Source organism: Acomys russatus, chromosome X (genome assembly GCF_903995435.1).
Source record: "Acomys russatus chromosome X, mAcoRus1.1, whole genome shotgun sequence".
Lineage (NCBI taxonomy): Eukaryota > Metazoa > Chordata > Mammalia > Rodentia > Muridae > Acomys > Acomys russatus.
The window spans coordinates 64,997,115-65,069,203 of NC_067169.1; the positions used below are offsets into that span (position 1 = coordinate 64,997,115).

The 72,089-nt window shown below is 35.6% G+C and overlaps 1 pseudogene; it reads left to right on the plus strand.

Annotated features, from left to right (window-relative positions):
• The first annotated feature begins 5,020 nt into the window (after positions 1-5,020).
• Positions 5,021-44,645, plus strand: LOC127185320 (60S ribosomal protein L26-like; annotated as a pseudogene).
• The last annotated feature ends 27,444 nt before the right edge of the window (positions 44,646-72,089 follow it).

The window sequence follows — 72,089 nt, forward strand, 5'->3', positions numbered from 1 at the left end:
ATGGCTGAGAAACACTTAAAGAAATGTTCAACCTCCTTTGTCATCAGGGAAATGCAAACCAAAACAACTCTGAGCTTCCATCTTATACCCATCACAATGGCTAAGATAAAAAATTCAAGCAACACCACATGCTGGTGAGGATGTGGGGAGAGAGGAACACTCCTTCATTGCTGGTGGGAATGCAAACTAGTACAGCCACTCTGGAAATCTATCTGGTGCTATCTCAGAAAAATGGGAATGGGGATTCCTCAAGACCCAGCTATTCCACTCCTCGGAATGTACCCAGAAGATGCTCCAGCACAGAACAAGAAAATTTGCTCAACCATGTTCATAGCAGCCTTATTCATAATAGCCAGAACATGGAAACAGCCTAAGTGTCCATCAGTAGAAGAATGGATAAAGAAACTGTGGTATATATACTCTATGGAATACTACTCAGCTATTAAAAACAAGGAATTCCCGAAATTTGTGGATAAATAGATTGAGCTAGAAATAATCATAATGAGTGAGTTAACCCAGAAGCAGAAACACTCACATGGTATATATTCACTTATATCTGCATACTAGCCCACGGGGCATGTCCCGCGAAAGCCTTCACTTACCAGGAAACTGAAACAGAGGGGAGGACATCCTATTGGGACTCTAGATGAGAGAATCATGGGAGAATAGCAAAGTAGAAGGATCCAGAGGGTCCTAGAAACCTACAAGTAGAACATTATGATAGGCAGATTTGGTCCCAGGTGTCCCGCTCAAACTAAGGCACCAGCCAAGGACAATACAGGTAAATATTAAACCCCTACCCAGATCTAGCCAATGGTCAGAACATTCTCCACAGTTGAGTGGAGAGTGGGATATGACTTTCTCACCTACTCTGGTGCCTCACACTTGACCATGTCCCCTGGAGTGGGAGACCTGGTGGCACTCAGAGGAAGGACAGCAGGTTACCATGAAGAGACTTGATACCCTATGAGCATATACAAGGGAGGTAATCCCCCTCAGGAACTGTCATAGGGGAGGGGAATAAGGGGAAAATGGGAGGGAGGGAGAAATGGGGGGATACAAGGGATGGGATAACCATTGAGATGTAACAAGAATAAATTAATAAAAAAATACCAAAAGAAAAAAAAGACTTCTAGCTTCAGTGCCTAAAATCCATTTTCAACAAAATAATAAAAGAAAACTTTCCCAACTTAAAAAAAGATATGTCTATAAACATACAAGAAGCATATAGAACTCTAAATATATTAGAAGAGAAATGAAAACTCTCTAGCAAAATAATAATCAAAATAAAATGTACAGACAACGAAAGAATATTAGAAGCTACAATAGAAAAATCGAAGTCACATATAAAGGCATACCCATCAGAATTGCATCTAACATCTCAAAAGAGACTATGAAAGTGAGACGTCTGGATGGATGTCCTGAAAACACTAAAAGTCTACAGAAGCCAACCTAGACTAGTGTACCCAGCAAAGCTTTCCATAACAGTATATGGAGAAAACAAGATAGTCTACACCAATACCAGGTTTAAATAGTACCTAGTACATAGGAGGTTAACTACACCTAGAAAATTTCAGGAAATAAATAAATCCACATCTTCAAAACCAAACGAAATGACTGACACACACACACCCACACACACACACACACACACACACACACACACACTCACACAAACACACACACACACATACACACACAATTACCAACAATATAAGAAACACAGGAACTAACAACCACTAGTCATTAATACCTCTCAGCATCAATGACCTCAACTACGCAATCAAAATACACATGGAAACATAATGAATCGGAAAATAGGACCCATAATTATGCTGCATTCAAGAAACATACCCCAACCATAAATATAAATATTACCTCAGAGTAAAGGGGCAGAAAAATGTATACCAAGCAAAAGGACACAAGACACAAGCTGAAATAGCCATTTAGTATCTAATAAAATCGACTATCATCCAAATCTGATCAAAAGAGTTAGGGAAGGACATTTCATACTCATCAAAGGAAAATTAGATCAAGATGATGTCAAAATCCTGAACATCTATTCCCCAAACACAGGAGCAACCTCCCATATTCTTAAAAGAAACTTTACTAAAGCTTGAATCATATATTGAACTTCATACATTAATAGTCGGAGAATTAAACACCCAACTCTTTTTAATAGACACATCATCCAGACAGAAACTAAACAGAGAAATAATAAAACTAATAGATGTTATGAATCAAATGGGCCTAACAGATATCTACAGAACATTTCACTCAAACACAAAAGAATATACCTTCTAATCAGCACCTCTCAGAACCTTTTCCAAAACTGACCATCTACTCAGTCACAATGTAAACTCCAACAGATACATGAAAATTGAAATAACCCCTTGCACCTTATCAGACCACCATGGATTAAAGCTGGACCTCAACAAGCACAGAAACAAAAGAATGCTTACAAACGCATGTAAACTGAACCATTCCCTATTCATTGACAGCTAGATCAGGGATGAAATAACAAAAGAAATGAAAGACCTTATTGAATTCAGTGAAAATAAAGACACAACATACACAAACTTATGGGATACAATGAAAGCATTGCTAAGAGAAAAGTTCATGGTATTAAGTACCTTCATAAATAAATTGGAGAGAGGCTATGCTAGCAACTTAACAGCGCAACTGAATGCTTTAGACCAAAAAGAACTAGACAAAACCAAAAGGGGTAAACTGCTGGAAATAATCAAACTCTGGGCTAAAGTAAGTAAATCAAAAACAAAAAGAACCTTCAAGGAACCAATGAAACCAACAGCTGGGTCTTTGAGAAAATCAGCAAGATATAAAAACCCTTAACCAAACTAAATAGAAGGCAGAGGGAGAGTATGCAAATAAACGAAATAAGAAATGCAAAGAAGGAATAACCATAGATTGAGGAACTGCAAAGAATCATTAGGTTTAACATCAAAAGCCTATATTCCTCAAAAATTTTAAATCTAAATTAAATGGACAATTTACATGATAAATTCCACTTTACAGTTTTAGCCAAGAACAGATCAACAAATTAAATTGTCCTATATCCCCCAAGGAAATAGAAGCAGTCATCAAAACCTTCCAACTGAAAAAAAAAAAAAAAAAAAAAAAGCCCAGGGCTGGAATTCTACCAGACATTCAGTGAAAAGAGAATACCAATTCTCTTCAAACTATTTCACAAAATAGAAACAGAAGGAACATTACCAAACTCATTCTGTGAAGCCACAGTCCCTTGATGACTAAATCAAACATAGACCCAACAAAGAAAGCGAATTTCATACCAATTTTCCTTATGAACATTGACGCAGTATATATCCAATAAGAGACTTGCAAATTGAATCCAAGTACACATCAAGAATATTATCCACCATGACCAAGTAGGCTTCATTCCAGGCATGCAGGTGTGGTTCAATATATGGAAATCCATCAATGTAATCCATCATATAATCAAACTGAAAGAAGAAAAACACATGATCATCTCCTTAGATGCCGAAAAATCATTTGACAAAATCCAACACCCATTCATGTTAAAAGACTTAGAGAGATCGGGGATAAAAGCCATGTACCTAAATATAGTAAAGGCAATATAGAGCAAGCCTACAGGCAGCAACCAACTAAATGGAGGGAAACTTAAATAAATTCCATTGAAATCAGGGACAAAGCCAGGCTTCCCAATTTCTTCATATCTCTTCAATATTGTACTTGAAGTCCATACTAGAAGTCTGAGCAATAAGACAACTAAATAAGATCAAAGGGATACAAATTGGAAAAGAAGAAGTCAAAATATCACTGTTTGTAGCTCATAAGACTGTATGCATAAATGACCCAAAAAGTCGATCAAGGAACTGCTAAAGCTGATAAACACCTTCAGCAAATTGGCTGGATAAAAAAATTAAATAAAAAATTAGTAGCTCTCCAATATACAAAAGACAAGCAGGATGAGAAAAAGCATTAAGGAAGCAATTGTCTTTACAATAGCCACAAGTATCTTGGTGTACCTCTAACAAAGAAAGTGAAAGACTTATATGAAAAAACCTTAAGTCTGTGAAGAATGAAATTGAAGAAGATATCTGAAGATGGAAAAATCCCCCATGCTCGTGGATAACTATGATTAACAGTAAAAATTGCCATCTTACCAAAAGAAATCTACAAATTTAATGCAATTCCCATCAAAATGCCAAGATAATTATTTACAGACATTGAAAGAACAATTCTTACCTTCATATGGAAAAGCAAAAAAAACCTTGAATAGCTAAGACAGTCTTACACAATAAAAGATCATCTAGAAGTATCCCCTTCCCTGATCTCAAACTGCAACATAAAACAACAGTAATAAAAATTGCATGAAACTAGCATAAAAGCAGACAGGTCAGTCAATGGAATCCAATCAAAAACCCATAAATAAACCCACACACATATGGACACTTGATTTTTTTACAAAAAAAAATACTATACAGAGGAAAAAACATAGTATCTTCAACAAATGATGCTGGTCTAACTGGAAGTCTGCATGTAGAAAAATGCGAATAGACCCTTATTTATCACCCTGCAAAAAATTCAAGTCCATGTGGATTTTCAACATGAAACCGGACACACCAAATCGGTTAGAAGAAAAAGTTTGGGAGAGCCTTGAGTTCACTGGCACAGGAGACAACTTACTGCACAGAATACCAGCAGCACAGGCTGTAAGATCAACAATTAATAAATGGGACTTCATGAATCTTAAAATCTATAAACAAAAGGGCACTGTCAACAGAACAAATGACAGCCTACAGACTGGGACAAGATCTTCATCAATCCTATATCTGTCAGAGGGTTAATAACCAAAATATGTAAAGAATTAATGAAATTAAACACCACCAAAGAAATAATCTAATTAAAAAATGAGGTACAAAACTAAACAGAATTTTAAATGAAGGAATATCAATGGCCTGAGAAACACCTAAAGAAATGCTCAAGGGTGAGTGTCCTGAGGGTTGTTACCACCAAGATGAAGTTCAATGCCTTCATGACTTCTGACCAGTGCAATAACCGCAAATGCTATTTCAATGCACATTCTCACATTTGGAGAAAGATCATGTCATCCCCTCTTTCCAAAGAGCTGAGACAGAAGTATAATGTCCAGTCCATGCCCATTCGAAAGGATGATGAAAAGTTCAGGTTGTCCGAGGACACTACAAAGCCCAGCAGATTGGCAAAGAGGTCCAGGTATCCAGGAAAAAAAATATGTCATCTACATTGAACGAGTGCATCGAGAAAAGGGTAATAGAACAACTGTCCACGAGGGGTTCCACCCCAGCAATGTGGTCATCACCAGGCTAAAGCTGGACAAAGACCAGAAGAAGATCCTGGAATGGAAGGACAAGTCCCAACAAGTAGTAAAAGAGAAGGGCAAATACAAGGAACAATCGAGAAAGTGCAAGAGTAGAAGCCTCTCATACACAACTCTCATTAAAGACTGTTTAGTAATTAAAAGAAAAAGAAAAAAGAAAGAAATGCCCAATATCTCTAGTCATTAGGGAAATGCAAATCAAAACAACTCTGAGATTCCATCTTACATCTATCCAAATGCAAAGATCAAAAACTGAAGTGACAGCATATGCACTCAAGGATGTGGAGAAAGGGGAACACTCCTCCTTTTCTGGTGGGAATGTAAACTTTTATAACCACTTTCAAAATCAATCTCCTGCTTTCTTACAAAATTGGCAATAGTTCTATCTCAAGACCCAGATATACCACTCCTGGGAATATACATAAAAGATGCTCCACAATAAAACAAGGACACTTGCTCAACTATGTTCCTAGTGGATTTCTTCCTAAAAGCCAGATTCTGTACACAACCTAGATATCCCTTAACTGAAGATTGGATTAAAAACCTATAGAGTATTTACACAATGGAATACTACTCAGCTACTAAAAACAAGGAAATCTGGAAATTTTCAGGTAAATGAATAGAACTATAAATGATCATACTGAGACATGCATGGTATGTACTTATTTAAAAGTGGATATTAGCCACATAATACATGATAACCTCTCTAAAATACATAGACCTAAAGATGAAAAATAGCAAGGATGACCCTAGGGAGAATGTGTAATTCTCATTCAGAAGGGCAAATAGAATAGTCATTAGAGGCAGTTGAAAAGAAGTCATAGCATGGAACCTACTATAGAAATCCTCTGTAGATTCCACCTAGCTGGAGATCAAAGCAGATGATGAGACTCATAGCCAAAATTGGGAACAAAGCTCAGGGAGACTTTTTAAAAATTTAATTAATTTATTCAGATTACAACTAAATTGTTTTCCCCTCACTTGTATCCGCCTATTTCTCCCTCCCTGCTTCTTTCATCCTATTCCTCTCCCTTAGGTCTGTGACCTAAAGGGACCTCCTCCTCCTTCACCATATGGTCACAAACTATCAAGTCTCATCTCAGTAGCCTGCTTATCTTTTCTCTGAGTGATACCAGGCCTTCCCACCAAGGGGAAGTGGTCAAATATGGGACACCAGAGTTTATGTCAGAGTCAGTCCTTTCTCTCCACACAACTGTGGAGAATATCTTGTCCATTGACTAGACCTGAGTAGGGGTTCAAGGTTTATTGCATATACTGTCCTTGGTTGGTGCAGCAGTTTGAGCAGACATCCCTGGGTCCATGTCCACCCATATGGAAGAGTTGGAGAATAGAAGCTCCTGGAGGGAAAGGAACTCCACAAGGAGACCAATGGAGCCAACAATTCTGGGCATGGGATGAGTACTTCAAAGAATGACTCACCAACAAAGGAGTATGCATGGTGAGGACCTAGAACCTCTGATCAGATGTAGTAGATAGCCAACACAGTCTCCTTGATGGTGCCTTAATATGGGAAGTAGGGGCTACCTCTGACATGGACTCTGGTACCCACTCCTTGATGACTTCCCCTTGGTGGGGCTCCCTTGCCATGCCACAAAGAAAAGGATACAGGCAGTCCAGATGAGACTTGATAGGCTGAGGTCAGATGATAGAAGAGGAGGCTTCGCACTTTCTGTGGACTAGAGGAGGAGGAGAAAGCATGAGTGAAGGAGTGTGAAATCAGGAGGCAACAAGGCAGGGGGCTCCAGTTGGGATACAATGTGAACAAATTACTTTTTTTAAAGAATTAAAAATAAAGTTGTATAACAACATGCATAATGAATGAAAAGTTGTGAATGCAGCAAGCTGAAAATTTTGTTATTTTTTCAATTAGAAAACAAATCTAAAATAAAGTTAAAAAGAAAAAATCCATATCAAAAGTTAATAAAATAAGAAGCTTACTAATGAAAAACTGATAATACTTTTACTTGATAAGAGTAAAATTCATTTGAGAATCAAAGTTGTAGTTTTACCAAGACTGTAAAAAGAAGTAGCTTTGCTGGAAGTAAGTACAAACCTAATTTTGGATGTGACATAAAAACCCATACAATTGTTATGTCTGTAAAACTGAAATTTAGTTGGAAAAGACAGGGAAAGTGTTGATGACCCCTCATTTAAAGTTGTTGATCCAGTTCAGGAAAGTGTCATATTGAGCAGAAATTTAATTGGAAGGAAGAGAACAAGTTTTAAGTCCTCCACATACTCTAGCTTAATGAAAAACTATACTAATGCATAGAGAGAATATGCAGCAAACCCATGGACGGCATGAACACAAGCAGAATTGTTTTCCTTTTTCAATAAAAGAATATAAGCACACAAAGTGTAATTTTATGTGTCCATTATTCAGTTTAAAAATCGTATATTGAGATAAAGGGCTTCTTTGATGAAGGGTGAGTGACATAGTGAGCTATACCATTACCAGATAAAGATGTAGCAAAAGGGGAGGAGAAGAAAGAATGACACACAAAGATAAAGAATGTGAGAAGGAAAAGTACAGACCAATACTTTAACAAAGCAAAAACTTTCAACAAAATGCATGTAAACTTGCCCCAGCCTGTGGGACAAATTGAACCAAGATTCACCTGAAAGAGGGGGTGCAGATTGAAAGTGGGGACAGAGACATGAAAAAATTGAGTAAAGTCTGGAAATTTCTGATCAAGATTCACTTTAATGCAGGTGAGTAGACTTTATGTAGTAAGATCAACAACGATCTATTGTAATCTCACTACCCCTAGCCCCCAGGCAAGAATACAATCCCTTGAGTAGCTCCCTGTAAGAAATTCCTTAATCCTCTGGTGAGTTTCCTGTATGAACTCTGCTATTTCTTTGAGTAGTCAATCCAAAGACAGCCTAGAACCCAAGACCTCCTCCAACAAGGGCCAACAACTCAAAGGTCACATCTTGCAGCAGAAGCACATGATTTCTAACATGGCTGAATTTAGCATGGCTCCCCACATAAACTGAGCACAGACACACATCAAAAAGATCATTCATCATAATAAAATTTGCTTTAGTAATGTAGGGATTCTCTAACATATGAAAAGCAATAAATCAAATAAATGGACTAAAAGACAAACATCACACGACCATCTCTACACACGCATTAAAGAATATCTGCATTGTAGAAGAATGAAATTTAATTTTTCTCAAATCTTGCACAAAATCAATGCCTAGTGAAAATCAAACCCCAGTATAAAAAGTAAAATTTCTAGCAGACATAATAGGGAGCACACTACAACAGGCAGGCACAACTGAGGGTTTTCTAAGTTGTACTCTAGTTGCTGAGTAAATACACCCAACAATTGACAAATTGGATCTCATGAAACTAAAAGCCACAGTGGTTGTACTAACCTACTCTGTCACCAAGAGTGTAGATTTTTCTGTTTTCCTGAATAATTAACATTTCTCCTTTTTTTCTGGTTGGTAGGTAGGTTTTTGGTATTTTGAGAAATGTTTGTAGCCTTGCATAGCCCTGCCTGGAACTTGCTCTGTACACCAGGATTGCCTTGGACTCAGAGATTTGCCTGCCTCTGTCTCCTGAGTGCTAGGATTAAATGCATGTGCCACAATGCCTGGCTTATGTTTATTTTCTTGATGATGTCTGTAGTTAAATAAATGTAGTTTTGATTTTCACTTTCTTAATGCCTAGCTATACTGAATATTTTTGTTTATTGGACATTTGTACTACTTAAGAGCAGTCTGTACTATATATATAATATATATTGCATATTAGTCCTTTGAGATAAATAGCTGATCAAGATTGTTTCATATCCTGTATACTGTGAGCATAGTTTATTAAAGGAACAGTTGTTCAAATTAATGATTTTTCAGAGAATATCTTACTGGAGAATCTTATTTCATTATCTTGCTCTGATCTCCTCAAGAGCCAATTATCATTTCTTCAGGGTGAAAATATTTATAATGTATTTTTGAAGAGCAATTGAAACATATATTACAACATTATGAAACAGTCCTATGCTGTGCAAAAAAAATTTAGGAATTATTTATCCTGTCTAACTGAAAATTTATATTGTTTAACCTAAAAATCTCTTCTTCAGCTCTCTATCCATTAGTAACCAACCATTCTCTTTTTTACTTCACTAATTTGATTTTTGTAGATTGTACAAATAAGTGAGACTTATAATATTTTTTGTAGCTGGCTTATTTCACTTATTAAAAAGTTGTCTGGCTTCATTGATGATATCACAAATAAAATTTTTTCCTTAAATAGTGAATAGTATGTCCATTTCTCGTCATCTTCTTGGTTGTGAAAATGTGTTTTGAGACAAAATTTTGCTGTTTAGCCTATACTGGCCTTGAAATAGCAAAATTCTTAATATATCCTCAAAAATCATGGTTCTTTTCAAATATATTTATATTGTTTTATAATAGGTATAAACTTCTGCCACTGTTTTAAATTTTTATCCACTTTTAATTTCTGTTTTATCTTTAAGTGCTTTCTAATTTCACATGGAAAAAAATTTAATTTGTTTTTGAAATCATACTATGTGACCTAATGAATACTCTATATTCTGGGAAATAGTTTGTTTTCATGTGAGGATAAAAGTGTGTTTTGGTTTGTTTGAATATATATCATATATATTTTTCTCATAAATATACATATATATGTATATACACAAACATAGTATCATGCAATTAGCTTCTATTACTTTTCCAGTTCTATTCTGTTATTATGTTAGAACTCTCATACCATAAGGAACTTAGGAAAGGAAGAAATTGATTATTTCATTTTATGCTTTTAGGTTATAGTCACCAGTTGGGGAGAATCAAGGCACAAACCCAAGGAAAGAATGTAAAAGAGCAACCATGAAGGAAACCTGACTGCCAGCCGAGCCCGGGCTTGCTCACAGACTCATACATACCAAGCTTTCTCAAATCACCCAGGATGTCTTGATTCAACCTATAGTTGGCTGAGCATAACTAAGGTGATTAAGATAATCCATAAATAACACCAACTGGTTGTTCAATTTCAAATGATCAGCCCTAAATACATACACAAACAATAACATTACATGAATTGAAGATGCTGTATTTAGGAATATATGTATATATGTGAATGCAATATTTATTAGTGAAAAAAGAGAACATAAATATGAAGAAGAGTAGAAAGAGGTTATGGAACAGTTTGAAGGAATAAAATGCAAGGGATAAGTGTTGTAATTAAATTACAATAATAAAATTTTTAAATGATTTCATAAAATTTAAGAAAAGAAAGATAATCAAGATGATCATTCAAAGATAAGCCTAAAGACAAACTTGAAAAAAGTGAGTTAGTCAACTATGATTATCCCTCTCCCCTGATTTTTATCGACTGTGTCAAATTAGCAGATAATGCTAACTAGCACAATTTCCAAGTGATTTTGTTGTTGATTATTGATTATGCATGATTGTTCTATATGTTGTTGAAATAAGTATTATAAGCTACCAGTTTTATCATAGAACTGATAATGTTCCATTAAATTTGACATTTTTAATAGATTTTTGAGCTCTAGTCTTGTCTCTGTATTGACACTCTTGCAACCTGTGGCAAGATATGTTTTTTTTATTTAAATCAATCTATACTGACTTATATTAGAATAACTAATCTCTCATTTGCTTATTATTTACATTGAATATCTACATCTAAGTCTCATGTAAAATGAACAGTCTCATAAACAATATGTAGCTTGATTACATATTTATTATTTATTTTTACCTTTGATGTATTTTTTTTAATTTTAATCAACATATATTTAATTTTTTAATGTTAAGAAAGAATTTTTGTTTTACATTTTATATTGTTTCTTATGCATACCTTTCTATGTATTTATGTATATATGTATGTATGTATGTATGTATGTATGTATATAGTTATTTATTTATTTTGGAAATGATAGGCATTGACTCTAGAGCTTTGTCAAGATGTGCAAGAATTTTAACATTCAGATGCAACCCCAGCACTTTTTGTATATGTTATTCTTTTATATTACTTAATTATTTCTATTCCAATTATCTTTTCATTTTTTATGTGGGTTTGATATGTTTTCATTGCCTTATTACTTCTTTTTTTCTATTACCTATGTATTGTCTGCAAATGAATTATAGATATAAGCCTTAATGTTCCATTACTTCTTTTTTCTTGGAGAATTTCATTCATATAATGTGTTCTTTTTTAATTCATATATAACTGCAAGTCCCCATGCAAATTTTCTTTTATTATTCCCATGACTTTTTCCTGACTGCTATCCATATGGGCATGGGTGTAGGAATACCTACTATAACATATGTAGCCTCTCTGAAATCAAATCACTTAGCAAAACTGATTCTTGTTCAATCAGCCATTAGTTTTCATTCACTGTTAGACATGCAATGGATCTTCCTGAGGCTTTCCCCCTTCCATGTTGGGATATGTGTTGATTTGTTCTTGTTCAGGTCTTAAGGCTTAATTACTGTGGGTTCATGTGTACAACTGCCCTGTCATGCCCCCAAAGTCTGTTTTCTTTCAAATACATTCTACCATTTTCTCTTACAAACTTTCTGTGTTCTGTTTTGTAATGCTTTATAAGCCTTGCAGGGAAGACAGAGTATTACAGATGCCCTATTTATAACCAAGCATTCCACAGTCTCTTATTCTGTGAACGTTGGCTAGCTATAGCTCCTTGATTAATTACCATCTAAGCAAAATTAGGATTATCTCTTAGGGTTTATAGGTTTCATCATATATTAATATAATGGTAAGAACTCAGGATGAAGTTTGTTACAGTGGTCATTTAGTAAAGTAGTAGTATTAGGTTCTCTTCTATGACTTAGGTAGCTATAGATTTGGGACCCACTGAACAGTACCAAGCATGAGCTCCCTCAGACAGTGGCTGATTACTTTCAAACAACTGCACCAATAGACATATTGTGTCAAACCAGTTGTATTGTATCTCACAGACTGTTTAGTTTAGTAAAACTGTTGAATACTTCTCTCCTTTCATAGCATGCATAAAACCTTCCAACCCTTTGAAAATGGAACTGATATAATTATCTCCTCCCTGAGGATTACTTTTCATGATACCAGAAGACTGCATACAAACTTCCAACTAACCATCATACCCAGCTATGATGCCTATGAACCACAACAACAACAAGGATGGCACCATAACCCTAAGGGTGAAGTACTAGTACACATACCTTGGCAATGGACTAAAGACTCACTCAACAAGAGGAAACCAGGCCTGGGACTGGAAACATATCCAACTTCTGAGGGATAATGAATTCATCGTTATTATAGGGTAACCTATAATTACTATTTTACTAAACCAGCATAATCTCTAACAACAATCTAAACCATTTTCCTTATACCCAGAGATAAGGTTTTTCATTCCCCTTCATCAAGGAAACTTCTCTTATAAAGACAACTATTACAGAAAAACACAACTAATCAAAATGCAGAGATATAGAGCCTAATCTTAAAGTTCATCTCTACTACACACTCCCATATGTAAGCCCAATGAAACATTGTATAAGACTGGAAAGATTGTAAGAAGCAGAGGATCAGAGAATTTGATGTGAAACTGTGTCACCTAGTAATGTCATAAGCTGCACCACAAAGTCGCAGAAATAACTACCCAAAAATTAGCTGAACAATAATGACATCAATAAATGTGACAAAGTGGATTTGGAAATGCCTACAAGGCCACAACCCCATATAAAGAACTATAAACATCTAAGAAGTTCTGAGATTGGGAGAAATAATTTTCCCTAGGGAAAAGCACACCAATTGGTTTTCCAGTGATAAATGGCAAATTCTGTAAATATACATATGATTTACCTTCTACAGACTTAGTAGGTTATATTCAGGAATATATATATATATATATATATATATATATATATATATATATATATATATTAATATATTAATATATGTATGCACACACACATATAACAACAATTAATGAAAAAAGAGGCTATGAATTTGAGAGAGAGCAAAGAGAGGTTAGGAAGGAAAAAGGAAGAGAGAGATGTTGTAACCATATTATAACCTTAAAATTAAAACAATTCAGGCTCACAGTTCTTCCTGTATTCCTGGAGGCCTGTCACACCAGGGACAAGTACCTGAAATCCCTCCCCACAAAGTATGTGCCTGCCAAGTCTCCCTGAGGCATGCCCACCAGTGGTGAGATGTGCCCCGTTACCTGCAGTCCATTTTCTGACCCACAACTCTGCCTGCATTCAGAAAGCCTGCAGGAACAAGAGATAGATAGGCAAGACACACACACATAAGTCCATCCACTTAAAGCAAACCAAGAAGTGGTGAATTGTACCTTATCTCCTATGTTCCAATTTCTGATATTCAACTCTGCCTGCTTTCTGTAGACCAGTATGTCACTAAGAACCCCTGGCCATGCTGGTTCTAGGGACCCCAGAAGCCACAAAAAAAAAAAAAAAAAAAAAAAAAAAAAAAAGAGGGAAGACACCCTATGGAACCTGAAGGCTTTCCAGTCACCAGAATTTTAGAACACTGAGGCCAGAAGATAGATAAGGCACAGAAACCAAGAGGAGAAAAATATTTTTAAAATCCCATAGAACAAAGAAAATTTCAGAAATCAACATCTAAACTTAAAATAATGGCAAAACCAGATAGCTGAAGGCCAACACAAGAACACAGTTAAGATTCAGGGCAATATGGTACCACTAGAAATATGGTACCACTAGATCCCATCTATCTTATTAAAACAAGGAAAAATTCCCAGATGAAAGGAGCAGAAAATGTTTTCAAAAAAATCCATTAAAAAATGTTCCTAAAACAATGTCTTATATGTCTTATACATATGTCTTATACATATACAAGAACCTTACAGAATACAAAATAGATTGCACATCTCCGCAAAAATCCTCTTGCTATAAAATAATCCAAACACTAAATTTACAGAATAAAGAAAGAACATTACAATTCACAGGGGGAAAAGGCCACGTTACATGTAATGACAGACCTACCAGAATTACACCTGACTTCTCAACAGAGATTTTAAAAGCCAGAAGCTTGTCTTGCAACCTCTAAGATCCCACAGATCCCACACCAGACTACTACACCCAGCAAAACTATCAGTCTCCATGAGTGGGAAATTTTTAAAAGAATATCTATCTACAAATCCATCCAAACATAAGATACTGGAAGGAAAATTCCAACCCCGTGAGGTTAACTACACCAAAGAAAACACAGGAGAGTAAATAACTTCATACCATAAAAACCTAAAGGAAGGGGCTGGAGAGATGTCTCAGCAGTTGGGAGCACTGACTGTTCTTTCAGAGGACCCAGGATCAATACCCAGCACCCACATGGCAGCTCACAACTGTCTGTAGCTCCAAAATATGACACCCATAGACACACAATGCACATAAAATAAAAATAAATAAAATCACAAAAACTAAAGAAAAACATGTACATACACATACACACCCCACTACCATCAAAACAACAAGAATGAAAAATCATTGGTTATTAATATATTTTAACATCAATTTACTCAATTTCCCAATTTAAAAAAAAACAGACTAACACAATGGATCCATAAATAAGATCCATCAATCTACTGCATACAAGTAATACACCTCAGCCACAAAGACAGAGAGTATCTCAGAGGAAAGGAAAAGAGATACAACCCTGAGTCGAACCTTGTTTCCTCTCTAAGTAAGACTAGTAATAACTTATAGCCAGCTCCCATTTAAAACAACCCTGTGTAGGCCAAGAAAGAAAGCAAAGAGTTTTGGGTAACTATTCAAGTAGCAAACTGTCTCTCTCACGTTCTCTTTTGGGAAGCTACTAACTTGTGCTCCTGATATACACGGGTAATCAATTTTTTTCCTTCTCAAATCTCTGATAGGGTTGAGGACCCGATAATTTGTTTCACAATTAAGCTTAATTGTTTAGGGATTAAGATGTTTTTAGGTCGAGATAGATGTTTTAAGTTGATAATGATGAGATATGATAGGTAATTGATTTACATTATGAATTTTATGTGCAGCAAGATAGGAAAGATGCTTTCTTCAAGGCTGTCAAATATGAATAGCTAAAACACTAAGAATGTTACATTTATATAATTCTTGATTGTGTCATGGTTCTTCTTGATACAGGTAGTTTACTGTATATATGTTTAATAATATAAATGCATATGTAAAAATTAAAAATGTTTAATTTTTTTAAAGAAGAAAAAAACCCACAAAGGATAATATATCCTTTGCAGATCAAGGGGAAAACCCTCCACTACTGGTGAGAGCACAAACTTGTACAACTTTGGAAATCAACCTGGCATTTTTTCCAGAAAATTTGGAATAGTTCTACCTCAAGACCCAGCTCTATCACTCCTGGGAATATTTGTAAATGATGCTCTTCCATTCCACAAGGACATTTGCTCATTTATTTTCATAGCTTTATTTTTAATAGGCAGAAACTGGAAACAACCTAGATATATGAAGAATGGATAAAGAAACTGTGGTACATGTACACAATGGAGCATTATGCAACAGTTAAAAACAATGACATCATGAAATTTGCAGACAAATGGATGAAAATAGAAAAGATCATCCTGGGTGAGGTAACCAAGATCAAGAAAGACATACATGGTGTGGATTCATTTTTAAATGGATAGTAGCTGTAAATAAAGGATAACCACTTTGCAAAACACAGCCCCACAAAAAATCTAAGTAACAAGGAGGCCCAAGGGAAGAAACTTGAATTTCATTGATAAGAGCAGGTAGATTAGACAACAGGAGTGGATGCGGGGAGTTAACTGCATGGGGGATGGGTGAGGATGGGAACAGGAGGGAGGAGGTGAGAGGAGGATGGAGGGAGAAAGTACTGAGAGAGACAAATGGATTGGAGGTGGGCATCTCTGGGACAAACTAGAAACCTAGGACAATGGAAATAACCAAGAGCCTATAAGGATTGCTAAGACTGTTAGAAATGGGGATTATGGAACCTAAACTGGCCATCTCCTGTTACCAGACAAGACTTCCAATGGAAAAAGACCAATGGCATGAGAGGGAATAAACCTCTAACATTATTATTGCTATTTTTCTATCCTTGAATACAGGAGACCTGCATAACTGCTGAAGGAGAGGCTTCATCCAGCAACTGATGGAAAATGATAGAGGCTCATATCCAACCAATAAGTGCAGATAGGGAACTGTTATGGAAGAGAGGGAAGGATTGAAGGAGACAGACAGGTCCAGGCACCAGAGAAAAACCAAAAGAATCAACTAACGTGGGACTATAGGGTCTTATAGAGAAAAAACTATCAGCCAGAGAGCATGCATGAGATAGAGCAAGGACCTCTGCACATATGTAACAGTCATGTAGCTGGCTTTTCATGTGAGACTCCCAAAGTGGAAGAAGTCCTATCTATCTCTTACTACATTGCCTGCCTTTAGATTCCTTTCCCCACACTGGGTTGCATTGACTAGCGTCAGTAGATGATGAATGAGGTCTTACTGCAACTCCATATTCTAAGGCTGCTTGATATCCATGGGAAACTTCCCTTTTTCTGAGGAAATGGGGAGGAAGGGTAAAATAGGGGGAGGCTCTGAGAAGGAAAGACTGGAAGGAGAGATGGGGAAAGCTTTGATTGGATTGGGTACAGAAAGAATCTATAAAGTAAAACCTTGTATTTCAGAACATAATAGTTATGAGATAGGGCAGAAGGATAATTTAGAGGTAAAAGTGAGGAGTGAAATTTCCATTTTATTGTTCTACTTGTAGATTTCTAGGACCATCTGTATCCTTTTATTTTGCTATTCTCCCATACGTCTCTCACTTAGAGTCGCAATAGGATGCCTTCCCCTCTGTCCCAGTTTCCTGGTAAGTGAAGGCTTTCGTGGGACATGCCCCTTGGGCTAGTATGCAGATATAAGTGAGTATATACCATTTGATTCTTTCTGCTTCTGATTTGGGCCCAGGGGTCCCGCTCAAACTAAGGCACCAGCCAAGGACAATACAGGAGGTAAACTTTAAACCCCTACCCAGATCTAGCCAATGGTCAGAACATTCTCCACAGTTGAGTGGAGAGTGTGATACAACTTTCTCATGTACTCTGGTGCCTCACATTTGACCATGTCCCCTGGAGGGGGAGACCTGGTGGCACTCAGAGGAAGGACAGCAAGTAGCCAAGAAGAGACTTGATACCCTATGAGAATATACAGGGGGACGTAATCCCCCTCAGGAACAGTCATAGGGGAGGGGAATAATGGGAAAATGGGGGGGGAGGAATGGGAGGATACAAGGGATGGGATAAACATTGAGATGTAACAAGAATAAATTAATAAAAAAAAAAGGAAAAGAAAAAAAAAAAAGGTCACAGAGACATCAGGCTCTCTCAGTAGGGGGGTGTGACCTTTTTGATGTGAGCACCCTCCTGTTAAACAGATGGGAGCTTGTACACTCGCATGCTGTGTTGGCGGGTACATGTGACACAACATCACGCCCATTACCATGAATGGCTATCACTGTTCCCTATGCATCTGGGCTTGTACATTGGGAAGAGTCATATAAAAAAAAAAAAAAAGAAAGAAAGAAATTTCCATTTTAAATCTTGGCCCTTCATTGTTAGCAAATAATCCTTCTGAGGGTTACATGAGAATTGGTGTATTTTGAAGAATATATTCTGATTTTGTAAATGCATTAAGGAATGTGAAAAATGGTCAATAGTAAAGTTTAAAAGGTTCATAATAGAAAACACGAAATATCAAATGGAATTCTTAAAGAGTGAAGAGATTTTCAGTATCTTTAATTTAAAGCAAAGAAGAACGAACTTAAACTTGTAAGAAATGTGACATTTTAGTTCATAATTTAATTTATCTAATCATCTACTGTAACAAATGATAATATTGAAACTTGGCTCAGACATATGAATTTATTTAACAAAAATGTGATAGCAAGTCAAAATGAAAAGTCAGAAATAGAACTTAATTCTGCTATCAATTTATTCCTCAATTATTTAAATTAATATAAGTCAGTAATTTTCACTCATAAAGACTCCAAGTTCATGATATTAAATATGGCTGAATCTATTTCACAAAATTCTCCTTTGTTTGACTTAATATTTCAGGTACTAACCCCGACAAAAAGCTACTATTTATTTTCGATAATCTATTATTTCAAGTAAATATCAAAACAAAGGTATTGCTGTTCAGAAAAAAAGATAAACATTTGCTTAAAGTCGGAGAGTTAATCAAAAATGGATACAAATTAGATTTTGAGACTTCTGCTCTACTCTAGGTTGGATTTGTGTGTGTTCAAATATTATTTCTAGTCTCATTCTCTTCAGCCTTACTAATGCAAATACTCATGTTACTCCTATTCAGAAATCTGAGATCTCATTTCATTGTACTCAAATTAAAAGGTGAAAGCTTTTAAAGAGGACTTCTTTGGTCCATATGGGTTAGTAATGATTCGCAGTATTAGAGTACTTCATTAGTATACAAAATCATCTACTGTGCTGGCTTGTTTTATGTCAACTTGACACAGGCTAGAAACATCAGAGAGGAGGCAGCTTCAGTTGCAAAAGTACCTCCATAAGATTGGGCTTTAGGCAAGCCTGCAGGACATTTTCTTAGTGATTGATGGAGGAGTGCTTAGGCCATTGTGAGTGGTGTTAACCATGGGTTGGTAGTCCTTGGTTCTTTAAAAAAGCAGATTGAACAAATCATGAGGCACATGCAAGCACACTTGCCAACTTCTGTATCAGTTTCTGCCTCAAGATTCCTACTCTGTTTGAATTTTTTAATTAAATATTTTTTATTTTTTACATATACATTTATATTATTCCACATATATATATATAGTAAACTACCTATAGCAAGAAGAACCATGGCACAATCAGGAATTATATAAATGTTACATTCTTACTGTTTTGGCTATTTGTATTTGACAGCCTTGAAGAAAACATCTTTCTTATCTTGGTGTGTCTAAAATTCAGAATGTAATTCAGTTTCTATCACATCTTGTTATTATCAAATTAAAATATCTATAGAGACCTAAAAACATATTAACCCCTAAACAACTAAGCTTCATTGTAAAACTAAGCTACCTGGTCTTCAACTCCATCAGAGACATGGTTATCTGAGTATGCTGGAAATTTCTATCCTTCCTTCTTTCAGTGATGAACAAAGAAATGGAAGTGTTAGCCAAACAATGCCTTTTCTCCTCCAAGCTGCTTTTTTTCATAGTGTTTTATCTCAGAATTAGTAAGCCTGATTAATACCTTTTTTCATTCTGCTGCCTCCCATTCAGGAACACACGGACCCCTAGAAACTTCAGTATAAGGCATTTAAGACATCTTTAATGTTTGCTTAGAGAGCTTTGGTCTCTGCAACTGGTCTGTGCAATGGAAACCATTATACTGATTGATTCAAAATTGAACTGTATTCCCTAACACAACTCCAAGGTCCCTCTAATAATGTCCCACCACCTATCAATCTATTTATTACTTTCTATCTTGATATGCTAAGTGAAGTCGTGTCATGTTTAATATTTTTAAACATCCATAACAAATGGAATGTAAGATTTTTGCATGGGCACACCTTAATCTGTTTTGTTTGATGTTGTGTCTCAAGTACACAGAATATTTTATCTATATTTGCATTTTAGTAAATTAATATTTATTTTAAAAAATAAAAGTAACCCAGTAGTAGGAAAGTCAAATTGCCTTTAATGAAGTTACATGTTAATTTTGGAGATTTTCATATGATTAAGTCTAAGAATTTTTCAAAAAATTGTATTTTAACAAGAATTTAATTTTCAGCTAGGAATGATTTTTCATGCCCATAATTACATCACATGAGCTATGGAAGCAAGAAGGTTGCCTTGAGTTTGAGGCCAGCTTATATACTATGTATTAAGTTCCAGGCAAAATTGCGTTACAGAATAAGATCTTGTCTGAAAAATGTTCAATTGTTAAAAGCAATTTTCAAAGGTAAACTTACTGGAATGAGTTTTTATGGGTTGGCATCAATAAAACATCGACATTAAATCAGCATATTTGCCCAAAGAGATTTCACTAAATGATGTAATCTGATCTGAAAGAATCAGATAATTTCAAATTTTATTGGAGTCAGATTGTATTTATCTATAGCATGGGTTTCTGTTTTTGGATCAGTACTAGTGGGAATTTGATATTCTGATAGGAAGAATTTCAAACTACATTTTTATCCACACAAATGTAATTTATCAAGTCTTATATATTCTCTCCTAAGAGTTTTATGGTCTTTTAAACGGTGGTAAACTTTAAACCCCTACCCAGATCTAGCCAATGGACAAAACATTCTCCACAGTTGAGTGGAGAGTGGGATATGAATTTCTCACGTACTCTGGTGCCTCACATTTGACCATGTCTCCTGGAGGGGGAGACCTGGTGGCACTCAGAGGAAGGACAGCAGGTTACCAAGAAGAGACTTGATACCCTATGAGCATATACAGGGGGAAGTAATCCCCCTCAGGAACAGTCATAGGGGAGAGGAATAATGGAAAAATGGGGGGGGGAGGAATGGGAGGATACAAGTGATGGGATAAACATTGAGATGTAGCAAGAATAAATTAATTTTTAAAAATTTAAAAAATAATAAATAAATAAAATTGGTATGAAATATTTAAAGTGTTTGATTAAATTTGCATATGATAAAAATACCATAAAATTTATACAGTGACATTACATAGTTTTGGATATATATTTCTAAAAGACTAAATACTCAACATATGTAGACATAGCTGCATACTTGTGTTTATTTTCACACTTCATAATGGCAAATCTATAGAATTAGCCCATTACAAGATAAATGGATAAATTATAATCAAGTTATAGCTTTTCAAAAGAATACATAGAACTGAATATTTTGATGTTGAGATAAGAAAAGCCATTTTTGTAAAGAGAAGTGTCAAATATTTTCTCTCATGTAGAGAAAATGAAACTAAAGTGGGCTATTATGGTTGTGGAAGTAAAGAAAGGAGAGTAGTAGAGAAGATGACATTCGTCACCAAAAGACATCAAAAACACATCTCTTCATAGATTTGTTTGAATTAAATCTATCCAGTTACTTTAGATTTGCTTGTGCCTAAAACCATTCTTTCAAAAAAGTTTGTGTGTGTGTGTGTGTGTGTGTGTGTGTGTGTGTGTGTGTGCGTGTGTGTACTTTCACACTTTTAGGGGAGGAGAGAGTTTATTTTGTCTAACATTTCCAGTTCTAAGTCCATCATTCAGCTATGTCAGGGCAGGAACTTAAGCAGATACTATGAAAGAAGCTTATTTACTGATTCATTCTCTGGATCATGTTTTCTTATATGGTACAAGATCACCTACCTAGGCATGGTGCTTCCCAAAGTGGGCTGGGGCCTTTCATATTAACTACCATTCAACACAATCTCTCACAGACATGGCCAGATGTCAATCTTACCTGGGTAACTGATGTTCACTCTTTTTATATATAGCAAGGTGACAATAAAAATAAGGATTAAACTGGTCCAAGAGAATTATATTTTATTTCTTAAATAGATTTTATATACCACTTTGACATTATGATGATTCTCCTGAATAGTAAATGTCTCAAATATAACCTGCTTTAATGCTGTGTCAATATTCCCTTACAATTTCTTTATTCAGCTTTGCTGTACTTATTATTTTTTATGTCTTCAAACCCACTAATCCTTTTTTATTTTTAATATATTATCCTACTTATGACTTCAATTTGATTTTAATTTCTCTCAGTATATTTCAGTTCAAGATTTTCTGTTTGATTTCCTGATTGCTTCCATTCCTGTTAAATTTCCCTATTGTATATTGAAATATATAATGACTTTTTGAAAATTATCTGAGAATGCTCTGATTAATCTCTGATAATCATCTTTTATTTTTGCTTGTAGGTAGTGTCATGGCCTCTTCAATATACTTGGATAAATGTTGCATGTGCATTAGCTACTATTCTCACTGCTTTGGCTAGATAATCAGTAGTAAATCAAAATGAGAAAGATTTATTTTAACTTACAATTTGAAAGAATAATCCTTTACAGACAGAAATATTTTTTGAGGTAAGTGGCTAACAGATATGACATGAGCTTAAGACTTTATGCTTAAATCATGGCTGGTTAAATTCAGACAGAAGCTGAATTCTGGTACTCAAGTAGGTATCTTCTCTTTTCCTTTGAAAAATGTCAGATTTAAAAAAGAGAAAGAATGAAAAATGTAGATTTAATTTTATATTAAGACTTCCATGCTTTAGCATACTATATTTACATCATTTATAGTCTTCCCTCTACTGCTACAACTCTTCCCCTGTCTACCCATTTAAAATTCACAACTTATTCTCCTGCAGCTATTTTATATATCTATATACAGTCCTGTCCGGGTTTTTTATTTTATTTTATTTATTAATTTATTCATATTACATCTCTATGGTTATCCCATCCCTTGTATCCTCCCATTCCTCCCTCCCTCCCATTTTTCCCTTACTCCCCTCCCCTATGACTATGACTGAGAAGGACTTCCTCCCTCGGTATATGCTCATAAGATATCAAGTCTCTTCTTGGTAGCCTGCTATCCTTCCTCTGAGTGTCACCAGGTTTCTCCATCCAGAGGACGTGATCAAATATGAGGCACCAGAGTACGTGTGAAAGTCAAATCTCACTCTTCACTTAACTGTGTAGAATGTCCTGTCCATTTGCTAGTTCTATGTAGGGGTTTAAAGTTTATAGCCTGTATTGTCCTTGGCTGGTGCCATAGTTTGAGGGGGACCCCTGGGCCCAAAACTCCCTATCATAATGTTCTTCTTGTAGGTTTCTAGGACCCTCTAGATCCTTCTACTTTGCCATTCTCCCATGCTCCTGTCCAAGTTTTTAGTATGCACATGTGTCTAGAACTCAATACTTAGAATTGGAAAACCTGTCAGAGGACTTTTTGCTGAATAAAACTAATTCTACCTCCTTCAGTACACATTGACTACCTGAAGCTCTTCATCTATGTCCTATATTCTAATGACAGATTTGTTAGAGGTTGGTCTGATGTATTTTGATGCTATTTGCTGCTTGGTATCTCTGTGCCCCACCTTGTACCTTGCCGAAGATACTAACCTTTTTGACCAATAAAAATCCATCATATTTAAGAATATAAATGTCTATGTTAAAAAAAAGAAACAGAATAAAAACTTAAAAGAAAAAGAAAATTCCTCATAATTGTACCCAGATTTTTGGGTTTCAGTTAATTCCAGATGTAGTCAAATTGACAATCGAGAATGGCAAACACAGGGTCCCAGTGCTGAGAAGGTAAAGGGGAGAAAGTTTCACTTTCCAACCCAAGAAGCTATCTGTAATTGCTATTTACCAGCAAAGGGAAAATCGGTTTTCTACAGTGGAGTTTTTCTGGGTATATTAACCTCACTTCCTGGCAGGCTCGATACCTAGTAGTTGGCTAACACAAATTAAACTCCATGACATTTTTTTTTTTTTTTGCCTTTTTGGTTACATTTTTCTTTTACTTGTTTATTTTTACTTCTTCTTCTTCTTCTTCTTCTTCTTCTTCTTTTTTTTTTTTTTTTTTTTTTTTTTTTTTTTTTTTTTTTTTTTGGTTTGTTTGCTTGTTTTTATATCAAGACAGGGTTTCTCTGTGTTAGCCTTGGCTGTCGTGGACTCGCTTTGTAAACCAAGCTGGCCTCAAATTCCAAACTATCCACCTGCCTCTGCCTCCTGAGTGCTGGACTTAAAGGCATGTGTCACCACATCCAGCATTACTTCCTTCGTATTTGTTTGTTTTGCTTCTCAGTTTTGGTTTTTGAAAGACACAGAGAGAGGACACAAAATTAAAGTTGTGTGGGTGGGAAGGCTATCTGGAAGGAGTTGGGGAAGGGTAAACATAATCAAAATATATTGCATGAAAAATGTTTTAATAAAAAGAATTTCAAAATTTAAAAAAATGTTATCACATCTGGGTTGGGCAAATGGAATAGCCATGGCTAAGGCTCTCGGGCTTTGGGAACAAGAGAGAAACTTGAGAGAAGAGATCAGAGGAAAGAAATAAGAAGGCTATGCCATGGGTTAGGTGGAGAAGCATATGGCTGGTGTGGGTGGAGACATGGCCCAGATGATGATGATTAGCAAGTATTTGTGGTTATGGATAGGAGATAGCTTGATAGAAATTATTAGAAGCAGATGGCCTGGGATTGGGGTAGGTATCCCATACCTGCCCCATTATGGGAAGTAGTTTAGGGGATTATTATCTGCCCTAACCCAGGATAACTAAGACTATTTTAAAATATAACAGGTGTCTATATCTTGATTGATTGCTAGCAGGATAGAAAATACTGCCATAATAATAATTATAGACCTAATAATAAACATTATTAGGCCATGCCAATAAGTTAACCACAGCATAGATTTTATAAATTGTACCCATCCACATTCAGATATCAACTGGTACAATATTGTTCAGGTATTATATGAGCAACCAAGTTTTTGAGATTTCTGGGAGTCAGCATCCCTACAACCTCTAGAAGATACTATTTTAAAGCAGTCAGTATAATTCTCTCACTCTTAGACCCATTTTGCTCATGTTCTGTAATTATTCCTGAGTCTTAGGCACAAATGTTGTGTTATAGATGTCAAAATTGAGAATGGCATTCCATATCACTGGAACATTACCTGGAAGGATCCACATATTTGCTGTAGGTTTTCCTTTCTCAAATAGCTCTGGAAACACCCTCACAAGCACACCTAAAGATATATCTCATGATTGTCCTAGGTACTTTTTCTTAATTTTTAATTAAAATATAATTACATTACCCCCCTCTTTCCTTACCTCCCATTTCTCATATGGTTATACTTCTCATGTTCTAACTCTAATTTCTGGCCTTTGGTTCTCCCTATAATGTCTTAGTCTATATTCTATTGTTAATACAAAACACTATTACCAAGGGAAGTAATAAAAGAAAGCACATAATTGGCTTAGAGTTTCAGAGGAGTAGAGTTATCAAGTCAAAGCAAACACATGCATCAGAAGCATCTGAGAGTTCTCATCTTAATCTAGAAACAGGAGACAGATACAGAACAAAGAAATGGGACCAGTTTTATGAAGCCTTTGTGCCTACTGCCAGTGACACACTTTCTCCAACAATGCCACAGTTCCTCATCTTTCCCAAATATTTCTCCTAAATGAGGAATGGCCTCTAGTGCAGTTGCTAATATTGTTTCCTCTAAAACCTTTTAAGCTAGACTTACATAGTCTACATTGCTCTCAGTATTGCCACCTTCCAAGCTCCCTGTCATGTCCAGAAGACAAGTTCTTACAGCAAATTCCCTGGTCCCTTGGCTTTTACATTCATTTTGCCCTGTCTTCTGTGATTTTCCCTTAACTCTTATGCGTAGGGATTGTGTTGTAAATATATTGATTCCAGTTGGACACTGTCCTAGTTAGGGTTACTATTGTTGGAATAAAATGCCGTAATCAAAGCAACTTGAGTAGGAAAAGGTTTATTTCAGCTAAAACTTTCAGGTAACAGGCCATCACTAAAGGAAGTCAGGATAGGAACTGAAGGAGCCTGGGGCCAGGAGCTGATACAGAGGCCATAGACGGGTTCTGCTTACTGGATTCTTCCTCATGATTTGTTCAGCCTTTCTTATTGATCCGAGGACCACCAGCCCAGGTATACATTACCCACAATCGGCTGGACCCTCCTAATCAAGCACTAAAAAAATGCATTTGAGCAAGATCTTATGGAGGCATTTTTTTTCCAAATGTGGTTCCCTCCTTTCAAATAACTCTAGCTTGTACCAAGTTGACATAAAACTAGATAGCACATGCACCCAATGGCCAGTTTTTTTTCACTTTATTTTGACTAATTGTAACTTTCTGTACTTGTCTTTTTTGAAAAAAGTATGTCCTTCCAGCAAAATATGCTAGGTAAATGATGGCATGGAACTTGTGAGAGTATCCAACAAATGTTTGATTTTCATTAAGGCCTTTTCTAGGAGAAGGAACCCATTCCTGACACAGCTTGGGTAGCCAAAAACCAGAGACTAAATAGCCCAGAGACATAGGGTAAAATTAAACACTACTGGTATAAAAAAGAAAATTAATGAAATGATTGCTAATGATATTCTGCTGTACTCATAGATCAATGCTGTACTCAGTTATTGCCAGAGTGGCTTCTTCTAGCTGCAATGGGAACAGATGACCCACAGCAAAACATTATGCAGGGACAGAGTCTAAATTGGAGGTCTCCATCAAATCTCTCCCTTTTTAGATTCTTCAGGGGGCCCTGAAGGAAGATTATGAGTCAGAGGTAATAGAGGACACCAGGAGAACATAGCCCTCTGAACAAACTAAACAAAATATATGTGAGAGCACAGAGGCTGTAGCAGCAAACACAGGTCCTTTGTTTCTCTACACCACGTCCTATGCATATAAACTACAGCTATTAGCTTAGTATTTTTATGGGAATCTTAGCTATAAGAATAAGTGGGTCCGAATTTCTTGCTTGTTCTGGCAACTCCTTCTCTCCTATTGGGTTGCTGTGTTCAATATGTGAGTTCTTACTTCATCATACTAGAATTTTTTAGTGTTTAGAGGCAGAAACCTCTTCTTTATGTGTCTTTTGTCAGCTGCTATCTATCTTGAGTTGATATATTTTTCTGGAGAAAACATTTTTTGTCTTGCCTTTAAGTATTTTTATTTTACATACACATTTATATTATACATATATGTAAAATAAACTAGCCATTTTATATTTTTTATCTATAATTTATTTATTCTCTCATTTTACAACCGGACCACAGTTACACACTATATATTTTGGACCACAGTTTCTGCTCCGTCCAGTCCCTCCTCCTTCTTGTGTTTGAGTGATTTATTTTCCTCTTTCAAAGCTTCTATCACTTTCATCACCTCAGACCTCGGATTTAAAGTCCTGTCTTTGTGCTTCATGGGTGTTCATATCTCTAGGGTTTGTTGTGTTAAAATCACTGCTTTCCAGTGTTGTTATATTGCTCTGAGTTTTTTTGCTAGTCTTCTTGTGCTATCCTGTAGTCATTTGGTTGTCTCTGGTTTTAGCAGCTGAGAGGTCCCTCCAATGAGGTTGCTGTCTGTGTTACACATTGGGAAGGCAGCTTGGGAGCAAATAAAGAGAGCTCCAGTCCTAAGTTTCTTTTCTAGAGCTCCCCTGAAGCCTCCTCAGGATGTTGGCAGTGGGTGTTATAGCCTACACCCAACTCACTCAGCTGGGTTCCCTGAATATATTCCAGTTGGGTCTGGCAGGAGAGCAGTGAGCTGATATATTTCCAAGACCAGAGTTGCTTAGGTGCCCTACAGTCCTTTTCGACATGGCAGGGTTATGTTTATTTGCTCTGTGACCCTGCCAGACTAAGCTGGCAAGCAGCTGGGGCGTTGAGAGGAACTAGAGTTCAAAGGTGTTTGTGTGCCCCTGAACTCTTTCTCAGGAGCTAGCTAATATGGACTGTATCTGCCGTTCCCTGTCCTGGATTCAGCAAGCAGTAGACAGATGGTGAGAGCCCTAAGCTGCATGGATAACCCACAGTCCTTCCCAAAATGGCGGCTAATGTGGGCTGTTCCTCGGGGAATTTTTTGTGGGTTAGCTGGATGGCCAGGGCTCAGACCCACGTGTGCCTCACAAAATGTTGATCCTTCTCACCTGGGAATGAGCAGCTTTGGTGTTTTGTAGCTCACAGATTTGTCTTTAGGTTGCCATGCAGTTCTGTTCTTCCTGCTAATCAAACGCAGAGTGCCATCTTGGATTCCCTCCCTATTCTTTTGTTTTTTAATGAGGATGAGTATAAACTCCATAAAACATAATACCAGAATAAGTAATTCTTATTTTATATGTTAATTATTGTAAGAAAATTTCATTGAATATAGTATAATTTAAGAAGAAATATGTAAAATTATGCAATATTTAATTAGGTTTCATACTCAAAATTCACTTTATAAAACAAACACAATTCAGTGCTTAACTCTGGTTAACTACAACATATAGCCTCCCAATTTATTGTCATTTTGAGATTATATGCTACATATCTTACATTGAATGAAAAAAATCACAAAATTTAAGTATTAATAGTAATTTATTGAACTAATTACTTAGCATATTATTGTTTCTTCAGACATATCTTAAAAATATTTGTTTTAACTTCCTATTGAGACTCTAGGTGAGAAAAATATAGGGGATAGGGAAGTAGGTGGATCCAGGGGGTCCTAGAAACCTACAAGAGGAACATTATGATGGGTGGATCTGAGCCCAGGGGTTCTGCTTGATCAAAGGCACCAACCAAGGACAAAACATGCAACCATCATCAAACCCCTACCCAGATCTAACCAAGGGACAGAACATTCTCCACAGTTAAGTGGAGACTGGGGACTGACTGTCACAGGATCTCCGGTGCCCCATATTTGGCCATGTCCCTTTGGTGGGGAGGCCCAATGGCACTCGGAGGAAGGATAGAGGACTACCAAGAAGAGATTTGATACCCTAGCACCATATTCAGGGGGAGGCGGTCCCCCTTGGTCACAGTCATAGGGAAGCGGGATTGGGGTGAAAGTGGGAGGGAGGGAGGAATGGGAGGATGTATGGGATGGGATAGAAAATGAGATGTAATATGAATTATTTTATCTTTCAATAAAAATGTGTTAAAAAAAGAAAAAAATATTTGTTTTATTTTATTCCATTTGATTTTGAAACAGGGTCTCACTATGTTGCTGTAGTTGGCATAGAATTTCATGTAGACAAGGTTGTCTCTGAAATCATAGAGGTATGCCTACCTTTTTTTATTTGTGAATGTTATGATTAATAGCAAGTACCCTACTGTCTTTCATATTTTTCTTTTTAATACTTATAAATTTATTTATTGAGAGAAAGAAATAGACACACACACACAGAGAGAGAGAGAGAGAGAGAGAGAGAGAAAGAGAGAGAAAGAGAGAGAATGTAAAGGTCAGAGGACTCAGTAATTGCCTCTACCATGTCAGTCCCAGAGGTTGAAATATAACAATCCAGCTTGAGTTGAAGCACCATTATACACTGAGCCATCTCACAGGCCTGTAAGAATTTATTTTTTTCATTGAGTTTACTTAAAACCAAGTAATATTACAAAAACTATTTTTAATTTAAAGAGGTTTTAGACACAACTAGTATGTCTTAGTTTGATTTTTGAAATGCTAAATGTTAATTGCCACAAAGTTTTATCTTACTTTGTTTTGGAAGGAGAAAGTCAGAGGGATATGACATCAGAGTTTATTTTAAAAGAATTGAATGATTTTAGTTAGGTTCCAAACTTAAGGGATTATGATCTATATTTTTATTATTTAAAGAACAGATGTATTAATGATTCTGCTTGGAATATGGATTTTAAAATTCTAGTGTGTCTGTACTTTATTGATGCACTGCTGGTATTGACTCAGAACACAATAAGAGTTCTCACCCCAGCCTCCAGCTATTCATACACAAATACTTTTAAAGATGTTCAAATCAATTACATCACAGAGTAATTTAAACCCAGCTGGAGGTTGAAGAATGATTTAAAGGGAACTAAGATCAATTGTTATTTTTTACTTTCCATTAATTTGGTATTAATGCCATCTATTGTACCATTCCTTTCTTTGAATACAGTATATTTGGTTGTTTCTTACACAAGGACAACAGTTTAGGATAAGTGTCAGCTACACTTTCTGAACATCATTAATCTGACAATTTCCTCAGACATATTTCTCAACAATGTTCATTTTGATTTGGCAGAGAAAATATTAAAAAGTTAAAGGTAGGATAAATATTTTGTGTAGGTGATATGATTGTAGGGAGTTTAAATAGTACTATGTACCACTCAAGTTTCTGTCAATAAATCCGTGCCTACATGCAATTTCATGAAACTAATTTTCTTATGCCCTTAGTAAAAGCAATTCATTAACATGTATCTCACAAGACTTCAAGGACCTATGATTTTATTTGAGAATGCTACAAGGTCTATGAAATAAATACATATATTTACAAGCATAGTTGTTACAGGTTAACTGCTACCATGTGAAGTAGAGCTAAAAAAGCGAAGTCAGGGGTGGCTAGTACACTTCAGAAAGTATGACCATGAGGGGACTATAAAAGTTGTATATATACTCTTGAGTAGGGCGCATTTTATTAGCAAGGAATTTCAGTGCAAACCAAGATTCTCAAATGTGAAATCATTTAGCTTAATTCATGAAATTCAACAGTTTTGTTTTGTTTTGTTTTGTTTTGTTTAATGTGAGACTGGATACAAGTGTGAGAATTTTAGCTCTCTAAGAAATACTTTCAGTGATTATTTCACACTTAGAAGTTAGTACGGGAGAGGGAATTCTCTTTGTTGTTTTATCTCTTTGTTATGTAGGCTAGTTTATTTTCTTTATATTCTAGTTCAATTTTTACTTTAGAGGTCTATGATTAAATCTATAATAGAGTAGATGTTAATATGATTTTTTCTTCTAGTCCTAGAAATATGCAAAAAGCTGTATATTTTTAAAAATTAAAATTAAAATATACCTCTGTTGAGAATTCTCTGTTTAGTTCCAAGCCCAATTTCTCAATTGGGTTATTTGGTTTGGTGGTGTTTAATTTCTTGAGTTCTTCATATATTTTGGATATTCGACCTTTGTCAGATATAGGGTTGGTGAAGTTCTTTTCCCAGTCTGTAGACTGTCGCTTTCTTCCCTTGACAGTGTCTCCTGCCTTACAGAAGCTTCTCAGCCTCATGAGGTCCCATTTATTAATGGTTGACATTAAGCCTGGGCCGTTGGTGTTCTTTTAGGAAGTTGTCTCTTGTGCCAATATGTTCCAGGTTCTTCCCGACTTTTTCTTCTATCTGACTTAGTGTCTCTGGTTTTATGTTGAGGTCTTTAATCCACTTGGATTTGAATTTTGTGCAAGGTGACAAATATGGGTCAAGTTGCATTTTTTTACACATAGACATGCAGTTAGACCAGCACTGTTTGTTGAAGATGCTATCCTTTTTCCCTTGAATGGATTTGGCTTCTTTGTCAAAAATCAAGTGACCATATGTGTGTGGATTCATATCTGTGTCTTAGATTCAATTCCACTGATCAACCAGCCTGTTGCTGTGCCAGTACTATGCTGTTTTAATTACTATTGCCTCATAGTACAGTATGAGATCAGGTATGGAGATTCCTCCAGAGCACCTTTTATTGTACAAGATTGTTTTAGCTATTCTGGGTTTTTTGTTTTTCCATATGAAGTTCAGAATTGAACTTTCAATGTCTTTAAAAATCATATAGGTATTTTGATAGGGATTGCATTGAATCTGTAGATTGCTTTTGGTAGGATGGCCATTTTTACTATGTTAATTCTCCCGATCCATGAGCAAGGAATATCATTCCATCTTCTCATGTCATCTTTAATCTCTTTTTTCAGAGTTTTGAAATTTTTTTCAAACAAGTCTTTCACTTGCTTAGTTAGAGTAACTCCTAAATATTTTATATTGCTTGTGGCTAATGTGAAGGGTGAGCTTTTCCTAATTTCTTCCTCTGCAAGTTTGTAATTTGTGTATAGGAAGGCTACAGACTTTTTTGAGTTAATTTTGTATCCACCCAATTTGTTGAAGGTGTTTATCAGCTTTAGGACTTCTCTGGTGGAATTTTGAGGGTCACTTATGTACACTATCATATCATCTGCAAATAGGGATAATTTGACTTCCTCTTTTCCCATTTGGATACCCTTGAGAATTCTCAACAAAGGAATATCAAATGGCTGAGAAACACTTAAAGAAATGCTCAACCTTCTCAGTCATCAGGGAAATGCAAATCAAAACAACTCTGAGATTCAATCTTACACCCATCAGAATGGCTAAGGTCAAAAATTCAAGTGACAGCACATGCTGGCGAGGATGTGGGGAGAGAGGAACACTCCTTCATTACTGGTGGGAATGCAAACTAGTACAGCCACTCTGGAAATCTATCTGGTGTTATCTCAGAAAAATGGGAATGGGAATTCCTCAAGACCCAGCTATTCCACTCCTTGGAACATACCCAGAAGATGCTCCACCACACAAGAAAATTTGCTTAATCATGTTCATAACATCCTTATTCATAATAGGCAGAACATGGAAACAACCTAAGTGTCCATCAGTAGAAGAATGGATAAAGAAACAGTGGTACATATACACTATGGAATACTACTCAGCTATTAATACAAGGAATTCCCGAAATTTGTGGATAAATGGAATGAGCTAGAAATGATCATAATGAATGTATTAACCCAGAAGCAGAAAGACTCAAATGGTATATACTCACTTATATCTGCATACTAGCCCAAGGGGCATGTCCCATGAAAGCCTTCACTTACCAGGAAACTGGGACAGAGGGGAGGACATTCTATTGGGACTCTAGATGAGAGAATCATGGGAGAACAGCAAAGTAGAAAGATCCAGAGGGTCCTGGAAACCTACAAGTAGAACATTATGATAGGTAGATTTGGGCCCAGGGTTCCCTCTCAAACTAACGCACCAGCCAAGGACAATACAGGCGGTAAACTTTAAACCCCTACCCAGATCTAGCCAATGGTCAGAACATTCTCCACAGTTGAGTGGAGAGTGGGATATGACTGTCTCACCTACTCTGGTGCCTCACATTTGACCATATCCCCTGGAGGGGGAGACCTGGTGGCACTCAGAGGAAGGACAGCAGGTTACCAAGAAGAGACTTGATACCCTATGAGCATATACAGGAGGAGGTAATCCCTCTCAGGAACAGTCATAGGGGTGGAGAATAAAGGGAAAATGGGAGGGTGGGAGGAATGGGAGGATATAAGGGATGGGATAACCACTGAGATGTAACAAGAATAAATTAATAAAAAATAAATAAAAAAATAAAAGATAAATAAAATATAACTCCATCATTTTTCCATTTCACTATCCTCCCTCCAAATATGCCCATGTATTCTTTCCTTCTTCTTTCTCAGTCTTACAGCTTGTGGTCTCTTCTTCATTCCTTATTGTTGCATATACGAATCCCTTATTTTGATAGTCTTATTCATTATTAGCACAGTATCTGTAAAGGTCACATGGTGATGGAGATCAACAACTAACAAATAAAATGCCTCATATTTATAGATACTGTCCATGACCACTAAGGTTGAGTTCAAATAGGCTATGGTAGAACTCGAAGAATTCTTCCTTTTCATAGCTATTTGCATCGTTGTATCTATAGATAAATCTAAAGTGAGTTGCAAGTAAATATTAATGAAAAATTGTATATTAAAATTCCTCAACCAAAGAATTGAAGCAAAGAGTTATATAGGCTAGTAAAACAAAAGAAGTAAGAATTCCAGAGTAAAATAATTTACCCAATTCACATTTTACAACAGAATAGGATTAATAATAATAATACTGTAAATAATACAAAAAGATGACAAATCATTAGATAGTAAACCAAGACAGCCTTTTATTTCTCACCAAGGCTGGAATAAAGTTAAATTCCTAGTCCCTTTACACTTGTTTTTGTAGTTTTCTGTCTCTAAATAAAACCATAACAAAGACTTCTCTTTGTCAAACTGAATGTGGCCAAGCAGTAGTCTGTAGTTAAAGTTGGGAAATAATTCTGTATAAAATACTACTTTAATATTTTCTTTCCATTAACACCTTATTGTCTAATTGTTATTTTGTAACCTTAGGAAATTTGAACCCAAGACTTTTTAAGTGTTTTGTAAATACGATACTAAAAACTACATCTCTAAAGTTTAAAAGGTTTATATGTATGTACACCTCAATGATTTATATATTAGTTATTGCCAATACTTTTTAAATATTTATTTTATTATTTTTAATTATGTTTTTAAGTGTGTCAAAATGGTAGTGTGTGTTTGTGAGTGAAAATTTTAGCATAAGCCGGAGGCATTAGACACCCTGGAGCAAAAATGGCTGAAGGTTGAAAACCACTTGACATGGATTCTGGGAATCTCAATCTAGGCCTCTTGAAGATCAACAAATGTCATTAACTGCTGAGTCATCTCTCCAGTACAATTCTAATTCATTTCACTATCAAATATAGAATAAGAGAGTCAATTCCAGTTGTGTGGTAGACCACAGTTATATGATCAGACTGAAACATTTTATAATCCCAAGTTATAATTCACTTTAAATTATAGCTAAGTGGTTGGTATCAAGCTATAATATACTGTTCCTCCTTATGCGCTTGGCATGTTATTGTCCATTTGTAAATAGCTACACTTCTAATAATTTGATTTTCTAGAGTCCATCTGTATTTGCATTTTAAACAGAGTTTGGGATGTCACTAAAATAGTACTGCAAAGATAACATTAAGTGTCTCGGAATTTCTCTATGTGTATCAAAAAAATAAGCCTTCTAGTGTCATGAGTATTACTCTGCAGTCTCCATAACTTTATCATATTGCAGATAATTAAATGAATTTCTATCCTTCATTAGTTATGGTACAAATATAAGTGAGATGAGATAGTGGACACAAAAAATTTTGTAAATAAATAATTAACATTTGAAAGCCTGGAATTCTGTTAAAGAGTTAAAATTACATTTAATTCTCAATGGTTTTTAAAAATATAAACAGAACCTTGTACAATATACCCAATCTCTGAAAGTTAATAATAAGCTTGCCATTTTTAAGGTGATTTTCATGAATAAGTTGATAGGCAAGTCTGTATTATATGCATATGAAAATATTAGTTCAAGTTAATAAAGCAATAATGAATTCAAGGGAAAGAGACATGTTTTTCCTAATTTTTATTCATCTAGTAAATCTTAGTGCTTAAGCATCAGGGATCAGAAAGCAGTTAACATAGGCACCTAAATGGAAGAAAATGCAAATGTGATCTATTCAGGTGATTTTGAGACTTTATTTTTTATGAAATATCCTCTGGATTAAGCAAGGAGAGGAAGTTGCTTCAAAATAAATTCCAAAGTCTAAAAGAAACTTTCAGATCTAAGTTACATTCTCATTATTTATAGTACACTATGTGGCAATGAGTAAACTCAACTTAAGTTTAATAATCTGACATTGTTAATTTATTGGTGATGATGAGAACATAAATAAAAATGTAATTAGCAAAAAATCACTCTTGAAGCAGAAAAATAATCTAAAATGGTGTTCTTTCTATAGTGGTAGAATCCTGTCACATATTTAAAAAGTCTTTAAAATATTATCTGTAGAAATTAAAGGTTGATGAGAAAGGAAGACTCAGTCTTCCCTGGGAGCAGGATCCCTCATAAGTTATTTCATCTCAAGCAATCATCCCTAAACACATTCACTCATGAGCAACAGGAAATTAAATTGGCAGGTTATATTTATAAATTTGTATGCATACATATTTAATAATAATATTTAAAGAATAAGAGTCTGTGTGTTTGAGAAGTGGAGGTGATATGGGAAGAATTAGAGGGAATAGAAGTGGGAGAAATGATATCAATACAGTATGCATATATGAAGGTCATAAAAACTTAAAACTTAAATTAAAAATTAATTGAGGTTCTAGATAGATGGTCCAGCATGTACTACTGTTCTAGAGGACCTATATTCTGTTCCCAGCACCCATGCTGTGAGACTTAAAACTACCTGTAACCCCAATTCCAGGAGATCTGATTCCCTCTTCTGGTTACTCTAGGCACCTGCACTTCAAGCATATACAGAACAGATACTGATATACACACAAATAAAGCAAAGATAAATCTTGTTTTTTAAGTGTTGAGGTCTGAAAGTAAAGTTAGGACATAGTAAAAAATTTTTTAATCAGAACATAACATTACAATATTGTAATACATGCCTTTCCTGGCACAATTTGAATTTCCCAACTGGCTTGTTACACTTTGTTTTATTATTGTAAAATATTCCTTTAAGAAATGGAAAAAGAAACTCTAGTTTTCCCTATTTGAAGAAAGAATGTGCTTTTTAAAAATATGATATAGGCCTTGTCATACAAGACAAGTAAAAATATATGTTTTGCATGACTGATTTAATTCTCACTCAGGCAATAAAAACCTGTTAAATCAAATGATATAATAGTTCAAAAGAAAAGCACCACTTACTGAAACTGAAATACTTAATTTTAATATATTGTCATATATCACAGCAGAATATTGCCTTAAACACATGGAATGAATCCTTGGGGACATGGCAGTAAATCTTAGAAATTTGTTCATCTGTGAGTTTTTTTTTTCATAAAAATATTAGTCATACAAAGGAGCCAGCATCCTGACAACACTGAGATACAATTAGAATGTGTAATGAAGGAAAAGTTGATAATTTGGAGGATTTGATAATTAACTATGTGGTTATTAAGGTGGAGGTAAATTGTATTTAGTGAATTAAATAAGTATGAGAGTTAATTTTGGGGGTGGAAATGTTCCTGTGTTATTTCAAGGCTTAATAATAAATTATGGAGGAAAGGGATATATACCAAATAGTTTAAAAGGAATGGCATTCATACTATTATTAGTTGTTATAGTAATAATTTGTAGTAATAAGGGTTCACTTTCCAAAATATTTGTATCTTTGTTTCAGTTTATTTTATATTTTTCACTGTAAAATACATTTATATTCCTTTTGAGCATCATTATATTATACCTTTATTAATTGATTAATAATTGTACTATCATGAGTATTCTATATAGTTTTATGATTTTTGCAAGTTTTAGTATATGTCACCATTCTTTTATGTTGCCCAACTTCATCTTATCAAATATTTAATTATTTGTCTTATTAAAACTTTTTCCATTGCATTTATTTGATTCATGTAATAAAGATAGGCTAGCTTCATTACAAAAGCCATGATGTGTGCTCTACTCACCCTAAATTGTCAGTAGATTATTTTCCTTTATTATTTAAAATTGTGGTTTAAAAGTTCTATGACTAATATTTTATTATATGAAATGTTGAACAAGATGTGTTTGTTGTTCATATTCAAATAAATCTACCTTTGTGTATATGTGTTCTTCTTGCATGCCTGTGCACCACATGTATCCAGTGTCCATAGAGGGAAAAGAGGCTGTTAAATATTCTAGAATTGAAGTTAGAGATGTTTGTGAGCAGCCATGTACATTCTAGGAATCAAACCTGGGTTCTCCAGAAGAGCAAAAAGAGTAGCAAATGCTCTTAAACACTAAGCCATCTATCTCTACAGTCTTACTTTTTATCTTGTTGAAAAAGAGATTTTCTTGAGATTATATTCCATATACTTTCAGATTCGCTAGCAATCTATTCAATATGTATCCTTTTCAATTTCTGCTGCATCTCTTCTAATTCTTCATTCTCATTATAAATTATTTGTTTGTTCTTTATTTCTTTTCCGCATCCATCTTGGTAAAATTTTCTGATACTTGATATTGAAAACATATGCATTGTTTTCCTCTCGATTTTATTCAGCTATGCCATTAATTTTTACTTTAATTTTTCTTATTGCTTTTTAAATAGATGTAACTGTTTCCTTTTTAGGCCCATTGATATTCAATTAAACTTGTAATATAAGAACTTAAGTAGTATGAAGTACAATATAAATTGAATCAAGCCCATTCCCAGGTCATATTTCTATTTTCTTTGAGTTGTAAATATTTTGTGATTTATCATATAAATTTTTTCTTCTCTAATAAACTCTCAAGAAGTATGTTTCTTATTTTATAAATATGGATTTTTCTTATTTCTAACTTAATTGCATTATGCTAAGAGAAAGTGCAAATGTATGAAGGTAAGATTTAAATTCTTATTAATAATTTGTGAATCAGCCCTTTGTAAAAACATCATATATTTTCGAATCATTTCTTGCAATATTTTAAATATATAAGTTGGATCAATTGCTATTATTGAAATGTTTTATAAACTTGCTAAGTTTTCATTCATTTAAACCAATAATTGCATGGAACAGTCTTAGATCTCTTAACAAGTTCATCCATTTTTTTTGTTTTGTTTTGGTTTGGTTTGGTTTGGTTTTTCAAGAGAGGGTTTCTTTGTGTAGCCTTGGATGTAGTTTTATACATTTCTGCTTTATCTACTTTAGATGCATAACAGCAGTTGATATGCAGGTAAGTAACTGAATATCAGCATTCTGCATAGAAAGAAAAGATTCCCTGATGCACACTGATTGTCAATTTTTATACCCCAAATCACTGCACCAAGCTATCAGAGATCATTAAAAACTAGGCATTGAAAAGACAAAAGGCATCTCATATTCTTCTCCCAGTACATTTATTTTTTTCAGGATTGTAGCCACCAAGTGGTAGTCACTCTCTAACACACATACTACTTCATTGATAGTTTGCCTCATTAGGGGCCCAGGAAAAAGAAGCCAAGTGACTGTGCTGACAATTCTCTAAAACCATGAATTAAATAAAATCAGTTTCTTTACGAGTTTTGTCATGTTGTTATATATTATAGTAACAGTGACAATAAAGTAAAGCATTGAATACATTCCAGAGAAATGAGAAATGAGCTATTAATAATCCTGAACATATGTTTTTTGAAACATTTAGAATCACCCCACATTAAAACAATGACAAAGTAGAGCAGTGCATTAGAGTAGGCATAAGAGAATATAAGCTGAAGTTAATTGTTGATATTGTTGGCTCACAGAAGACTGAGCTGCTCATAGAAATGTAGACAGTGGTTCTATGACTTCCTGCAGAAATTAGGATTCTAACAGGGAATTGAGCTAGAGGTAATTCTTGTAATATTCTGGCAAAGAATTTCTTTCCGTTTTTGTCCATTGTGGGTTACCTTGAACCTCAAAGAAGATTTGAAACTTGGACTTATTGTACACTGATGGGATTCCTTGGCTTTAGGGACTCTTGGATACCGACTTAAAACATCTTAGTGTTGAGTTGCAATGAGCCTTTGAGGTTGAGGATCATACTGTTATGGTTTGGGGTTTTAGTATTTCCCCAAAAGAAAGATTCATGTGTTAATGATTTTGGTCCTAATATGATAGCACTTCTTAGAGATATGCTGAAAACTTTAGGAGGTAGAAACTAGTTTTATAAATTAGGTCATTGAAGGTGGTTTCTTTATACACACATTTTCCTTTCATCTTACTTCTCCTTCCATTTTCCTTCTCTCTATCGTAAACATACTGTCATGTTCTGATCAAGCATATGAGGCCAAGAAAAAATGGATTGACACCTGTGGAAAAACCACAAAATATTTAATCTTTATTCCAGGTAATTTAACACAGTGGATAAATGAATTGACTTCAATCCATTAAGATCCCCATAGTACTCAAAATGGGTCAGTGTCACATTAAGGAAAAGAAATAAAAAATCTTCCCCTCAGAGTAACTTTATCAAGGGCAAACTCAGATCTGAATACTCTCCTTCTCTCTTATTGTGTCTTTCTGTCTGTTTTATGAGTCTGAATATATCCCTGCCTGAATCTTGCCTTTTGCACGTGTGTGTCCCTGTGTGTGTATGTATGTATGTATATATGTATGTATGTATGTATGTATGTCCTTAATAAATGCTTGTGTTCTGTATTTATTGAGAAGCTCAGAAATCATGAAACTTGGAAGGAATGAGTGATAACTTTACAAAATATTTAAAAATGTTTTTAAAGGAATGAATCTTTATTGACTCCAAGTGATCCAAACACCAAAGAGTACTATAAACAAACATCAAACTGTATCTATAATTTATGGCACACATTTGTTTTGTACGAGTGCTTTCAGTCTATTTCTTGTTTTCAGCATTTATTATCCCAATATAGAAAAACATATGCATTGTTTGTTGGGTCAAATTATAAATCTATTTAGATGATAAAGCTTATTACATGGGAAATCCATGACAAGCAAGATTGGTTCTTATATTGTTCTCTTAAACGCAGGGTACAAAAACAGGCTGAGTATACTACAGGCTATTAATTTAAGTTTTTTTTTACTTTAAATAATTTATTTATATTAAATCTCAATTGTTATCCCCTCACTTGTATCTTCCTGTTCCCTCTCCCTCCCTCTTTCACTCTATTCCCCTCCCCTAAGCCTGTGACAGAAGGAGACCTCCTTCCCCACTAAATGATCACAACTTAAGTCTTAAGTGATCTAAAACTGAATTATTAACTCAGGATGTGAGGAAGTTCCAATATTTTTTAATGTAAGAGATATTTTCACAATAATGCATCACCAGAGACTACAAAAATAGAGAAGGTATCAAAAACAAAGCAATCTGCTCAGGTGGCTTGAAATGGGCTGTGATAAACAGTGAGTCATCCATTAGCCATGGCCATGCTTATCTCCACCACAGGTCTGATCTAGCTCATCTGCTTAGTGTCCAATGACTACTTTGAAATGTAAAACCTGTAAGTTCCCCTTCACTTGCCACACAGAGACATGTCATAAACTTGGGACAAAGTCATAGTACCCTGTGCTCATACTGACTCTTAGAATGATTATTCACTGAATGTGTAAGAAGAGACTTTCAGTTCCTGAAGATAATAAAAAAACATAATGGCTACTTATCACCTAGATACAGCAGGAAACCTTTTTGTCTAATGACCACTTGCTATGCAAATCACACATCTTTGTCTTACACTATATTTGTAATTCCCTAGATAGCACCCCTGGCATTCATTGAGAGGACTTTTCTTTTTGCTCATAGTCTTTCTGATAGGTATTGTTTACTATCCATATTTGTGCTGCCAAGGACTGTATTTTAAAGTTCTTTGTTTCTCCTTCAATTCTAAATTCTAATGTTATGGTTTGACAAGATTGATGTTGTGATTTTGTTGTTTGTTTGTTTTTTGTTGTTGTTTGGGTTTTTTAAATACCAAATCTCTGTACAGCCTTACACTTAACTTGTTTCAACCTCAAGAAGACACAAGAAAGTATTGGGTTTCTTTAAATCCTGTCTTCCTGAAACTCAGTGTTTGTATATCATAATGCCATCATGAATATTCAATGTTAGTTGAATCCAACTTTTTTTTTAACTCAGTATTGAGAATCATTTCAAGAGTAATGACAACATTTATCTCCCTAGAGGAGAACTTAACACCACAATTTTCTAATCCAGTATAATTCCTATCTACATTCTAAATGTTTATCCTTGTATATACAGAGAAGTGTAGCACCTGATCCTCATCAAAGAAATTTCCTTTTGCAGTAGCTATAGATCCCCTACAGCAGAATTCCTACACCAAAGACAAAGAGAACACATTGGAAGACTGTAAGAGTCATATTGTAAAACATGCATTCTTAAAAATTTTGAAAATATAACACAATTTAAGTTCTTAATAGATGACTCAAGTTATAAATTACATTGTTAGATTATAATTATTTTAATAATTTTCTAGCATTAAGTTAAATAACCTTGATTTAAAGAACATGTACAAGATGAGACATATTTTTATTATCTATATCACACAATATGATTCAACAAACAAAAGTTACTTTTGACTAAAAAAAGAAATCTTCATGAACACAACTAATATTATTGTTTATGATTGGTACTTTAACTCTTGAGGCTTAAAGATAAGGGTCTCTTGCTACCTTGATGTGTAGAGAATCAACTTAGAAAATAGTTTCCTTAGAATCAATATATTTGGTTTAAGGTGATGAAGCTATTTCTTACATGATATTTTAACAAAACAGCCTCTTAAATTTATATTGAGCTGGGAAAGTTTGGCATCAATGATGCATATGGTTTAACATCTTCTATTTCTAGTTTAGCTACTTTTGTAAACCCATGGATAATATCCTTTTGATCTTTAGTATCAGCAAAGTCTTAAAGATTCGCAGAGGGGAATAGAAGATCAATATTGGCTTGTAAACTTCAATTTAGAAGTTCTACAACATTATCTGCATGGTTTTAATCAGATAGAATTATCTGTCTTTGTTCTATGTCAAACAATTCGCTATTGTAAATATAAGGGACTGGTAATGAAAGTACCAATTTGAAATAGTCATTATGGCTTTAGGCTCTACATCCTTAAAGAGTGTGAGCTTGCATAATTTTTAACCAGAAGCAATTTTAAATAGGAAATATAATATCAGCCATTAAAAGTAACAGGTAAATTAGTACCAGGATAAAGCCTAATCTATTTTGAATGCCAGATCCATGCTTATAAATTTTGTTGGCAGCTTGTGAAATAAAGAAATGGCAATGACCAATATTTTCATCAAGTATATATCACAGTAGCAGATAAGTTTGTGCATGCATAGAATTTGATGAATTGTTTTCTGAAGAGTAAAAATTATACTATATGCTAAAGAAGTATTTATATGTAACTATGAAACAGTATCTGTTTTCAGTAGAATAGTAGAGTCAGCTCACAGAGACTTTAAGGCTTGTGACTTCCTCCCTCTCCCATCATCTCTCTCTCTCTCCTTCTCTTTCAAAAATTGCTGTAGCAAAGTACATAGCCATAAGAACAAATTATAATTTCAGAATTTATAACATATTTTCTTCTTTTGTTTCTTAGAGAAATAAGTAAAAAAAAAATACAGCTGATATCTCATTTCCACAATGCACTCTTCCTCTTTCCTTGTGTTCATACCTAGAAAGGTCTCTGATAAGAATACAACTGTCAAATGAGTGATTCATACTAATGATAGAGATTGTTTAATATATTCGCACAACTAAGTTTACGATTAGTAATAAAGACGCTTACAAACTGTCATGCTTTAGCTGAAGTTGTACATTGATAATTCAGGGGCTAATGGTTCAGTTCCTGGTGTAAGGGGAAAGGTCACTTCTAAGAGGGGGGGTCCTGAGCCAGGATAACATTGCCTGTGATATAAGACTTGAATAAACCTATGGATACTTGCTTCTAATGTACAACATTTTATGTGATATTGTATTATTATTTTATATTGAAACCAAACAATCAGTATTTTTTTTTAAGGTGAAACATTTTCTAGATTTAAAAAAAACACTATCTTTTGAGCCTCTGAAAGTCTAAAATCACATTTTTTAAAACCATGCCTCATCAAAAATGTCTTAAAACACATATGTAACAGTGGCTGCACAGCCAATATACACCTTCAAAGTCTGACTTTGAGGTCAATACAAATATACAAAACGTAAATGGAGACAACAAAGGTATTTACACAATTTTATTTTTAAAATGATAAAGACAAAATTCCATTTTAGGTAACATGCTATTAAAATCTATGCAAGCTGTCATATCCCATTGGATTTCCATTACAATGTTCAACAAGGACAATTTTTTTAACACATTTTTATTGAAAGATAAAATAATTCATATTACATCTCATTTTCTATCCCATCCAATGCATCCTCCCATTCCTCCCTCCCTCCTACTTTCACCCCAATCCTCCTTCCCTATGACTGTGACCAAGGGGGACCTCCTCCCCCTGAATATGGTGCTAGGGTATCAAGTCTCTTCTTGGTAGTCTGCTATCCTTCCTCCGAGTGCCATTGGGCCTCCCCAACAAAGGGACATGGCCAAATATGGGGCACCAGAGATCCTGTGAAAGTCAGTCCCCAGTCTCCACTTAACTGTGGAGAATGTTCTGTCCCTTGGTTAGATCTGGGTAGGGGTTTGATGATGGTTGCATGTTTTGTCCTTGGTTGGTGCCTTTGATCAAGCAGAACCCCTGGGCTCAGATCCACCCATCATAATGTTCACCATGTTCATAGCAGCCTTATTCATAATAGCCAGAACATGGAAACAGCCTAAGTGTCCATCAGTAGAAGAATGGATAAAGAAACTGTGGTACATATACACTATGGAATACTACTCAGCTATTAAAAATAAGGAATTCCCAAATTTTGTGGACAAATGGATTGAACTAGAAATGATCATAATGAGTGAACTAACCCAGAAGCAGAAAGACTCAAATGGTATATACTCACTTATAACTGGACACTAGCCCAAGGGGCAGGTCCCATCAAAATCTGCACCTACCAAGAAAGTGGGATAGAGATGAGAACATCCTATTGAGACTCTAGGTGAGAAAAATATAGGAGATAGGGAAGTAAGTGGATCCAGAGGGTCCTAGAAACAAGGACAATTTTATCACACCCCAACTTGGGGCCTCCTTGGAAAACAGACCTGAGTAGCAATTTCTTTGAGAAACTTGGAAGCTTTTTGTTTGGGTGATCGGTGTGCTATTCTGGTTCCCAGGGGGAGCTCTCCTGTTCAAATGCTTAGAGGAGAAGAGGATCGAAAAGAGGATAAGAGCGTCCACAGCACTCAATGAAAAGCAGATTCTTGAGAAGGCCAAGAGCCAGTTTCTGGTCAACCGGGCATAGGTCTATGAGACCAAAGATGCACTGTGCCTGGTTCTGACCATCATGAATGGGAGTGATCTGAGGTTTCACATCTACAACACAGGGAATAGGAATGACCAGATAACTACCTGATATTGGAACTCATCTCAGAGCCTAGCTGGAAAATTTAAAACCTGGATTACTCATGGCTGAACCTATCATTTTCATGTAATCCAAGATCATTTCCTGATAAATAAAGAGATATTTCTTGCAAATATATTTCAAATAATTATATGTCTCGAGTGCGTCCATGTTGTTAAAATGATGACAGGTTTTTCGTTTGCTTATTTTATTTTGTTACTTGTTTGTTTATTATGTGTATATGTGTGTGTTGTTTTTATTTTACAATATAGAATGTGTGAGTTTGGAGCTTAATCATTAGTAGGTTTATAGATAGAACTTTCCAACTGTTTTTTTAATTATGGCCTGTTTGCTTCAGCTGCTGGCTTGCTTTGACAAATTGTTTACATATATGTATTATTACATAAACACAAAATGTGATGTCATATAAACCATAAAATAAGGTTTATTTGTCTGAAATGATTATTTTATTCATGAAGTCTGAAATGGATATATCCAGACTAAAATTAGTGACCCTACGTAATTTTCAATATAGGATATAGGATGACATGCAGATATACTTATTTAGAAAGTTGGCAGAAGTTTGAACTTGTATACAGTCCAAATGAGAGAATATATGTGTGTGTGTGTGTGTGTGTGTGTGTGTGTGTGTGTGTGTGTGTGTGTGTGTGTAGCTAAGTATAGATATTTTTATAGAAACTTTCATGTAGTGCCTAAACACAGAAAGTTGAGACATGCCCTACATAAATAGTAAAAAAAGATTTTGTTAGACAAGAGTTCTTAAATTAAGATAGATGAGTATGTAGGATGAAATAGATAATTATTTTGGTAGTGAAACTGAACTAAAATCTGAAGATTATTTAATAAAATAAGATAACACTTATTGGGGTATAGAAATTTTATGGAATATCTTTTAGAAGAACCCATCTTTGTGTATTTGAAGAAGTGAAATCTATGCCTAGGTTGCTCTTTGTAATAGTTGTAACTTCAAAGGGAAAATGTCCAGGTAATTGTAGAGTTTAAATAAGAAAAGACTTGTGAGATAGAGATTATTAATATTTGGGCATCTGTAAAATATTTTTAAATGGAACAACTATTAGAATAGTTTATAATAAATAAATGTAAATATGGGCAACTGTTTAATTAGGAAATGCAATGCTAATAAAGCCATATAAATTTTACCTTATTTCTCTAAGTCTCGCTTTCTTTCTTTAGCAGTGACACACTGGTTAATGAGAAACAGAAGCATTTTGCTGAGCTTCATAATTTACAATGGTCACAAAGTCATTACTACAGTTCCTGAGATAATATTTTTGCTCATTTTCCTAATCTCAAAGTCTGAACAGCAAGATAAGCCTTATAGGAATGAGTTGAGTATAACTAGCACTTAATTACCAATTAGACTCCACTTTGCATTAAAGAAGTCTCTATAATTGTGTGAAACTTGACAATCTGGAAAGTAAAGGGAATATTTATTATTTCACTGTATTTTTGAACTGCGTTAACTTGTTTCCAATTCATAAGAACTCTCAATAGTTTAGAGTTAGTTGCCTTGAGCCCCAATGGAAACTTAGAATTTCATCACTTTTTTTGCCATTTCTTTTTTTTTTAATTTTAAATAATTTATTCAGATTACATCCCAATTTTTACCCCATCACTTGTATCTTTCTGTGCCATTCTTCCTCCCTCTTTCACCCTATTCCCCTCCCCTAGACCTGTGATAGAAGGGGCACCTCCTCCCAACCATATGATCACAGCCTATCAGATCTCATCCATATACCTTGCTTCTGCTTCCTCTGAGTGTCACCAGGCCTCCTTACCAAGGGGATATGGTCAAATCAGGGTCAACAGAGTTCATGACAGAGGCAGTCACTGCTCTCTCCACAAGCATGGAGAATGAACTATCCATTGGCTAGATTGGAATACAGGGTCTAGGTTTACTGTATGCATTGTCCTTGGTTGGTAAAGCAGTTTGTGTAGGCCCCCCTGGGTCCATATCTGCCGTCATTGATAGTCTTCTTGTAGGGTTCCTCAATCCTCTGGGTCCTTCTATCTCCTCATTCTTCCATACCCCTCTCACCCGGAGTACAATAACGAGTCCTAGCTTCTGTTCCAATCCCCCACTGAGAAGACTCCCAGAGAACATCTGTATTGGCCTAATATCCAATTATAGGTGAGTATATACTGCATGTGTCTTTTGGAGTGTGAATTATCTCATTCAGGATGATCATTTCTAGTTCTGTAGGCTCAATTACCTTAACAATTATACTTTATTATGAACTTATTAAAGGAGAGTGCCTCTCTTACAACCTGATAAGCCTAAATAAGAAAGAAAGGAGATTAAGAAAAATTGTTCCTAGGAACAATTCTCCTGGCATAGTCAGCAGGATTTAAGCATACCATCAATTCCACCAAAAGTAGCTGCTGGAACCTGGACCAACTAGAACCTGAAGCCTCAGCTGGAGTCCAAAGCCGTGAAGCTTTTCATGGAGTGGTTCTCAGTAGGAGGGTCTTGTAGTGCAGGAATCAACAGCCAAAACCCAAGTCCTAACAAAAATCCCACCTCCTGTTTTGGGTATATATATATATATCCTCTCAGTCTGTTCAAGGATGTTTTTCAGCTGGCAGCAACCAAGCACCCCATGAAGTGGTTGGACTTTTAAGTGAAAAAACATTCTGCTCTCTCACATCTAAGTGGTAAACATCCTGCTCTCTTCTCAACTCCATATTTGGAATCAAAACAAAAACATGTTTATCTCCCCTTCATAGTTGCATCCAGTTGTCTGCAAATTTCAAGATTTCCTTGTTTTTAATAGCTGAGTAATAGTCCATAGTATCAATGTACCACAGTTTCTTTATCCAATCTTTGATTGAGGGACATCTAGGTTGTTTCTATATTCAGGCTATTAACGAATAAGGGTGTTATGAACATAGTTAAGCAAATGTCCTGGTTTTGTGGTGGCAAAACTTACAGGTATGTGCCAAGGAATGGAATAGCTGGGTCTTGAGGTAGCCCTATTCTCAATTTTTAGAGAAAGTACCAGATTGATTTCCAAAGTGGTTGTACATGTTTGCACTCCCATCAACAATGCAGGAGTATTCCCTTTTCTCTACATCCTCACCAGCATGTGGTGTCACTTGAGTTTTTGATCTTAGACATTCTGATGGGTATATGATGGAATCTCAGAGTTGTTTTGATTTGCATTCCTCTAGACCAGATACTCTAAATCTGTTAGAAGAAAAAGTGGGGAAGTGCCTCTAACTCATTGGCATACAACACAGCTTCCTGAAGAGAACACTAACAGCCCTGGCCCTAAGGCTAACAATTAATAAATGGGGTCTCATGAAACTGAAAAGCTTCTGTAAGGCAGATAACACTGTCAACAGAACAAAGCAACAGCATAGAGACTGGGGAAAGATCTTTACCAACCGTATATCTGACAAAGGGCTATTATCCAAAATATATAAAGAGCTCAAGAAATTAAAAACCACCAAACCAGTAAACCCAATTAAGAAATGGGGGTCAAAGCTAAACAGAGAATTCTCAACAGAGGAAAATCGAATGGATGAGAAACACTTAAAGAAATTTCAACATTCTTAATCATCAGAACTTCAACTTTGTAATAATGCTTAAACCATTAAGACTTCAGGGATATTTTGGCTATGAAATACCTATGAGCATTTGGGGTCAGAAATATAAAGTTTGGACTTTAAGTACGTCCCTAAAAGACTCACATGCTTAGGATTTTGGTCCTGAGTTGGTAGCAGTATTTTGGGAGGATCTGGGTAATTTATGACGTAAGAATTCAATGAAAGAATTAAATTAATGAAGGTGGTCTTTGATGTCATCTTCTCTCTCTCTCTCTTTCCCTCTCTCTCTCTTTCTCATGAGTTTCTTCTACCACACCTCCTCATGACCATGATACTTGGACATTTTGATGTCTGCCAGCACAGTACTGAGATTTCAAGTATATGCCATTATGTGATTTGGGGAAGGGGAGCTCTGAGCATCAAACCTAAGTCTTCCTGCTTTCGAGGCAAACATTTTACCCACTCGCCTATATCTCCAGCCTTTTCATAGAGTCTTGTAAGTGAGATACATAGCAGTAACATACTAATCCATTAGAAGGCATTATTTTTTCCAGTTTTAAAAATTAAAAATAACTTGGGTTATTAATGAAGAAGCAAGGGGAAGTGTTATTTATTTATTGAGCTTTACATTATAAATACTAATTCCTGAAGGCATTATTTTTTTCTAACACTGGCTGATACTAATTGTTAGCACTGCAAATTAATAAGTTTAATTTTATTAAGGCAACGTAAGTACCAGAAAAATGAGTCTAAACATATTTCTAGAGCAGTGATTTTTAACCTTTTGAGAATGAAGGTATAGCGTAATGGCCAAATTTTAACATTGTAAACAAATAAATGCCTCTAGAGTTAATATATCCCAACTTTAAAGTATCTTTGGAATTACACATTTACAGAGTCAGCAATAGAATAGAATATTATAGAAAATTTTTAAAACTGCATTTGAATTTATTATATCAAACCCATTGGCCAGGAAACCTGCAGGTGAACTCAGAGCAGCTGGTGGCAAGAAAACAGTATTCGTCCATACATACAAGAACTAGTGAAGACATAAGAAGTTAGACACACATTTTAAATTAGCTTGTTAATTTGAATAGACCTTTATAACCTTGAAATTTTATCATTATATAAAAATATTTTAATCAGGGTTGAATCATATGTCTATCTATATCAATATCTATCTATCTGTCTATGTAAATATATATATGTATATATATATATCCTGTTGAAAACATACAACTGAATATCTATAAAAATGCATATTAAGTAATATTAGACTTAGTTTTTTCTAAACAGAAATAAAATAATAAAAAAGAGTTAATTATGACTAAGAAGTTTTATAAATGTTGCTTCATACCATATGGTTATCTTATTGAACAATAGACAGTCTGGAGTGAGCAATTGTGATGGCATAGCTTGGGTGTACACAGATCACAGCTAGCAGCTGCCAGGAGCAGAAGATCAGAGTTAGAGATGGGGTAAATACAGATGAGTGCAAGGTGAAAGTAAAGATTTGTGGAGAGGAATCTGTTGCAAGCACATGCTGGCTAGAAGGGATTCTGTAGACAAGCTTCCTGTGTGCCTAGACAGTACCAGAAGAGTCCTTCTCTGTAAGGGCCCCTAAATGTTATCAATACAAGTAAATAGAGTGAAAAATGAGAGAAAGACACACACACGCGCGCACACACACACACACACACACACACACACACACAGAGAGAGACAGAGAGAGAGAGAGAGAGGTGGCTGCTCCTTTCCTATCTGGTGCCTTTGGCAGTGGGGGACAGAGGATGTTGAGCAACCTAGAGGCAGGAGGGGTAGATTGGCTTGTGAACTAACAGGGGATATAAACATTCAAGAAATTACAGCAACTATAAGAATTACAAAAGTGTAAGAACACACAGATTCATGTCTGAGAACTATTTTCTAGTATTCCATTTTATGCAAGTATGCATTTTCTTCTTTATTTTTAAGGTTTCATATGTTGAATGACCTTTCTTTATAGGCAGCATTGCTGCAAACTAAAAAAGGAAATTCCTCTTTATGTCATGTCCCCTTTGCATACCACAAACATACCCGAAGCATGCAGAGACCTAAAAAGGGTGCCATATCCTGATTTTACTGGTGGTGCAAGATGCCATGTAGGTTCTAGAAACTGAACTCTGGTTCTATGGAAGAGTAGCCAGTACTCCTAAGCAATGACCCATGTTTTGTTTTTTTTAAGTACAGAAATGTTTTCCTTTTCTAGTAATACCACTGTTTTACATTTAGTTTTTGCTGTCTCTGTTACTGAATTCATTAACAACAACAGCAAAAAAAAAAAAAAAAAAAAAGTTGACCAGATAAATAGCAAAGCTGGTTTTCTGTTTGTCCTATTTTCTTCAAGTTGTCTTTGATTCCTGGCATATTTAACTCTGAATGTAAATGGATGTTTTTAGTGTATAAATTTTCCTTTATAAACCTTGTAAATGGAGAAAATATCACACGCTGAAATTAACCAGACCCAAAGTCAGAATTTTTAAAAAAAATTCTGAATACTGTAGGATTTTTGTTATTATTGTTTTGTTGTTTTTGTCCTTTGCTATCCAGTTGTAAAAACATTTTTTGAGGTACTGCTTTACTGTGTACTCTTGGTAAGTTTGGCAGCTTTTTGGAAAATTATGTCACCATAAAGCCTGGATTTATTTCTGAGCTCTCATATTTATACAGCAGAAAAAGCAGTAAATGAGCAGATGGAAAATTAAACAATAACAAAAAAAAAAAAAAAAAAAAAAAAGTTTAAAGTCCTCTAATCAGGTTTTGGACCCCACCTCCTGTTTCCCTGGTAACATTTAAAAAGTAAACATCACCTTTCTCTCTCCTAGGAATTTAAATTACCATATGAAAAGATGGAGCTAACAATGCTTATTAAGGCTCATTAAGGCAAAGCTACTTTCTACAGGTCAATAGAATGAATTCTGAGCTCTACATTCAGTTTGGGTTGTGAGCTGACATTGCAAGCTTCCCCAAGCATTACATATTATTGTCTTTTCATTCTAAAAAATAATCCATCGAGGATTCACAATTACTTGGCTTAGAATCTCCCTTCCCCCTTGTATAAATTCTAGAGAATTTCAATTCTCCAGGCTTTGAGCATTAGGCTCTTGGTATAATCACAAGTAGTGTTGTTGTTTAATGGCCTCACATATTGCCATGGCATTGTACATTCCAAAATTAATTGCGAAAGCATTGCAGAGGGCTTATGCGGGGTGTAAATGAAGATTTCTTCCTTCCTTTCATTTTAAGTAAGCATACAAAAGTGATCCCTTTTGTATCCCAGTGGATCAGTGAATAGTTTGTGGCAGTAATAAGGTAGGTAGAAGCACACAAGTGTATGTCGAACACACACAAAACGTACCTTTGTAAGGTTGCCAAGCAATGGTCCCTGAGATGAACATCCTCACACTGCTGTGGTTACTACACAAAAACAGTTATGAAGATCCTGCTCCTTCTGTTCCTCAGAGCAGTCTGAAACATAAAGGACAATAACTTAATTTATCTGACCTCTGTCTGTGTTGCTTATTTGGTTTATCAGCCAATTCTATGTTGCTTTAATGGAAGTCACCACTCATAACCTTCAGAGATACATTTCAGAAGGTTACTTAATAAATATTTAAAAAATAATGTTCCTGGGAACAGATCTCAAAACCTATATAAATAATTCAGCACAAACCAGAGCACTGAAAAAAATTCAGTTTTAAAGTGCTGAATATAAGCTGAGAGTGCTTGTTAAAACCTGGTTAATGTAGCAGTTTCAGCTATAGCACCAGAACCTAATGGATATTGTAAGCCTAAAATATCAGAAGATGGCTGCCATAGCAAAGACAGTTTGGAGCTAAGGATATTTCTCAGTGGTAGAGTCCTTAACTACCCATGTACAAATTCCTGAATTTGATCCCATCTCTATAAAAGACCAGTGTTATATTATGATCCCTCGTGGCACAATGTAGGTAAGGACTAGGCACAGGAAAGAGAAAAAAATATAGCAAGAAGCATTATTTTCTCTTTTCTAGGAAACAAATGGGGAAGTCAGATTGAACACTATAAAAATTGGACGTTTTGAATAATGAGAGGAACATTAGAACACAGACTCTATGCCTAGTTGTTTGGATAATGGATCCTTAGTGAAAAAAGCATGCTAAAGGAAGTGGATAGGTGCATAGACTTTGGATTGGTTGGCTGGCATTGGAAGGCATGCTCCAAGATGATTGTTTACTGACTAGAAATTGTTTGACACACTCAAGGGAATTTCCTACTGTGCCTAAACAATTTGGCATGTGAAAACATATATTATTAGTTTTCTACTCCATATTATGTTTGAAAATGTGCCTCAAAATCTACAAGCATCCTTTTAGAAGCGAGTTCAGCTGTTACTATTTTATTGCTCTTTTCACATACATGTATATGAAATATACACTTATTTACATGTTCATATTTATGTAAAACATCGTTTTTGTATTTTTTGTTTTTTCACTATTGTTTTAATATGTTTCTATTTATTTGAATTTGTTTTTAAGACCAGATCTAAAAATGTATCAAAAACTAACATGAAACTCACAATCTTTGTCTCAGCCCCTGCTGTGAGCTCTTATATGCATGATCACACATATTTTCTTTAAATCATTCAACATGTAGATTATTAAAAGGCTTTTCATATATTATGCTGCTATGATTGTTATGTTAACGGTGCTCTGGTTGAGAAACATATTTGTGGTTTATAATTTTTAAATTTATTTAAATTAATATTATAGCCCAGAATGTAATATATCTCAGTGAATAATTAAGGTAAACATAGTAAGACCATATAGATAGATAGCTGTTTATAATAGTTTTCAAGTGGCATGTCCCGATGGTTGGAGATACTAGAAAAATTTTCCATGTTCTGCTTAGCTTTTGTGTATTGCTATTGAATCCTGAAAGAGTGGTTATAATAAGCAAATACAATTTTTATCTATATATTTCTCTTTTGTTACTTTTGCTGCATGTATTAGATCTCCACCTATGTGATACAACCCCTTTAGGTCCAGAGGATGCATATTAGATATCTTAAGTATCAGATATTTGCATTATAATTTATAACAATAGAAAAATTATAGGTACAAAGTAGTAATGAAATAATTTTTGGTTAGGGGTCGACAGAGCACAAGGAACTATATTAGAACAGATGCAGCAGTAGCAAGGTTGAGAACCATTGCATTAGAAAACTGTATGTTATCTCCATATATATGCAAATGTTTGTGAGTCTGTAGATGCCTGTGATGTGTATAGGTTTGCAATCACATATGTACACATACATTTATAGGCCAAAGGACAACTTGAGTATCAGTCTTCAGATATAATCTACCTTGTCTTTTGAAACAGGGACTCTAACTGGCCTAGAGCACACCGTTTAGGACAGCCTGCCTGGCCATCATGCCTCAGGGATTTCCCCACGACCTTCCCAGTGCTAGAATTATAAGCCCATGTTACAATGCCTAGTTGGTATTCTGATTATTTTTAATGTAGGCTATGAGGCACTAAAATCATGTTCTCATATTTACAAAGCAAACATTTTCTATTAACTTAGGCTGTATTAGACAATTTTAAAAATGGAGAGTATAATTTTTATAAATACATAATTTAACATTTATAACATGGTATTGGGAGGTGAGAACATATAGCAAGATAGTTTCTTAATGGTGTAAGTTATCATGCACTCTTAATAAAAATGTATATCAGTAAAAACATTAGGGAAAACTGTATAATGAATTGTCATTAAATTTAAAATATAGCAACCATTTAGCATAATACTCTTTCTTTTAGGTATACAAAAAATCATTATGTCTTACATCATTATAAAATATCCCTGTGGTGATTGATTCCCTTTAAGATAAATAATAATTACATAGCCATACATAAGCATTATTATGTTTAATATAAGTGTGAGGTAATAGTTTCTGTTTTTTTCAAATGTTTTTTCATTATGAAATGTGTTTCTTATAAGTAAATTAACTTTCTCTTGCTTTTCTTTGCTTCATTCTGATAGTTCATTACTTCTAATTGTTTTAACTTGATTTATGTTTTAGACAATCATTGGTATGTTTCAGTTACTTTTTTTCTTTCATATCTTCTATTGTAGCTTACAATTTTCTTAAGAGCAACTGGAGAATCTTTGGGGAAATTTTCATGACTGGTTGAACATCCTCTATGCTTGCTTTTGGAGTTTGCAGATATTCTTTTTCTCTTATTAAATTAATTTATTTACTTTATATCCCCAATCACAGCTTTCCCCTCCTTTCCTCCCAGTCTCCCTTCCCAGCCCTCCCTCCCAACCCCACATATCAAGTTGCAGGCATCCTCTCCAGCTGTGCCTATGCAGGCAGCCCAGTTTTGGGAAAGAGATGCAAAAGCAGCCAACAGAGTTATATATAGCTCATGCTTCCTCTGTTAGGACTTCCACATAAAGACCAAGCCATAAAATGTTACATATGTGTTACATATTTCTGTGCCATGTATACTGTCTTGCATATATTCTAAACTGTCATCATAACATTTAAAATATGTTAACATCTATATAAAACATTGAATTCTAGTTATTCACGATAAAGTATTTAAGAACTATTGACAGATATATCTGCAACTTACTCTGAGGTGCACCCACTAATGGGTGAAAATGGTCAACAAATTGATAAACATGTAATAATTATAGTAGGATAATAACTGTATTTGAATTGTTCATAATGAAGTAGTGGATAAATTATTTAGCTTCATGTTGGTGGTATCTTTCCTACAACTATTCTACCAGAAATGAAAACTTCTTGTGGAACCCTTTTTCCAAGGAGGATTTCCCAACTTTCACTTTATAATCTAATAAGTTTCTTTACCAACATGTTCCTAAAATATTAAATAGGAGCTATTATAGTTTATGTTATTTTTCTTATTATTATATGAATGATAGTGCTTTTACTTTTTAAATTTAAGAATGCCTTCATTATTGTTATTATGAATTGTCAAATGTACATTTTAAACATCATATTCCGATTATATTTTCAAAAAGTTTTGTACTTTGATATTTTTTCACTCTTTTCTTTGTTTTTCTTTTCTTTCTTTTTTTTTTTTTTTTTTCAATTATAATAGTGCCATAGTTTGAGTGTATCCTTTAAATAGCATATTGGAAAATATTTTATTGTAATAGTGTTGGAAGTTTGGGATCTAGTAAATTCTTAACAAATACTATTGTGGAAGTGTATTTTTTTAAATAGCAAGAATTAATTCATTTTAAAAGGTGAATTGGAGGCTGGGGTTATAGCACAATGATAGAGGCTAGGATGTTTAGGACTCTAGGCTCAATCCTATGAAAACTAAAAGCAAGCTGGCCTGGTCTTATTTGCATTTCAATTATTATGATAAACTATGTTGACAAAACCAACCTAAGGGAGAAAGGATTTATTTTAGCTTACAATTCTAGGTTAGAGTCCATTATTGTAGGAGGTAGTCAACTATGTCTATAGTCAAGAGAAGAGAGGAAGGAATTCGTGCAAAATATTTGTATTCCTTTTCTCTTCTTTTGAAACTTCAGGATATTTTGTATACTGAATGGTGTTAACCCAGAGGGGATTCTTTCCACTGCAACTCACATGATCAAGAAAACCAGTCATAGACATGATTGCTGGACAGCATGGTCTAGATAATCTCTTAATGATACTCCTTTGCTAAATGCTTCTAGATTATATGAAGTTATCAATTAAAACTAACCATTCCAGCCAATCTTTGATTATCTTGTTGTTCTTGCATTGCCATTTTGCAAATGTACTCACTTTCTCAGCTGTGAGAAGAAAACGTAAATGAATATATATCCATTATAAATAATCTAGTCTATATTATTTTGTTATAGAAGAGAAAATAAGGCTAACATAGCGCATTAGTTACTTTCCCATAGTTGTAACCAAATACATGACAAGAAGCAATTTTAGAGAAGAAAAAAATATTTCTGCTTAAAGTCCAAGAGAACACAGTGAACCCATTACTAAGAAGCCATGGATAGCCAGGTATGCTGGCACACACCTTTAATCCCAACACTCAGGAAGACAGAGACAGGCAGATTGTTTTGAATTCAAGGTCTGCCTTGTCTACAAAGTGAGTCCAGGACAGCCTAGGCTACACAGAGAAAACCCTGTCTCAAAAAAATAACTAAAAAAAGAAAATTTTTTTAAAAATCCAACAAAACAAAACAAACAAAAGTAGTCATGGTTGTAGAACTATAGTATAGCTAGCAACATAACATTCACAATTAGGAAGCAGGGAACAATGGATGCTTATGATCAGCTTGCTTTGTGCTATTGTGAAATACATGTCTTCAGGATTTAGAATCAAAGGATCCACTTTTAAGATGGATCTTTTCATTTTAGTGAACCTAATCTAGATAATCCATCACAGATGTAGACAGAGATATTGGTAAGATTAGCTATCACATAACCATAACTATTAACTAAATACCCAAACACATATGTTTTAAGGCATAAAATTCCAATTCTTGTTATTAAAGGTCATTTCATTCAAAATGCATTAGGTGCAACATCAGAAGTACTCATGGTCTTTAACAAGTACAATAAGAGAAAAACTGAGATACAAATACAAAATTATAAAAATAACTTTAACATTTACCAATGACAAACATCTCAATGAGGGATTGTGTAGATTAGGTCGATCTGTGGGCATCTCTGTAGGGAAGTGGGGAATGAATATGCCCACTGTGGGCAGCAGCATTCTGTGGGGTTGATTCCTGTCTTATGTTAAAGAAGAGAAAGTGACCTGAGAGTAAATACTCATGTGTGTAAAAAAAAAAATAATAATACTTAAAAGTTCAAAATTCAAGTGTTATCTGAGACTCAAGGCAAACTATTAACTCTCATTTCATATAACACAAAAAATAAAAACATATCACTTACTTATAATATAAAGTGACACAGTATAAACATTTTCATTCCAATTAGAAAAACTGAAATTGGCTTATAACAAATAAATAGACCAAAGTAATATCAAAACCAAAAGGTTTTCAGTTTTACAGCAGGAATACTTGTTTTTTGTTAGAAACATTTGGACTCGCTTTTTCCTAGTCCATCAAAAATAGTCTTTATTTCAGTACAGTTCAGCCTCTTGTATGCAGCTCTGATCGCAGATGCTACATTGTGTCTCTAATATCCTGTGGTTTCTATTGTAGAACAGACAATAGAACCATTATGCAGAGTCTGCAAGTCTCCTACATATGGTCTGGCCTCAGCAAATATCTGGGAATGTGGTGTAAGATTCCATGAACCCTCCTCAAGCTCTTATATTTTGTGTCTACAAATTCAGTATCATGTGGGTACCACTGAAAAGTTAGGTTAGAAGCTCTGGATAAAGCTTTGTGGTTTTGTCCTTGAACTATAACTGGTCTTTGAGGGCCAACTCTGTTGAAATATATTGCTAGGTTATTGCTTTTGAATGGGAAGTTCTTTCTGTAGCATTCACATTATTTAGCTCCTTTCTTTTAAAATAATTTGTGTTTTAAAAAGATGGACCAACTGATAGAGTCTTGTTCTCAGTGCACATTTTCCCTTTTCTCAATATGTAGATCAAGGAATCTCTTTAATAGTGTGGTTCTCTTTAACAATTACAGATTCTTTGTCATCTTCATTCTGTTAGTCTGCAATTTCATATACCTTTTCTTGGCAAATCACATTTATTAAAAAGTCTCTATTCTCCTTTTTTCTTCTCTTTCACTCTCTTCGTAGTAGTTCAGAACTATGAGAAATAGTCATGACAAAACATTAACACTATTATGTTTTACTATCTTCTTCAACAAACAAATTAGTTTACTATGTTTAACTTCAGCCTTGCTCAGATTCTCGGAAGATGGGCAGAGTGTAGCCAGATTCTTTTCCAAAATCACACCTGTATAGCCTCTAGGAAAAATCTTAATAAAGTCCCTGTTTTCCTCTAGGCCACACACAGTGAAGCTCTGGGCAACACATGGACCTAGAAATGTAGACAGAGAAACTGAAGTTCTAAACAATGAACAGTTTTTACTTTTTATTCTGTTCGTATTATACTTTTAATAGAATTATAATTCTACTAGTATAAATTTTAAGTAATGATCGTGTTTTTAAACTTTGTTTTTGTTTTTTGCAGTGCTGTAAATCAAACTCAGCAACTCAGCAAATCAAATACTCTACAACAGGCTATCATATAGAATATAGAGGATAATTTATTTAGAATTATTGTCAATGACATTTATATTATTATTAAATTGAAAGAGCATCATTCATAAGACATTACTCTTAGTACTATGAAAATAGTACTAATACCAATCCAAGTTTTTTTCAAGTATTTTCCTCAGATTTTTGTATTAGTTACTGCTCTGGGATTGTATGTCCTAGTAACATTAAAAGCTATATCCATGAAATTTAACCAATATGACCACCCAAACATGAGCTGAACAAGAAGGATACCAGTAAGCATGCCAATCTGGATGGGGAAAATAGCCCACGAGGCTTCAATCCTACACAATGAATCACAGACAGCTGAATAAAGCTGCGAGTGGAAAAGGTCATCATTCACAGGGAAAAACAACCAATTGCTACCAATTGCCAAATGGCCAGTTCTGAAAACACAAACAGATAACTTTATAAGGACTTAACAGATTGTATTAATAATACATGCATGTTCACAAATATGCTTGCCATTACAATTGTTGAAAAACCATGGTCATGGGGGGCGGGGGGAATCATAGATGGTGGAGCCAAACACATACCTTGTTTGATCAAGAGGACAGCAGTGATTGTACAGCAGCATAAGGACCAAACTGAAATATACAAAACACCAATGTTGTTAATACCCAGGTAAGAGAGGAGAAAACTGTGCAGACTAATGGTGAGTCTGGCCTCAGGCCACAGAGTGAATCTGCAGAAAAGTCATTGGGTTCCTGCATGCATGTTCACCTGCTCCAAGGTCTAGCCCCAACATGCCTTGTGGGAGTGCAATATCTGACCACCAGGGCCCAGAGAGAGCCATGTGTTTTGGAAACTCCAGCAGCTGGAGCTACTGGCTCACTGGAGACCACACAACATAGAAAACAAATGGATCTGACCTCAGGACCACAGGCCAACCAACAGAAGTTTCCCCTATCTCAGCAGGCATGGGCACCTGACAGGGACTGGAGAAGCCTGGCCTGAGTGCAATATCTGACATCCTGGGTGCAAAGGGAACTGTGTGCTGCAGAAACTCCAGCAACTGCAGCTGCTGCCTCACTAGAGACAACGCAACCTAGAAAAAAAGCAGATCTGACCTCTGGTCCCAAGGCTAACCCACAGAAAGTTCTCTGGTCCCAACAGGTATGGACATGCATCAGGGTTTGGACACAGCACCCCTGGCAGGAGTACAATTTCTGACCTCCAGGACCAGAGAGAGCTCTGGGCTGCTAAAGGACCAGGGTCAAACATTTCCATCCGACCCCTAGGAGCAAGCTGGCCCACTAGAGTCACTCTCTCATCTGATACTTTTCTACTTGCTCCCCAGGTTACCTGGTTCACAATCATGGAGCCAACAGAGACAGTAAACTAAACAAAATTGCTTGACTTCCCCGGGTCATAAACAGCAAGCCAAAGAGACAGTGAAACACAATTAAAGCTTAAATCACACATCGAACCCCACACGTTAATAGAGGGAGACATCAACACCCCACTCTTACCGATAGATAGATCATAGCAGTGGAAACTAAATGGAGAAACAATACAATGAATAGAAATCATGAATCAAATGGTCCTAACAAATATCTACACAACATTCCACCCAAACACAAAAGAATACCTCTCCAAAAATGATCACATACTTGGTCACAAAGTAATCCTCAACAGATACAAGAAGATTGAAAGAATCCCTTGCATCTTATCAGAAAACAATGCATTAAAGCTGGAACTCAACAACAACAGAAAGAAAAGAAAGCCTACAAGCTCATGCAAACTGGACAACTCCAAACTCAATGACCTCTGGGCAAGGGATGAAACAAAAAAAGAAATTAATAAATGCTTAAAATTCAACGATAACAAAGGCACAAAACTTATGGGACAAAATGAATGCACAGCTAAGAGGAAAGTTCATAGCACCAAGTGCCTTTATAAAGAAGTTGGAGAGATCCCATACTAACAGCATACTTGAAAGCTCTGGAGCAAAAAGAAGCAGACATAAACAAAAGAAGTAGACAGTTGAAAGCATCAAATTTAGGTCAGAAATCAATAAATGAAAAACAAGGCTAAGAATTCAAAAAGTCAATGAAACCAAGAGCTCATTCTTTGAGAAAATCAACAACATAGACAAACCCTTAGCCATTCTAACTAAAAAGCAAAGGGTATGCAGATCAACAAAATCAGAAAAGAAATGGGAGACACAATGACAGACATTGATGAAATCCAAAGAATCATTAGGTCTTACTTCAAAAGACTATATGTCACAAAATTTGAAAACCTAAATTAAATGTACAATTTTCTTAATAGATACCAATTACCAAAATTGAATAAAGATCAGGTAAATAAATTGAATAGTCTTATATTTTCTAAGCAGTCATCATAAGTCTCCCCCCAAAAAAAACAAACAAACAAACAAAAAATGAAACAAACAAACAAACAAACAAAAAAAAAACAGGGCCAGATGGATTAAGCACAGAATACTACTAGACCTTCAAAGATGAACTAATACTAATTCTCTTCAAATTATTCCACAAAATACAATAAGAAGGAATATTACCAAACTCATTCTATGATACTACAGTCACTTTGATAACTAAGCCACACAAAGACCCAACAAAGAAAGAGAGTTTCAGACAAATTTCTCTTATGAACATAGAAGCAAAAATACTCAATAAAATATTCACAAACTGAATCCAAGAAAACAAAAAATATCATTCACCATGACCAAGTAGGCTTCATACCAGGCATGCAGGAGTGGTTCAATATATGGAAATCCACCAATGTAATCCGTCATAAAAACAAACCGAAAGAAAGAAACCACATGACCATCTCCTTAGATGCTGAAAAAGCACTTAACAAAAACCTAACACCCATTCATATTTAAATTCTTGGAGAAATCATTGATACAAGGCATATAACTAAACAATATGAAGGCAATATACAGCAAGCCAATATATGACATCAAACTAAATTGAGGGAAACTTAATTCCACTGAAATCAGGGAAAAGTCAATGTTGTCCACTCTTTCTGTATCTCTTCAATATACTACTTGAAGTCCTAGTTAGAGCAAGATGACAACTAAAGGAGATCAAGAGGATAAAACTTGGAAAGGAAGTAGAATTATCACTATTTGCAGATGATATGATAGTATGCATCAGGAACGCAAAAAAATTCTACCAAGGAACTCCTATAACTGATAAATACCTTTAGCAAATTGGCTGAATGAAACATTAACTCAAAAAAATCAGTAACCCTATTGTATACAAATGACAAATGTGCTGAAAAAGAAATTAAGGAAACTACACCCTTCTCAATGGCCACACGTATTTTGGTATAACACTAAACAAGCAAGTGAAAGACTTGTATGAAAACAACTTCAAGTCTCTAAAGAAATAAATTAAATAAGATATCAGAAGATGGAAAGATTCCCCATGCTCATGGATCAGGAGAATCAAAATAGTAAAAATGTACATCTTACCAAAAGCAATCTAGAGATTCAATGTAGTTCCCACCAAAATGCCAGCACCATTTTTTACAGACCTTGAAAGAATAATTCTCAACTTCATATGGAAATACAAAACAAAAAAAAAAAAAATCAAGAATAGCTAAAACTATCCTGTACAATAAATGATTTTCCTGAGGAATTGCCATCCTGGTTCTCAAACTTTCCTATAGAGCAAGAGTAATGAAAACAGCATGGCACCGGTATAGAAATATACTGATTTATCATTGGAATCAAATTGAAGACCCACACACCTATGGTCACTAGATTTTTGAAAAAGAAGACAAATCCATGTAATGTAAAAAACAAATGGTGCTGATATAACTGGGTGGCTACTTATAGAAAATGAAAGTAGATTCATATTTATCACCCTTCACAAAACTAAAGTCCAAATGGATTAAGGACCTCAACATAAAACCATAAACATTAAATTTGTTAGAAGAAAAAGTGGGGAAGAAACTTGAATTCATTGGCACAGGAGATAACTTCCTGAGCAGAACACCAACATCAACAATTAGTAAGTGGGACCTCAAGAAACTGAAAACTTTCTGTGAGGCAAAGGATACTGTCAACAGGACAAAATGACAGCCTACAGAATGGGAAAATATTTTCACCAACCCTCCACCCAACAAATGGCTAATATCCAAAATAAACAAAGAACACAATGAATTAAATACCACCAAACCAAATAACCCAATTGAAAAATGGGTTATAGAACTAAACAGAAAATTCTCAACAGAGGAATATTGAATGCCTGAGAAACACTTAAACAAATGCACAGCATCACTAGTCCTCAGGGAAATGCAAATCAAAATGACTTTGTGATTCCTTTTTACACCTATCCAAATAGCTAAGACCAAAAACTCATGTGACAGCACATTCTGGTGAGAATGTGGAGAAAGAAAAACACTCTTCTATTGTTGGTGGGAGTGCAAACTTGTACCACCACTTTGGAAATCAATCTGTCACTTTCTCACAAAATTGGGAATAGTGCTACCTCAAGACCCACATATTCTACTCCAAGGCATATAACTGTAATATGTTCTACCATACAATAAGGATACTTGCTTAATTATGTTCATTGCAGCTTTATTTATAGTACTCAGAATCTGGAAACAACTTGGATATCCCTCAATTCAAGGGTAAAAAAAGAAACTCTGGTACATTTAGACAATGGAATACTATTCAGCTACCAAAAATAAGGAAATCTTGAAATTTGCAAGCAAATGGATGGGACTAGAAATGGTCATGCTGAGAGAGGTAACCCAGACTCAGAAAGACACACATGGTATATACTCACTTATAAGTAGATATTAGCCCAGTATAGATGTCTTCTGAAAGATTCCACATAGTGAGAGATCAGGACAGATACCAGGTCATGCAGCCAGACGTTTGGCAAAAAGCTGAAAATTGTATACAATAGTTGGGGAATAGAAAGATGAGGGGGTGGGAATTGTCAGGAGTTCCACAAGACTATCAAGGCAGGTATATCTAGACCCTGTGGTCCCTGCACAAACCGATGCATCAACAAAGAACATGGCAAGCAGAGGACTTAGACCATCTAATCAGGTGTTAAAAATGGACACCTCCTTTTCCATATGGGGAGGGGGTATGAGTGACTGCCTCTAACAAGAACTCTGGTGCCCTAGATTTGATCACTGCCTCTTAGAGGAAAGATCCTGTTGGAACAAAGAGGATGGGGATGCAGACTATATAGAGGAGACCTGGTATGCTAAGGTCAGAGTATAGGGGAGGAGGGCCCCACTTGTCAGAGGCTAAGGGGAGAAGAATAGAATGAAAAAGGGAGGGAGGATGGAAAAAGGAAGATAAGAGGGAGGGAATTACAATCAATATGTAATGTGAATAAATTATAATCATAATAAAAAATTTGAAAAAGCAAAATACTGAAAGTCCAAAAAATGTTGAAAATTCCATTAACTCCCTCTTTAATCTCTACACAGAGTGATTCCTATTATGACCTCTTTATACTGAAAAATTTGGTCTTGTGTATATATAATCAGTATACTACGTAGCATAGTTTTACTATTTTATGAATCCTTTATGATCCTTCCTATTACTCTCATCTACTTCAAAAACCATTGTCAAACAGTAATCTTTTCACTGTCTCTATGGTTGACTTTTCCAGAATGTTATACAGTTGCCTGTTTAGCTTACTTCTTTTGTACAAAAAAATACATTTACGTATGCATACTATTTCAAGTTTTGATAGTTCAACTTAAACATAGGTTGTATTATTCATAGCTAAATATACCAGTGCTCTTTGAGATCCATAGCAATACAAAAAGTGTTACTGAAACTGTAGGGACAAAATTAGTGCCATATCCTATATGTAATATATATTCTACAATTAATGCCCTCGTTTGTGAGAAGTTGTCCTCCAAGTGTTTTCACTACTTCCTGCATTATGGGAAAGACCACACACTGCCATAAACTATACCTGCCACCAGAACAATTAGATACAATTAATGCCCAATGATCCTCTGGGATAAAACAATATCCATGGAGATTCAGCCTCCTGGACCTAAGCTGCCTGAAGGTTCACATTCCTGAGACTCACAACATTCACTTGAGATCCAGCTTCTACCGAACCTGCCTGAAGGTCCACATTCCTGAGACTCAGGACTGCCCCTTAAGGTTTTTTTCCTTACTTCCCTGTGACCCCAACTCCAAATTACAGTTTTCCCTTATAAACCCATTACACTTGATGCTCCAGTATCATTCTCCTATCCGGCTGTTACACGGAGGATTGTGATCTAGAGCTCTGAGCCTGTAATACAGGACCCTGTGTATTTTGCATCGGTATTGAGTCCTGGTGGTCTTTTGGGGGGTCTCATGATGTGGGTAATCTCAGCATAACAAAACAAATTAACATTTCCATCATCTTACAAAACTGATCTTTTTGTGTGTATGGAAAGAATTGCTGCAGTAAACTCATTTTGCAAACCCCTCAGCACAGTGTTATTTTACTAATTGGACATTTCATGTTGGAAATAAGATCTTTAAAGTTGTTCTTTCATTTTTTACAGTTTGCCCCTCAAATCTATTTCTTTTCTATCTCTCTACTAAACTCTGGAAACCAGGACTTTGTTATCTAATTGTGAAGATTTTAACATATGAAAATTTATGTATGAGATGTAATGCTTCTATTTGTTTTCCTGGTTATTTTCTTTTTGTCTCATATTTCCCAAGCTCAGCTGCTCTTGTGGCAAATAAAAGATATAGTTTTAATGAATAGTTCTTACTCATAATGTATAACAAAATAAATATAACTTATCCATTCAACAGGCTACTTGAAATTTTTAAATTAACTAAAACACAATGTAGCCAAATTTAGAGGTCTACCCCAAATAAATTCTAATATAATTTTTCATAGTAATTAATTTAGTAATGATGAAGGAAGTTACAGTTGGGGAAAAGCTCTGGAATCGCATAAGCAATGGTTTGGTAGAAACAAGTGAAACAAAATGCAATTTGTATGAAATTTTTGCATACAAACTTGTTACTTTGTTAGTTACTTTTTTAGAAAAGTATTTTACATAATTTAAATAACAAAATTGCAGCAGATGTCACACAAATATAAATTATAATTTCAGACTACTGTTTCCAATCTTTGTCAAGATATTGAGTAATCATGAAAAAACTAGATAAACACTGGGAAGTAAACCTGCTTTGATTGAGTCAAGAAGAAATTGAAACCCTAAGCACACCAATTCATGAAGAGGTTTATTAAATAATAAAAGAATTCCTAGAAATGGAGAGGTAGTTATGCAGTTAAGAATATTTGCGGCTCTTCTAGAGGACCTGGGTTCAATTCCAAGTACCCATATGTTGGCTTCCAAACATTGTTATTCTACTTCCAAAGGATACTGTGGCACCTTCTGGTTTATTCTCTCTGCAGAGAGAAGAGAAAGTTGGGGGGGAGGGGCGTGGAGGGCGGGCATCTCTGTGACATATTGGTTACCTATAACAGAGTAGGCTTCTGGGAGTATATGGGTGTGATTCTAGTTGAGATTCCTAGTGCAGGGGTCATGAAGACTGAAGAGGATACCTTATAACTAAACAGGAATCCAAGTGGAGGGAGGAGAACACCATCCCACCCACAAACACTTTGATCCAAAATTTACACTGCTTACAAGATATGCAGGGATAAAGATGGAACATATAGAGCAGAGTTTGATGGACTGTCCAACCAATGCCTGTCCCAACCTGAAACCCACTCCATAAGAGAGCCCTGGCACTATTAATAATACTCTGTAAATCTTGCAGACAGGATCCTAGCATAGCTATCTTCTGAGAGGCTCCACTCAGCCGTGGTTTGAAAAAGATGTTGAGATTCACAACCAAATTTGTAGAAAAGTGGAGAGAAGGATTGAAGGACTTGGAGATGACAGGCAACCCATAAGAAGACCAACGGGGCCAACTAACCAGGGCCCAGATGGGCTTGTGGTGACTGAACACCAACCAAGGACCATGCATGCACTAGACCTAGGCCCCCTACACAGATGGGCAGTTCAGACTTCATGTGGGTCAGCTATTAGGGGAGAGGGGGCTTTCTCTAACTTGGAATCTGTTGCCTACTTTTTTGATCATTTCTCTCTGGCATGACTGCCTTACCAGGCCACTGGGGAATAGTAACTGCTCAGTCCTGATGTAACTTGATGAACTTGGCTGTGTTAGTAGGCCGGGGTCGGGGGTGGGGAGACAGCTACCCTTTTCTGAGGAATAGAGAAGGAGTGAAGGGGAAGGAGGGTGAGAAGGAGAAAGGAGCAGGGAGGGGACCTCAATCAGGATGTAAAGTGAATAAATAAATTAATTAATTAAAAAAGAAAACACTTGCTGCTCTTCTTAAGGATCTGGATTGAATTCCAAGCACCCACATGTTGGCTCCCAACCACTGTTCAACGAATTTCAGAGGGTTGAGTAGCACCTTCTACTTTATTTGTTTGTTTTAGGCACCATGCAAGAATATGGTACATAGACATACATGCAAGGCAAAACACACACACACACACAGACACATACACATCACACAAAAAAAGAAACTCATCAATGAAAACCTCACTGCTGAATTTTACCGAGTATTCAATGGGAGAAAAATGGATATTTACCATTATCTAATACTATGCAGAAGATAACCACAAATTATAATACTTGTACTTTAAACTATACTAGAAAATAATACATGATGATTCCATTACAACCTTAACCTTGGTGACAGCTACTAAAGCATAAACATCAAAACCAATACATGCAGCTAGAGTTGCATCAAACTGAGTGTTTTTTATATGGCATGGGCAACAATTAACATGGTAGGATGAAGAAAATTTTCTTATTTTAAAAAGGAAATATTTAAAAACCAAATATTTGGTAAGGTATTAATATCTAAAATATGTATGGAAATCAAATAACAATTAAACAGACTATGACTAACCATTATCTACAAATGTGAGCAAATATTTTACAAAAGAAGAAATACATACGGATAACAACTATATGAAAATTGTCAACACTGATAGTTATCAATTCAATGATAAATAAAACTACAGTGATTTGGATATTATCAAAATCATGTGTGATATTAAATGTGGCTAAGGTGTAGAAAATGGATATTTTGTACATTGATTTATCATAAATTACAATGCCATTTTTGAAAAGAGTACATAAGTTCTTCAAAAACTTAAAAATGAAATTATGAGTTTATTGAGTAACTATACTTCTGAGTTTATTTTGAAAGAACTGTAATAAGTATGATAAAGAAATAGTTGATATTGGCATAAATGTTAGTATTAGTCATGACAGCCACTATATGAAAGCATTTAAAGTGTCCATCAACTGAAGAGTAAATGTGTGGATACTATACAATTTTAAAATAGGAGATTTTAGCATTTTCAAAAACAGATGAAATTAGCTGTTATCAAAATGAAGTAGAACAGGTACTGAAACACAAATGTTGCATGACCTCACTTTCTACATAAATATTTTACCACTATGAAATATACATGAATTAACAAATTCAAAGGAGATTTGTTTTAGCTCACCATTTTATGTATTTCAGTATGTTATCATTGGAGTGTATGGCCTGATGTATGCATTGTAAGCAAGAAAACCAAGGTAAGTAGTATGTGGAAGACAAAAATTGCTGAGATCATGATGAGAGACATAAAAAGACAGAAATGGGCCAAAAGCAAGATAACATTCAAAGACATCCCCCATTGACACCCTTATTAGCCCATTAGCCTTCACTTCCTAAAAAATTTTCATATCATGAAATAGCAACATCGTCTAAGGACCAGATTTTCAATACATAAACCTTTGTGAAACATTAAGTATTCAAATTATAAATCATATGCTTAATTTTTAAAATTCATGCAAGCAGATAGTGGAATGTGGTTACCAGAGGCTAGATGGGGAGAGAAGAGTATAAAGAGAAAAATTTATTACTTACCTTTCCCTTTTTGTGACAAAATGGCTAAGTGAAATTACTAAAGTAAAGAAGGATTTCTTCCCTTTTTAATTTATTATTTTTATATAAACATTTATATTATTACTCACATATGCAATAAATTACCTATAGCAAGAAGAAACATGACACAATCAGGAATCATATATTGTCATTATCAAATTAAAACATCTCTCTAAACCTAAAAACAGCTTAACCCTTAAACAACTAAGCTTCATTGTAAAACTACGCTCCCTGGTCTTCAACTCCATCAGAGCCTTGAGAAGGAATAAATTTGATTACCTGAGTATGCCATTAATCCAATCATGGTCATGTCAATAACTTTTATTACAAGAATATGCATCTTAGGTGCAACAGATAGATATGATTCTCTAGAACGATTGGTCATGTCTATAACTAGTCTACTTTTATCACAAGAATATACATCATAGGTGTGGCAGGTCGATATGAAGCTATAGAAAGGTAAGGTAGGATAGTTAGATAAGGTCTTCAAAAACTCAGAGACATGGAGAATATGGCATCTAAAAATGTTTTTATTATTTTAAAGATTCTCTGACAATGAGACAGGTTAACTCCTGGCAACACCTACCCTATCTCAAAGAGGATGATGAGCATCAAAGAACCTCATTATGGCAATGGCTTCAAATGTGGCAAACAAGCTACTGGGCAAAATGTCCTCATTTCTACTACAGAGAGAATTCTGCCTAAAAAAGGAAAGCTTGGATGCAGGCAGAGTCAAAAGCGAAACTCTGCTAAGGCAGGGTAAGCTATTCCTCACTAGTTCCTGCCTCACTAATATGTCTATCAGAAATATTAGGCCAAATATATTGGGCCAGAAGGCTGAAAAAGATGCTCCAACATTATAGAGAGTTTTGGGTGACTATTCAGGTAGAAAACTCTCTCTGTGATCTCATTTGGAAAAAAGGATTTCTTTTATCTCAGAGTTTGATGTGAAAGTTAGTCATGGTAGAGAATCTTTGTAACAGGATCATGACACAATTCATCATATTGTGTCTATAGTTAGACATTATAGAGATAGCTGTTATGGTACTTACCTGAGTTCAGGCTATGGGACAATCTTGTTATGTTTAGAGTAGGTTTTCACTCCTCAGTTAGCCCTCTCTGAAAATAATGTAAATGTACTGCCCAAATACTTGTATCCTAGGTGACCTCCCTGAATGGTAGAGAGAAAAGGGCTTCTCTAGATTCATTTTATATCTTCTTATCTAATATAGTATAGGACGTAGACATCTTGATGACCAGGGAGACAGACTAAAGATCCAGAAACCAATTTTGAATGTGAGACATCTTCACAAACGTAACTTGTTATGGTGGGAACAACAAATTACAGTGAAGAAAAAAGGAAGACATGTCCATTCAAAAGTTGCAATGTGATCTTGGAAAGGGTTAATGGAACCAGATATTTGTAGATTCTTTGATTGTTTAGATGCTGGAATAGTAATCGAAAGGACACAGACTGGGAAATCACTAGATGCCATCACCTCATTTCACACACCAGTGTCTCAGCTTAGATATTTTTATTTTGGTCACATTACTCACATTCAGAAAAAAATTAGAAGGTAAGCCATTGCCTCTTGAAGATTTATCACATCAATGAACACACTTTTTTATAGCAGCAAGTGTGGTTAACTCTAAGACCCTCTTAAGACACTCACCCACTCTGGCACCTGTGACTAAGCTAGGGAGTGTAACAGATTGCTTTCCTGTTCACTTGCTTGTGAGGATCAGAGTGCTAGATTATGATTGTGGGCTTCAAGGAGATTGTCCATTTACTCTTTTATTCAAAGTCCTGTTAAAAAGACTCCTTTCATTTTACACTGCACTGCTAAATTCTTGATGTGGTAGCACACTCTCTCTCTGGAAAGTTCAAAAGGGTCTTTCATTTCAATCATTTTTAAATATATTCCCTTAATCCAAGTTTACCTTGGGACCAAAAGCAAGTATAAAACCAATAAATAGGGGGGATTCCAAGATGGCACCGACCATTAAGCCATGTATCTGATCTACTCCGTGGAGACCAGAGACATAAGAGGAGCAACAGATTGCTGGACTTTGAGAACTGTAGGTGAGTGGGGCCCCAAAGGCCGCAGACCAAACAGGGCGCCTACCCCCTGGTCAAGCAACATCCCGGAGGTGCTAAACGCACTCCCCAAACTCTGAGACAGAATCCACATGCAAACTGCAGCCTGTATATAAAGCACAGACTCGCTGTTTGGGGAGGGGGTTTTCCAGAGTCCCCAACCAGAGGAATCTCAGCGAAGAGGGTGAATCTGCCCTAGGATTCCTCCTTCCTCGCCACCCCAAACTGCAGAGGTCACCTGCCTAGGCCAGCTGACTGAAAACACAGGCGGTGGGACCCAACAGAGACAGTTATAGTGGGACTACAGCTCGCTGGCCATCCGGGGCCAAACTTAACACCAATCACAGTGGACTGAGCCTGCAAACAGCGGCAGTGAGAAATCAGCTTGAACTGCTTCCACAGACCCATCAGGAGACATGGGTCTTGCCTAGAGCTATAGCTGAACTTATTAGCCCTGCGGGAAGACCTGGGCCCGTGGGCTTCCGCCAGAGCTCTGCAACCCTTTTGTTCCTACCCAGCCGCAAGGCACTGGTCCTACGCTCCGCTCCCCGCTCCCCGTTCCTTGAAAGAGAGAGCACAGCTGGAGATCCTGGCCCGAGCAAGGCAGGCACTCTCACATTATCGGGAGAGGAGACATGGACGGGTCGAGTTTGCAGTGTCTAATTGCTGACCCAGAGTGTGAGGGGACCCACATACCCCGGCGGAAAGATTTGGCTCCATGAGCTGCCACCAGAGCTCTGCAGAGCCAGTCTTACTAACCGCCCAGCCGCAAGGCCCTGGCACTGCACTGCGCTCCCTGCACCCCGAATGAGAGAGACCAGCTTAGCTGGCCCTGTACTCCCTGCTTCCCAACAATTGAGCCCAGCGGGAGATCCTGGCCTGAGCAAGGCAGGCACTCTCACATTATCAGGAGACGAGACGTGGATGGGTCATGTTTACAGTGTCTAATTGCTGACCCAGAGTGTGAGGGGGCCCACATACACCAGTGGAAAGATTTGGCTCCACGAGAGGCCGCCAGAGTGCTGCAGAGCCAGTCTTACTAACTGCCCAGCCCCAAGGCCCTGGCACTGCCCTCCCTGCTCCCCAAATGAGAGAGTCCAGTGGAGATTCTGGCCCGAGCAAGGCAGGCACTCTCACTTTATTGGGAGACAAAAAAAAAAAAAAACACGGGTCTTGCTTGCAGTGCCTAATTGCTGACCAAGAGCGACCTTGGTCCCTCCAGGCATATAGTACTGGGAGAGGTTGGGCACTGCTACAGGGTATAGAGGCAGAGCTAAAAGACAGCTACACCCCCAGAAGATCTGATCTTCCTGGGGTCTTGACTACAAATCCACAGGAAGGACAGGCAGCTGGGATCAACCTACTCAGCCAGAACGTTTGTGTGTGAACCTTATTCTAGGTGCCAAGACTGCTGATCTGAATTACAGCA